At 32.8% G+C, this 68557-nt stretch overlaps 11 protein-coding genes across 16 annotated transcripts; 7 read left to right on the top strand and 4 right to left on the bottom strand.

The window, feature by feature from the left end:
* The first annotated feature begins 5457 nt into the window (after positions 1 to 5457).
* LOC133794083 (uncharacterized protein At5g39865) lies at positions 5458 to 7229 on the top strand. The gene is made up of 2 exons (XM_062231268.1): positions 5458 to 5773; positions 5865 to 7229. The coding sequence occupies exon 2, from the start codon at positions 5935 to 5937 to the stop codon at positions 6793 to 6795; it is 861 nt and encodes a 286-aa protein (XP_062087252.1). The 5' UTR covers positions 5458 to 5773; positions 5865 to 5934; the 3' UTR covers positions 6796 to 7229.
* A 5391-nt stretch (positions 7230 to 12620) lies between these two features.
* Positions 12621 to 16655, bottom strand: LOC133794082 (ribokinase). The gene is made up of 4 exons (XM_062231267.1): positions 15939 to 16655; positions 13740 to 13925; positions 12992 to 13187; positions 12621 to 12900 (listed from the first exon to the last, which is right to left on the bottom strand). Exons 1-4 carry the CDS (start codon positions 16599 to 16601, stop codon positions 12809 to 12811), a joined length of 1137 nt encoding a protein of 378 aa, XP_062087251.1. The 5' UTR covers positions 16602 to 16655; the 3' UTR covers positions 12621 to 12808.
* A 618-nt stretch (positions 16656 to 17273) lies between these two features.
* LOC133794081 (peptide methionine sulfoxide reductase B1, chloroplastic) lies at positions 17274 to 19679 on the top strand. Its single transcript, XM_062231266.1, has 5 exons — positions 17274 to 17502; positions 17855 to 17966; positions 18957 to 19022; positions 19131 to 19328; positions 19460 to 19679. The coding sequence occupies exons 1-5, from the start codon at positions 17307 to 17309 to the stop codon at positions 19497 to 19499; spliced, it is 612 nt and encodes a 203-aa protein (XP_062087250.1). The 5' UTR covers positions 17274 to 17306; the 3' UTR covers positions 19500 to 19679.
* Positions 19680 to 22511: 2832 nt separating this feature from the next.
* On the top strand, positions 22512 to 30418 carry LOC133794080 (SH2 domain-containing protein B-like). The gene is made up of 12 exons (XM_062231264.1): positions 22512 to 22890; positions 23484 to 23672; positions 24310 to 24519; positions 24637 to 24726; positions 25688 to 25765; positions 25870 to 26034; positions 27014 to 27379; positions 27624 to 27907; positions 28259 to 28421; positions 28624 to 28973; positions 29778 to 29858; positions 30101 to 30418. Exons 1-12 carry the CDS (start codon positions 22744 to 22746, stop codon positions 30117 to 30119), a joined length of 2142 nt encoding a protein of 713 aa, XP_062087248.1. The 5' UTR covers positions 22512 to 22743; the 3' UTR covers positions 30120 to 30418.
* Positions 30419 to 34236: 3818 nt separating this feature from the next.
* Positions 34237 to 37068, top strand: LOC133794078 (receptor-like serine/threonine-protein kinase At1g78530). 4 transcript variants are annotated; one of them, XM_062231258.1, is made up of 6 exons: positions 34237 to 34331; positions 34574 to 34874; positions 34969 to 35307; positions 36036 to 36293; positions 36385 to 36518; positions 36845 to 37068. In XM_062231258.1, exons 2-6 carry the CDS (start codon positions 34739 to 34741, stop codon positions 37028 to 37030), a joined length of 1053 nt encoding a protein of 350 aa, XP_062087242.1. In that variant the 5' UTR covers positions 34237 to 34331; positions 34574 to 34738; the 3' UTR covers positions 37031 to 37068. The 4 variants fall into 4 exon arrangements, with proteins under 4 accessions (XP_062087242.1, XP_062087244.1, XP_062087243.1 ...); XM_062231260.1 differs by having other exon boundaries at positions 34252 to 34331; positions 34667 to 34874; XM_062231259.1 differs by having other exon boundaries at positions 34257 to 34331; positions 34444 to 34874.
* A 51-nt stretch (positions 37069 to 37119) lies between these two features.
* LOC133794079 (fatty-acid-binding protein 3, chloroplastic) lies at positions 37120 to 40684 on the bottom strand. Of its 2 annotated transcripts, XM_062231263.1 has the most exons (6): positions 40415 to 40684; positions 39513 to 39614; positions 38833 to 38988; positions 38531 to 38745; positions 38121 to 38284; positions 37120 to 37352 (listed from the first exon to the last, which is right to left on the bottom strand). In XM_062231263.1, exons 1-5 carry the CDS (start codon positions 40653 to 40655, stop codon positions 38126 to 38128), a joined length of 873 nt encoding a protein of 290 aa, XP_062087247.1. In that variant the 5' UTR covers positions 40656 to 40684; the 3' UTR covers positions 37120 to 37352; positions 38121 to 38125. The 2 variants fall into 2 exon arrangements, with proteins under 2 accessions (XP_062087247.1, XP_062087246.1); XM_062231262.1 differs by lacking the exon at positions 37120 to 37352 and having other exon boundaries at positions 37941 to 38284.
* A 1922-nt stretch (positions 40685 to 42606) lies between these two features.
* LOC133798772 (major pollen allergen Ole e 10) lies at positions 42607 to 43692 on the top strand. Of its 2 annotated transcripts, none has more exons than XM_062237248.1 (4): positions 42607 to 42787; positions 42986 to 43011; positions 43086 to 43335; positions 43427 to 43692. In XM_062237248.1, the coding sequence occupies exons 1-4, from the start codon at positions 42718 to 42720 to the stop codon at positions 43450 to 43452; spliced, it is 372 nt and encodes a 123-aa protein (XP_062093232.1). In that variant the 5' UTR covers positions 42607 to 42717; the 3' UTR covers positions 43453 to 43692. The 2 variants fall into 2 exon arrangements, with proteins under 2 accessions (XP_062093232.1, XP_062093231.1); XM_062237247.1 differs by having other exon boundaries at positions 42608 to 42787; positions 43083 to 43335.
* A 4004-nt stretch (positions 43693 to 47696) lies between these two features.
* LOC133794076 (solanesyl diphosphate synthase 2, chloroplastic-like) lies at positions 47697 to 52215 on the top strand. The gene is made up of 6 exons (XM_062231255.1): positions 47697 to 48237; positions 48322 to 48443; positions 50278 to 50405; positions 50495 to 50598; positions 51079 to 51206; positions 51371 to 52215. Exons 1-6 carry the CDS (start codon positions 48009 to 48011, stop codon positions 51917 to 51919), a joined length of 1260 nt encoding a protein of 419 aa, XP_062087239.1. The 5' UTR covers positions 47697 to 48008; the 3' UTR covers positions 51920 to 52215.
* A 448-nt stretch (positions 52216 to 52663) lies between these two features.
* LOC133794077 (mitochondrial ATP-independent inner membrane protease subunit 1a) lies at positions 52664 to 54422 on the top strand. Its single transcript, XM_062231257.1, has 4 exons — positions 52664 to 52830; positions 52945 to 53169; positions 53911 to 54021; positions 54173 to 54422. Exons 1-4 carry the CDS (start codon positions 52720 to 52722, stop codon positions 54212 to 54214), a joined length of 489 nt encoding a protein of 162 aa, XP_062087241.1. The 5' UTR covers positions 52664 to 52719; the 3' UTR covers positions 54215 to 54422.
* Positions 54423 to 57711: 3289 nt separating this feature from the next.
* On the bottom strand, positions 57712 to 61512 carry LOC133794075 (cytochrome P450 CYP72A219-like). The gene is made up of 5 exons (XM_062231254.1): positions 61153 to 61512; positions 59686 to 59903; positions 59357 to 59607; positions 58453 to 58840; positions 57712 to 58354 (listed from the first exon to the last, which is right to left on the bottom strand). Exons 1-5 carry the CDS (start codon positions 61448 to 61450, stop codon positions 57920 to 57922), a joined length of 1590 nt encoding a protein of 529 aa, XP_062087238.1. The 5' UTR covers positions 61451 to 61512; the 3' UTR covers positions 57712 to 57919.
* A 2953-nt stretch (positions 61513 to 64465) lies between these two features.
* Positions 64466 to 67683, bottom strand: LOC133794074 (cytochrome P450 CYP72A219-like). Its single transcript, XM_062231253.1, has 5 exons — positions 67265 to 67683; positions 65984 to 66204; positions 65632 to 65882; positions 65165 to 65555; positions 64466 to 65076 (listed from the first exon to the last, which is right to left on the bottom strand). Exons 1-5 carry the CDS (start codon positions 67581 to 67583, stop codon positions 64648 to 64650), a joined length of 1611 nt encoding a protein of 536 aa, XP_062087237.1. The 5' UTR covers positions 67584 to 67683; the 3' UTR covers positions 64466 to 64647.
* Between the last annotated feature and the right edge of the window lie 874 nt (positions 67684 to 68557).

The raw sequence follows: 68557 nt of genomic DNA, 5'->3' as shown, positions 1-68557 counted from the left end.
CAATCAGTAAAAATCCAGTGTACTAATTTAATCTTAGGACAAAATGCTTTTGAACATATAATTACAATTATACTCCACTGTGACCGAGTCACTATAATAGTAACTATACATATGTTCGAGATTTTATAAACGTTTGTGTTTACCGAGTTTTTCGAAAACTAGAATTATGAAAGATACGAGAGCGAATTGAAAAGATTTAAAAATAATCACACAAGGGTTTTTTACGTAGTTGAGGCATTAAAGAGCCTTAGTCCACGAGTCTATTGTATTAGAGCTTAGAGTGCTTTAGCAATGGAGTTTTTTGCAAGTTTGAGCAGAGTATGTGCTTACAAGAGAAAATTCCGATCATCTCCTCAGTGCACAACTTGTCCTATTTATAGGCAGTTGGGTGCACTGAGCTTGGGTCGGCCTAATCCGAGCCCAATATGGATATAATCATGATTTGCTCACTAACGAAGGCTTAATACAAAGGCCAACTTTTCGGCTGACAACATAACACTGCTTCAGACTTGTTCGCGTGGGCTGCCAAGGGGATCCTGGGGACAGGATCTATCAGAGTAGTGGTGCTACTGTTCTAAATGACGACGTACATTCTGTATGTAACCCCTTTGTAATATCCAACATTTTCATAATACATTTATTTATTATAAATCAGAGTTTTAATACATAATATGTACAAGTTTACAAATTTAAGAAATAGTAATGGAAAAATAGTGTTTAAAATATGATTTTATGTTTTTAATGAGATTAAAGAGAGAGAAACTTGAGTAGTCAAGTATTGGACCCAAATGTCATATAATTTTAATTGGGGATTTTTATAAAATTAAGAAAGTTTTGCTAAAGGGCTTATTTGAAAAGAATTTTAGTATTTTGGGTCCAAGTGTAATTTTTAAAAATAAATTTAAAAAAAAAAAGAAGAAAAGTCTTCAGCCTTTCTTTTTTTATCTGAACCCCTCTCTCTCTCTCCTCAGGAAAACCTCTCTCTCTCTCTCTCTCTCTCGCGTGCGTGCGTCTGCCCGACCACCGAACGTCCACCGGCGGTCACCGTTTATAGCCACGCGCTGGATCGTTGGATTCAGAGGCCTCCGAACTATCGACCCACGCGAGAATCTAGAGCTCACTCACCGATTAAACACCTCAACTAGTCGATTTAAGTTCGACCACCCCGCGGCTTCAAAGTTGCGATTCGGCCACCTCGGGCATCTGTTTGCCGATCCGTCACCACCATCGTGTTCCTCGTGTTGTGGGCTTCAAAACCCAATAACTTGTTCCTGCATCTACCATAGTTGGGTGGTGGGCCCACCACGAGCCACCGCGATCCACCGTAAACCGACGGTCGAAACTTAGTGTTCGAGGTTCCGAAGTATGTTTTGAGTTTCAAAAAATCACCGTTTGACTTGTTGTGGAACCCGATCATTTTGGTATAATTTCTTTGACCTATATATTGTGATTGATTAGAGTAATTGCTATTATGTGTATTTATAGTATATAATTATATATTTTTGATATATGGAATATTTTTCTGTAATTATACTGGCTGTCTGAGATTATATATATTTTTTATACAGGTTTTGATTTTAGAATTGTCCACTTTATAGCCGTTGTGCTGTCCAATTTTCTAGAAAATATTAGATATTAAATAAAGTATAAAAATACATATTTAATTGATTTTATATTAAGATGGAAATTATTATGATTAAGTAATTTTAATTATTATTGTTATTATTTTGTTAAGTAAATCAAGAATACAGATTCATGTATATATATATATATATATGAAAAGTGTGATTTATAGTAAACCTATTATTTAACCATTATTATTGTATATTAATATTTTTGTTAATATTTGAATATTAAAATAATATCAAATATTAGTTTCTTACAGTTATTGATATTTGTAAGACCAGTGAATTTTGGAGAAAGTATATTTATTATATCACTGGAATTGATATTATGACTAATTAATAATAATATAAATATTTATATTTATATTATTATCATTATATTGATTATTACAACTTTATGTTAAAAATATGATTTCTTTTATAAAATGACTATTTGAATATATACATTCATGTACGTATTGCTATTGAAGTATTTTGTTATTAATATCAAAATAAGTTTATTTATAGACGATAATTATTATTGTTGTTGGGATTATTATTATTATTATTATCATAAGAATACATTATCTTATGAGCAAGGTTTAAAGCATGGTTTTATATGAAGAGTTATTTGCATTACGTTGATAATAATTATCATTATCATTTATATAGTTTCTCGTATTATTAATATACACTATCAATAATGTATATTTACGATTTTGATAGAATTTAATAAATGATGTGCCTTGAATAGGATTTGTATGGATTTGATTGATTGACTCTTGGCGAGCAATTTTAAAACAAGCTAAGGACCTAAGGTAAGTAAATCTCACATTTTGTGCTTAAGTGTAAGATGCATGACTACATTGATTGTGTACATCTGATGAGTTAAGTATGGTATGATGATGATGCATATGATAAGTATGTGAATAATGGTTATATGAACACCATAAGGGTGTTGTGTGATATGTAATTGATGAATTTCGTGATATGTGAAAGATGTCTTACTTGGTTAAGAATGATATGAATTATGTGCAAGTATGTGTTCTTATGTTGATGGATATGTGGATTACTTTATGTTCATGATTTGTTATATGTTATGATATATGAAGCGTTTAAGTTTTTAGGCTGGAAACCTTAGACCTGAGCCATAGCTCTACGTTAAGGTATAACAACGCCACCAACCCAAAGCTTCATGTATTATGACTAAAGATGTTTTGAGTTATATGAGATGTGATACAATGCCTTGATTGAATACTATCAAACATTAATCATGAACATGAACATTGGCATTTCAGCATTAGCATGTATGCATGGCATGTATAGTTATGTGATACATTATTATGTGATATAAGACCATGCATATAAATATGAGGAAAATTGTGAAATGCCTTGAAAAGTCTTATGTAAAGTTAAACATTTTAATGACACAAGGCTTAAGCAAAGTGATAATAAGATGTTAAAAAAAAAAGTGCCACTGTTTCGATGAAGCAATCAAGTAAGTTCAGTAAAGAAGACGGAAGTCTATAAGACTTATAGTGGCTGCCCACTAGTGTGGACTAGGTTAGAGTTGACCATTCATATATGTTTGCCATGTTTCCGTCTTTCTCCTCCATATGTGTAATAAGTATGGCAGCTATGGCAACGATGAAATGAGTGTTATGATAAGCCTAGCTGTGATGATGGCTAGCCGGAGGAGAACCCATGGGATTCTATATGATATGTGTTTCAAGCCCTGCAGGCATTGGCCGAATCAAACAGTGTGCACAAGTGAAATTTGGCCCAAAAAATGTGAAACTAAAAGAAAGAGCATAAAAGTAAAGTTTGAAAGTGCATGAGCAATAAATGAAATGCATAAGTATATAAGTCAGCATATTAGTATGTGTGCACTACAAACTCACGACATTCATGTATATGTGTATGCATGAGATTTGCTTACTGAGCGTTAGCTCATTATGTTATTTTCCAACATTTTTCCAGGTGTGGCTTTAGCTATTGAGCAACTTGTGGAGCACGGACTCAGTAGCAATGCAATAATGGTTTGGAGTTTTCATATGGCTGCCTTAAATTTAAAGTATTCATACGTGTAATAATTTATACTAATAAGTTTATATAAAAGTTTTAAATTTTTCTGTATTTCTTCGTATCATTTTATTTAATCCTTTTGGTCAAGTGCCTAACATACTCGTAAACTCTAGAATTACGAGTATGTAGCGAACGTACCCTACCTTAGGGACGTTACACCCTTGTGCAGGTTAGTTAAGGAAACAAAACTCCATGTTTCTCGGGGTGATGTCAGTGTCAGCGACAGTCTATCCTACCCAACCCGGATGCCTGGTCCGGGTTCATTTACCAACATCTTGGTCCATTTACCAGGACCCTAGCTCGTTTACCAGAGCTCGGCTTCATCCGCTATCGTCTCGGTCCCTTCTTAGACTTGAGTCCACCACCCTTAATTGCATCCTGGATGATGCATTAGGTTGGGTCCGGGAAGACAAATCGGGCCCACATCATGGTCCCGATTCCCTAGTGTGGGGGCGCCCAGTGGACAATGCTGGGCTTGCTGATAATTGGGCCACCAGGACTTATTCATTCCCCGTCCATTGGGCTCAATCTTTGGATCTCTTTAAAATAGCCCATGAACCAGTGTGTCGTGCCACGTGTACGAGGTGAAAACATGGATAATAGTTTGTATTAATAATAATTAATCATGTAATAATACATGTAAACAACGCAATTTGATTGAACAAAATGATTTCTACTACTTTATTGATTATGAATGAATGACATAAGAAATGTGATTTTGTAAGGGCATAAAACCCAACACTTCTATTCACCAGGCCGCGGCCAGAGACCTTGGTGGCCGCAGCCACAGGCCAATTTTCAGCATATAACTTTTGTGCATTTTTCCAAACGGGCTCTATACTCTTCCCACATGACTTTGTAACCTCCAAACACATTGCGAGTGTTAAAATCATGTCTCCAACATCCATATCACTAGTGACTTTGATCAATTCAAATAAAAAATGTGTAACATAAAATCTACCCATTATTGAGTGATATTTGAGAGTTACAAATTTGTAAATGATTTTATAACTCCAAAATATGTTACATTTTGGTCACACACATGTGTCCAATTTTGTAACTCTCAATTATATGTTACAAGGTGTGACAAATTACATTTTTTTTCACATTATTTAATTTAATATTATATTATATGAAATAATATAACAAAATATGTGTTTAACATCTAATATAAATCTGTCTTTTTACTTAAACCTGTTATTAATTAGCAGGATGCCCTCCCATTAAATCAAGATGGTGTTTTTAAATTTAGTTTTTCTAGCAAACTGCTTCGCTATATAGTGTTAATACAAAATATATTATATATTGGATATCTCAGTTGAAGCTGCGACTTTTCTCTTCTTGATAAAAAAAATTAGTGGTGAAAGAAAGATCTGGGTCGTTCATTGGGCAGTTTAGGATGAAAAATAGGAACGTATTATTATTATTGAGTTACTTTATTTGACAAAAACAAATTAGTTAGTTTAACAGTCAAAAAGTTAAACAGGAAAGTTTCAAAATAGAAAACTCAACCTGAAAAACAAATTATTATTTAATTTTAATTTACCAAATATATTTTCAATCAAAATACCCTCTGTCTTTTTCTATAGAGGATCATACATTATTATGTAAATTAAATATTGTTTGATATGTGACTCTGCACACAGCCAATTTAAAAAACGTTTTCTTTTTCAAATTATAGAATAATAATTAAAAAAACGCGCTTCTTTCCTTTTTTATTTTTATTTTTATATATATTTTTAAAAAGTGTGCTCTGACAACAGAAAATTCTTTGCTTTCTGTCTACGTCTTCCTTTTTAGCTATGTTTGCAAGCGTTGGTGGTTTTGCAAAAACAAACCCAAACGGAAAACAGCTCACTGATTTCAGAAACAAAATCCAAATACAACGAAAAATTCCTTACTAAAAAAAACACCAGAAAAACTAAAAACAAAAATCGAAAACGAACCCAAAATTTCCAATCAGTTTTTCTCCTCACCTACCAACCTTTGTCTTTTTACCAATATTTATCCACCTCCACCGCCCCTATAACCGACCCAAATTCTGCCTGGAATCACTGTTTTCTGATTCTCAATTATCTCTTAAGGTTTGTTTCTCCAATTGATCAACGGTTCAGATTATCTCACTCTCTTCTTGGTTGTCTACACCTGAACCCTAATTGCTGAGAAATTTTGCAGGAGGAGGAAGAGAAAGCTCATAAGAAATTGAATTTTGGCGGTGGGTTTTGCGAAGCTTGATTCTGGGTCAATGGCGGATTACGGGAAGAAGCTCGTATCATCGGAGAAACCCAGGTTCTCCTTCTTCAATCGCTCGCTTTCCATGTACCCGCCGGCTCCGGCGGCGATGGCCACCTCCATTGACTCTCCCCTGAAGCCTTCTCTCCCCCAAACCCCCACTCTCGAACGAACCAGCTCCTTCTCGAAATTCTACAATTCGATGGAGTCCGTACGGTCGACGAGTAATTCGATCAAAGGGAAGGTGAAGAAGCTCTGCAGTATCTTCGAGACGACGTCGAAGCCCGCTTTGACGGCGCCTCCGAGCCCGTCGGACGAACAGCCGAATTCCCAAATTCAATCCAAGCTAAAACCCTCGAAATCGATCGGTTCCGATTACCGACTCTCCCCATTGAACAGCTCCACGCTTCGATTGCCTGGAACCGAGGACCGAATCGTCGTCTATCTAACTAGCTTGCGAGGGATTCGAAGAACTTACGAGGACTGTTACGCGGTTCGGATGATATTCAGGGGATTTAGGGTTTGGGTGGATGAGCGAGACATATCGATGGATTCAGCGTACAGAAAAGAATTACAGAGCGTTCTGGGAGATAAGAACGTGGGCTTGCCTCAGATATTCATAAGGGGAAGCTACGTGGGAGGTGCTGAGGTGATCAAGCAGCTTTTCGAAACCGGCGAATTGGCGAAAATTCTCGAAGGGTTTCCGGTCCGGGCACCGGGTTATAGGTGTGACAGTTGTGGAGATGTAAGGTTCGTGCCGTGCCTGAATTGCAGTGGGAGTAGGAAAGTGTTTGATGAGGATGAAGAAGTGCTTAAAAGATGTTTGGAGTGCAATGAGAACGGATTGATTCGATGTCCTGATTGCGGTTCTTGAGCAAACTTTGGCATTGAAATTCTACTCTGGTGCGTCTTTTAAATGCTCCTTTGTTGATAGAAGAATTACATTAATTTGTTGTGAAGTACTATATAAGATTACCATATGTTATGGCTTGAGTTTGGGTTCCAAATATCTCTTTGGAGGGTTTGTTTGGTCTTCTTTTCTTGAATGTTCATTGGTTTCGGGGATTGATGTTCATTCACTTGTTAAACAGCATTTGAGTAACAATGTATGTTATAAAAAAAATGCCTACTTTGGGTTTGTTGGTTGTGTTGAACACTGACGAGAGTGTTTCTCCTCTATGATAGTGTGTAAATATTTTAGTGTTGTAATTATTGCAAGGATTTGCAGTATTGCAGGCCATAAATTGTAATGAGATTGGATTTATTTATATAAAAAACCTAAATTCCAAGAATTGGATTTGATTGGTACTCATGTTTCTATAGCATTTAGGTATGTGAATGTTCTCACAGGTTTGGCTGATGACGGTGAAGTGTTTAACAATGTGAATAACTCAATATGCTTGATATTTGGTTGTATACTTGCTAACTTTTTACATTTAAACAGAGTTTTCATTCTTGTAACTGTTGGCATTTTTCTTTGGGAGTGTATATAGATCAAGAATGATTGTTATTGCTTTGTGCATGTTGTTCTAAGAGGGAACTTAAAGGCGTTTGGTAGGAGGGGGAGAAGTGGAAGGAAATGGATGAATGAATTAGTGGATGGATTTGGGGCAATGCTGGTTGAGTTTAGTACAGGGATTTTATATTAGAATGAATTAAGTAATGGATTTCAAAAGTTATTTGTTGCAGTCGCTTTTAGGTGAAAACTAGCTGCTCATAGAATGATCATTGTACAAACTAACCCTATTCCTGTCTAAACAAAGGAAGATGGTGTTGGTGTTTTCTACTTCTCATATTGAACACAAAAAAGAAGTGTTCTTTTCTTCTCATCTCACTTCCCTTCCCTTCCCTCGGTAATGTGATCTTTTCCTCCTACCAAATATAGTGTTTTAGATGATGTTCTTGACCAAACGTTTTTATGTTCTTTATGTGATGTGGTTATTAATTTAATTGATATCTGTGTTATACCTCTATACCTTTAGCTGAAGTTGTCATACCTGGGTTGAATTGCTAGTGAACTCTCCACCACTTGATTGATCTTGAACTTTTCTCTTTTTTGAAATAGAGTATTTTTCAGTGCAACCCAGAGATGACATTTTGAGCTACTCTGTGAATTTGTCAACCGTTGTTCTCCACCTTTAATCAGTACACAAATTTCAGCGACTGCATAAGTAGGAAAATGCTATACATGGTTATATGGTTTCATGAAATTTAAAATTTATACCAATTGCCAAACCAATGTGGTGAATTTAGTGTTGGTTTTAATGCATATTTGAGGGTCAGTAGAGCCGTTCATGGATTTTATAAGATATTTGATTGATTTTGGAGTTCAACTTATCTGAAACTGAATCTGTGATACATAATTTGGTCAAAACACATTTATAACTAGGAATTATTCATATAAGCAAGAGTTAACAACTGGGATAACTTTATAGAGCGTATGGAGATATTTATAATGAATTGGTTCAAAATAAGTGATATTTTACAAAGTTCCGTTAGAAAATTAAAAATTATTTTCAAAATAATGTTAAAACAAACGCCTTTGGATCGACATTTCTTTGTCTTTGGACAATGACATTTTCATCATTGGACTTCTTTTGCTATAGATAAGATATATATTATCCACCTGTCAAAATCACTTATGATGTAATTTGATAAAAAAAAAACACTTGTTTTTATTTCCAAAAAAGAAAACCTCCAGACAGAGGCAAAAGCTTTTGCTATATATATAATCATCAATTTGGTAGGCCAAAATGTTTTTTTTGGCACTGTTACAACAAGTACTTATTACAAAATACCAAATAACACAACATATAAATAAGATAAGTTCATACTATTTCAATGTACCTAACCTAACCTTGATTCTCTGCCTCTCTTTACTAGAGGAGCCCAAGCCAATTAGCCCATATTTGACTCTGTATTTTGTTACATCACACACTGACTGACCATTTGTTTGGTTTGGTAGTACCATGTGTTTCAATCACCCCAAAATCTTTTTTTTCTCTTAAAAGGCATTGTTAGTAGCAACAAACAAATTGCTTTTTTTCCATCTCAGAAAAGAACTGTACAATTATGCTTTTAATAAAGAGCCTTTATTATTTCGTCTTTTCTTACAATTATGCTTTTGATTAGTAGACCAAACATATCCTTGGTGGAGCTACATTTCGAGAATATTTCGAAAGACCCACATAATTAAATAAAATCAATCTCATATTATTATTTCGAAAGACTAACCCCAAAATACAATTATTTCTCAATACATTTTCTCTCTTTATTTATCAAGTGTTCCAACATTTTTTTCAAGTCAACTAAAACACAAGCACTTCTTCTCCTTCCACACTAGTTATCAAATATAATATGCACAATTAGTCTCCATATTTATAACACACACACACAAATTAATATAAATTAGTAAAAATCTAATGATTAGTTACACTCCCTAGCTCAATGTTTCTAATACTTGCTAACCCTTCTCTTTCTTCAAAAACATCATTTGAACTGCTTTAAACCATAGCCTTAAATTTAATCTCTTTCTTAATCATAAGCACTTCTACTACTACTACTACTACTAATACTACTAGGAAATACAAGTGCCTTCAAATGACAGATTTACATTACTTCTTTTGATAAATAAAAATTTACTTGCTTTTTGCAAAGAAATGTGAAAGGTAGGTATATTACTGCTACCAAGTCTAAAGTTGAACTACCAACAGTAAAATGTTCTCCTTTTTTTTCTTCCCTTAAACTAATAGTTTGAAAGCATTTTAAAATGTAAAAGTTACATTTAAAATAGTATAATAACTCAATTAACTTGTAAATGGTATATTATGTTTGTCATCAACAGCTGTAGATATTTTTTTTAAGGATCATTCAAGATTTATTATTTCACCACACTGCATATACATTTTCAATCAAAGTCTTTTCCAATTGAATTTTTGTATTGCATACTTATCAGCACTCTGTTGGTAACAAATATCAAATCAAATTATATAGCTGATGGGTTATTTTAAAAAGTAGAAACTTTGGCATTATTGTTGTGTGTTCATTAGCTTCTCATGTTTCATAATAATATTGAGAGCTTCTTGGCTATTTTGCCCCTACCTACCGTAGAGGTATTTTTTATTTTTATTTTCGGCACTTAAAAAATTATAACTCAATTTTTTTTATATGATAACATACATGATAGTTATAGGAGGCATACTGCCAATTTTCGAGAAATTTTGAATAATTTACAATACCGAAAACAGAGTTCAAACAGTTGTTTTCCAAGCGTATAAAAAAAATCAAGCACGCGTTCTACAAATTATTTAAACTCGAATTTAGACATCGTAAATTATTTGTAATTTATCAAAAATTGGCGGAATGCCTGATATAACTATACTGTACGCTATCATACACAAAAAATTGAGTTATAATTTATCAAAATGTCGAAAATAGAAAATGCCTATACGTTATGGCCAAAAGTGATGCCCATTACTAAGAATTTTCCTAATGTTTTATTCATCATTTTTCAACATTTTATTTCTTTCTTAATGTGCTTTTCTCATTAGAGATATAAAAAACTTATTATTATCTTTTCAAGTATACTATTTATGTACTAGTCAAACATGTATGAGATAAATTACGTGTTCACTTTGTGGGAGGAAATTTGACCTTACATTTGAAACTTTTGTTTAGTAGATAATTCTTACATATCATGTTGGTCTATCAGAAGAGAAAAAAAGAAGTTATATAACTTTGAAAATTAAAAGAAAAATTATACTGCTAATCCAAATCCAGTACAAACAATTATATTTGAAAAAAAAAATGAAAATTGAAAAAACGTTGCTTCATAAGCAGAATGCGAAATAAACAAAAAAGAAAGTTTTAAATTAATAGAAAAAATCTTCTAAAAATTGGATTAAATATGTTTTAGAATAAGATTCCTTGTCTTGATAACAACGAAAGTACTTCCAATATTTTATTTGGAATCCCAGTTTAATTAAACATAAAACACAGTGAGAATTCCAATAATTATTCCATTAAAAAATAATGAAGAGGTATTCAATAATCATAAAGAAGAGGATAATAGACAAAGCTAATCATGATGATTGTGATTAGTATCATGAATCACAAGACAACATAATTATCTTTATCTATAGATATAGATATAATATGGCTGAAAATTGCTATTATGTCATTAAATAAAGTTTTATATATTGACCAAATTGATTTATTGCACTCCAGTAATGAAATGAAATTAAGAAACAAAGAAAATATTACTATGGAAATCTTTGTAACTTTTTGGTCCTCATATTCCTCTTCTCTTGTGGAATGGAATTGCCTATGGGATTTGTTCCTGAATGTACTTCATGCAATCCTTTTCTGATTAGTACTATTTCACCTTCATGCTGCAAAAAACATCAACAAATATAGACCAAATTAGTTCATTTAGATATATATATATATATATCATAAATGAGATGCTTACCATGTCTTTGAGCTGACCCTTTCCATACTCAGCTCTAGATTTGTGATTTTTCTCAACAGTACCTGAGAATATGCACATGAACTTTCAGTAGCTTAGAGTTCAAAGTGAGAGAGAGAGAGAAATAGAGTTCAAACCTTTGTGTTGTAGAGCAGCCATAGTGGTAGTACTGGAGTTGGGAAAGAGAAGTGAGAATAGAAAGAGAATATTGAGTAAAGTTACAAGTTCATAATGTCTCATTAGTGAGAGAAAGATTGAGGATCAAGTTTTGTTTTGGTCAAAGAGTTGAGCATTGATGGGAATTTTAAAAGAGAGGAAAGGGTAACGTGGAAAGGAAAATTGAAAATTGAAAATTGAAAATAAATCCACCAATAGTAGTGTCTTTTCCAGTGGGAGAGAAAACACTTTGGCATAAGAGCCCTTGACAAGACATAAGATTACCATATATTAGAAGAATAGTCTTCCTAGTACACAATTTTATTTGTTATTTTTCAAATAATTGTTTATTTAACTGGCTTCGGATGAAGTCATTTGCAACGATTTGGGCTTGGCCTTGGGTTTTTTTTTTTTTAATGGTTGGAAGTTGGCGTACATGCATTGCATGCTTCTTCACTCAACACAAGCCAAGTCCTTTTCTTGCTTCGTATTGTGGTTTCATATGAAGTAACAACATGTTCACACTCCAGCTTCAGGTAACCTTAGGCCAATATATATAATTCTTCTCGGTCTTCATTTTAGGCTCTATCGGTGGAACTCTCAGTGTTCTCGACGTGATTTTTTTTTATTACCGTATATATTGTAGCTATTTAGAACATCAACGCGATTTTTAAAATTCTGAATAGTTTACAATACCGAAAACTAAGTTCAAATATGTTGCACGCGTGACTAATTTCTTTTATGCACATGAAAAGCAACATGTTTGAATATAATTTTTGGTATTGTAAACGATTCAGAATTTTCTGAATATTTGCAGATGTTCTAAACAACTACAATATACACGGTCATAAAAATAATCACTCCGAAAACTATTCAAAAGTAAAAAACAATAAAGAGCCCCACTACCAATAAGACTTAAAGTGAAGCCCTATAAGAAAATACCCTTTATGTATTAATAAATGAATTACATATTCCGATTACAGAAAAACTGCAAAGGTAGAATAGTTCCATCCACTTGCCATATATTTGATATATCCATTTTTATCCAAATAATAAAGTAGGAAAGAAGTAACCCATTGTTGAGTTAAGGTCGTTTTATTAAGTTGAATTCCATTGTCTCTTTACAAGCATAACATGACAGTTTATTTATTGGTCACGTCATAATTAAAGACAAATGGAAACTTGGTCATGAACTAGTTGTGGCTTGCATCAATGCTTGCTTATGATGAAAATTTAGAGTGCCAGTCATTGGATTCAATACCACTCAACCAGAATGAAGAAGATTCAAAACTGATGTTCTGTCAGGCATGCTAGGAATGGCTCCCTTCACTTGAACACATAGCGAGGCTGCCGCGGCTGTTGAAAAGAAGAAGCCGAAAATAGAAGTCATGAATTGTGAAAAAGAAGCATAATCAAGGATCATTGAAGGGCCTTCAGGCAAGCATACCTGCAAATCTCAAGCATTCCTTCATGGATTTTCCCTCCACAAAAGCTACAGCAAAAGATGCAGTAAAGGTATCACCAGCTCCTGTAGTGTCTATAACTTTCTCAGCTGATATGACTGGTTGTTTGATTGGTTCTTCTCCTTTTGTAAAAAGTGCAGACCCTTTCGCCCCGAGCTTCACTAAGACTTGCTTAACACCCTGAAAATAGACATCAAGAACTTGTGGTAATTCTCAAGCTTGAATAATTGGGCTTACTAAATGCAACTGGGTTTGTGTGTGAGTGGGTCCAATATCAGTTAAACTAACACCTACTTTCATATAAAAAATCATTTCACAACTATATTATATTTGTATTAGGAAATGCCACACAACAGAAGGGGGATTAAATTTAATGAGAAAAAAACTCCTTTAAAGAAGACCTATTTAACAGGAATGAACACCCCATGTAAGCTTTGGCTTCATTGTGCTCAAGGAATAAACTGTTATTAAATATCATTACAAAAGGAGAACCACCAAAGAAATGACAGTATAGAAGAACCATTAGAAATGCGGATTTTTTAAAAAAAAAAAAAAAAAAAAAGAGGAATATGAAAATTGATAACAGAAAAAATTGGTGTCTAAACATGCCTACAAAGCTGAGTATATCAGAATCCCCTGGTCAAAACATTAAAGTCTAAATGTTACTTAAAGCACAATTGTAAGGCATGATTCTATATTGGATCAAGTTTTCTCCTTTTCACCAAATCTTACCATTTCATGACATTTATATACAGCTTGACTAATCTGTTCAAATGTTTCAGTTGGCATTCCAGTCAAACGACGAAGTTCGCTTTCATTTGGGCTAAAAATATCAACTAAATTCAACAGTTCCTGTGGGACTGGAGAATCCACTCCTCCAGCATCCAAAATTACTGGAACTCCAGCACTTCTGGCAGCCTAATATCATGACAAAAAATACAAAGCAATAAATGCATTAGTTCAGCTCGTTGCATTGAACACTGAAAGGGATTAGGTATGTCTTAGAATATACCAAAAGGAAGCAAGAAATAGGCCATAGAATTGAAATTGAAATGCAATCAAACCAACCATGGTTAGCTTCATTGAATATCCAATACAAATGCAGATATAGAAAAGAAAAAAAAGGAAATTCCCATATATTAGGGAAAATAAACAAAACCAGAGGATAAAAAGTAATGAAAATAGGAATAACAAACATTACGAAGAAAGTGATCACAAGAATATGGTATCCAGAGGCTTTGGGATGAACACTTCCAAGGATAGACTTATACAACATTATAGCAAGAACACAAGCAAATTCAATTGTGTGCATGTAAAAAATATTAATGTATCTTTCTGAAAATAAATACACAAAGGCAGTGATAGTTTGTGGAATTTCTTGGTCAACTATTCAGTAATTACACTGTTAAGTGGAAGTATAACAACATTTTGCATGTATGATAGGCTATTTGGATAAACTTTCATGGAAGTACATTCGACTAAGTAATTATATATTTCTTAAGAAACAATGGTTGTCTTGTGGATTCAAAAGAAACATATTTCTGATGGTTGCTGTGTGTCCATCCCCATATATGAACACTTGAAGTACCTGTCCTGTTCTGAAAAATAGAAATTCAATTTCCTGAGAAATAATATTGTAAACAAAAGCCTAGAAAACAAAGAGTTTCTTAATCAGGAAAAAAAGTAACACCAAAAAGTATTGGGAAGTCTAACAACCAATCATATATTTGCATGATTTACAGCATGATCTACTTTACAGAAAGGAAAAGGCATATACATACAACAAACTACTAACCATGGCAATGGATGTCTAGATCCAAAGCATAAAGGGCCAAGGATACAGCAGTAAAACAGTTTTGTGGCTCTTTTCATTTCCCTTATTAGTTTATGTAACCAACAAAGGCAGTAAAACAGTTTCGTAGCTCTTTTCATTTCCTTTTTTAGCATATGCTACAACAACAAGAGCGGTAAAACATTTTTGTGGCTCTTTTCATCTCCCCTTTTAGCATATGCTACAGCAATAACAACAGCAGTAAAACAGTTTTGTGGCTCTTTTCATTTCCCTTTATAGTTTATGTAACCAACAAGGGCAGTAAAACAGTTTCGTAGCTCTTTTCATTTCCTTTTTTAGCATATGCTACAACAACAAGAGCGGTAAAACATTTTTGTGGCTCTTTTCATCTCCCCTTTTAGCATATGCTACAGCAATAACAACAGCAGTAAAACAGTTTTGTGGCTCTTTTCATTTCCCTTTATAGTTTATGTAACCAACAAGGGCAGTAAAACAGTTTCGTAGCTCTTTTCATTTCCTTTTTTAGCATATGCTACAACAACAAGAGCGGTAAAACATTTTTGTGGCTCTTTTCATCTCCCCTTTTAGCATATGCTACAACAATAACAACAGCAGTAAAACAGTTTTGTGGCTTTTTTCATTTCCCATTTTTAGCATATGCTACAACAACACTCAAAGACAGCTACGAAGGCAGGATTGAAGACATTTATCAGTGACTGGCGGGGAACGCTCAAGCATACATTGACACTGCATAGCCCAAACTAGTAGGATGATAGCCCTTCTCTGAACTCATTTGCAAAGCAAAACCACTCAACACCAGCCTATTTGACATTTGCATTATAGAAACCTGATTGTAAAGACTGAGTACACCACAAACATTTTCAGAATTCATAATTAGCTTCAAGCTTAAACTCATAATTCTAGCCAATTGGAGAAGTTTCCAGCTATTTGACCAATGGAATAACTTCAGAGCATTAAAGGGTAGCAGCCACGATATTATATCATCAACTTAGTAACATATTCATAACATAAACTCACAAATTATCCAAATTCTTAATAAGCTCATACATAGTTTCATCCTCACAGGAAATCCCAAATAATAAAAGGAATAGTTGAAAGTTTTAAATCCCTTTAATTACCTTGGCAACTTGAATGTTGACTGGATCCGGAATCTCCCTCTGAAGCAAAACAATCCCAGCATTCCTAACAAGCTCAGAATCCTCATCAGAAAGAGAATCAGGCCAACAACTCATGTTAGCACCACCAACAATGATGATCGAATTCTGACCGTCCGATTGGAGCATCACCACAGCATGCCCAGTGGGCGAAGCATCCACAGTACTCAACCGATCAAGACAAACCCCACCATTTTCAAGAGCCTCAGTAATCAACTTTCCATGGGCGTCATCACCGACTTGACCCACGAAGTAAGTCGGATAAGAGAGCTTGCCGCCGCAAGCGGCCTGGTTAGCGCCCTTTCCTCCGGCGAGGGTCTGCCCTGTCTTTGCTGAAATGGTCTCACCCTCGGCGGGAAGTCGATCGATCTCCACGTAGATGTCGGCATTGGCCGAACCCACCACAACAAGAGGCGGTGAGCTCGGAAGGGGGGTTGACTGAGCCGGTGTTTCAGATCGATTTATGGCGAAACAAGGAAACGGCGTTGTTTTACTTGATGGGGTTTGATGGTTGTAGAAGTGAAATCGTGGGTTGGGGTTGAAAGATGTTGTTTGATCAATTGAAGAAGGGTTTATCTTGGGTTGAGGGCACCATTGATTTAGTGTTGAAAAGGCAATTCCTTTCATTCTGGGGTTTGTTCGTTGGAAGTTGAGAAAAAAAAACTGTCTACTATTCTCGTCCCAACTTCCTTAACTCTTATTATTAAACTGAACAACTCTGACTAGATTCCAGGTGGAACCTACCTAAATTTGTTCTTATCTATTTTTTATTTTTATTTTTTTCAAATACTAATTTCATAGTTTAGTTTTAATTGGTAAATTAAAATGATATAAAATAATTTCTATAAATGAAAGAATGATTATATTTGAAATTATATATATTTTGTTTATCCTCGAAATCGAAATAAAATATATTTATGCAATCATGACTGTGACAAATCTTTCTTTGCGTGACAGGCGAATTCTATTGGCTTGTCTTGATAAACTTCTACATTTTTTTTTTGATAAAATAAACTTCTTCTAGATTTAAGTATGCCGGTTGACAACGTGGCAACAAGGTAGCCTCTATCTTAATTACCAGACAAACTGCCACGTGTAAATAAATATGATCGGGTGTTCCCGAGCTCATCTTAGAATATTCTATAGACCACAATCTAATTTTGCCGTCCACACCAAATTCCCATCCCACGTTAATAACTGGAGGAACACCATAACTATCTTCTTCCTCAGAGCAGAGAATTCTTCCCCAACTGATAATTTTTTTTTTGGAAATTAATTAACCTATTTCATTGGAGGAAGGAAGCTATTATAGTCCTTGTTCTAAGCTCAAAAATGGCTCCTTTACATTGTTTAAGCTTACAAACCACAGCTGCTTTCATTTCTTCCAAAACCCCTACCGAATTCGGGTCGAAATCCAAGCTTTTGGTTCTGGGTTCTCCGTCTTTGGCCAAACCCAGAAAGCCTTGCTTCACTGTTCGTGCCATGGGTTCCTCTTCTTCTTCCCCAAAACCTGACAGCAATATTCAAGGTCTCATCTTTCTTTTCCATACTTTAAGTGAATTCAATTCATAGAGTTCCTTTCCTTTGATGTGTTCCACGGTGAAGCTATCCATGGTTGTTCTCTTTTGTTTCTTTGTTATTGTAAACTTGTTCCACATTCTTCTTTTGTATTAGCATGATTGAAATACATACGCTAATACCCAGATTAAAAAATTGGTTATTTCTTATGAATGGATGAATTAGACCGATTTTCCTACCTTGTATATTTAATCATGGGTTTTGAGAATGGTATCACACAGATTAAACTTAAACACAGTGCAGACAAGACAACTCAAGAGCTAACGTTGCAATCCTTGCTCAATTTTCTACTTTGATTGCAGAGGCAGGAGCAATTGACTATAAATCTTTAAGTGATCAAGAATGGCAGAAGAAGCTAAGTGGGGAGCAATTCTACGTTGCTCGTCAAAAGGGCACAGAGAGAGCATTTACTGGGTATGACTATTTAAACCTTGAGTACTGCTAGAGATGCTTTCAGCTCACTTATCTCGTGGCTTAAAATTATGGCAATTGATGCAAATTTTTGTTGTTAACTACGAGTGTCTCTATCGTTACTCTTTTATCTTCCATGTTGGTTTCGTTTCATTAGAATTTGAAAATATTATGGCTAAGTTTTCGTTTCATTAGAGCTTTTAAGGAACATAAGAAGTTGAAAAAATTCAATATATTATGGATTTTCAGTCTCCTCGTCACTTTTTGCAGCTTCTAAGTTTAACAAGTTTATTTTCTTGTATTATGGTAGGTATGTTGGTTGGCTTTTGGTTTTCTCTAGTATTTTTTGTTTACAGAGAGAGGGAGTAAATTTTATCACTCCTCACTCCTGTATGTAAGACGAATAGAGAAAAGAAATGAAGAGTTTTGCTTCTTTTTTAGTCCTACATCAGAATAAATTCAGAGCAGTAATGCTAATGCATTCTTCCTCAAAAGGGTTCTTACACTTACAATATAAATCTTTTATATTCTATTTTAGCTTAGGATTCATTCACGATGTACTTGTTTGTATTATAAGAGTTTTTTCATCGATGTATGAGAGAAATAGGAAAGACTCCCAAATCCTCTCTTTATGTAAAAATTACGATTGTCCATTACCGCTGTTGAGGGTGTTTTCCTTTGTGGCAATCTAATCTACTGGACTTGTGTAGAAGAAATTGAGTCTAAAATGCATTTCCACAAAGGATTGAATGAAAAGAAGCTGTTACTATTCTTGAGTTGAGGCCTTCTGTAAGAATGATATCTTTTTCAAGTTGAGGCAGTGGATCAGGATTAGTAATAGGCTTACTATTCCTTCAGCATAGTACTTTTTTCAGCCACCAGATTTGCAAACTTAAGGAAAGTGTTTGTTTATGCTTTACACTAGATTGATATTTACATATGATCAATGTACTTTAAACCATTTTACTATGCTACTTCTTTCTTCATATACAGGGAATTCTGGAACACCAAAACGCCAGGAACATACCATTGCATATGTTGTGACACACCACTCTTTGAGTAAGTATTTCACTTTGACATTTTATTCTGACTCACTTGTCTTGCTCATACGTGCATTTAGCTTTTTTGTAAACGCCAATTATTCTGAATCTGAAATTTCTGCTGCAGATCATCGACGAAATTTGACAGCGGAACTGGTTGGCCATCTTACTACCAGCCTATAGGAAACAATGTGAAGTCAAAGTTAGATTTGTCTGTTATTTTCATGCCTCGCCAGGAAGTTATTTGCCAAGTTTGTGACGCTCATCTCGGCCATGTCTTTGATGACGGGCCACCACCCACCGGAAAACGTTACTGTATCAACAGGTAAATTTTAAAAAACTAATGGCTGGGCGTGGTCATTTCTTTCTCAATCCCTCAAATCCATTTTCATTTTCATGGTTAATTCTAAAATAAACCTTTTTTTTGTTGTTTGTGTTTTGTTATGTTTATCTCAGTGCATCTCTGAAACTAAAGCCAAAAGTAGAAAGCAACTAGAAAGGGAAAGGGCAATCTTTTGTAAGCAAAATATGAGAATATGTATTAAATAAGATGAAGAGAAGCACTTGGATCTGTCTGCAGCTCCAGGTTCTTGTGGGTTTTTCCCAGTTATGATGAGAATATGTAATAATGAATACATTACTTGTTACAGTTTAATACTTGTAGATTTTGTACCAATAGTATGGAGAAGGTAAATGAGCAAAAGTTTTAAATTTTTTTTGCACAATACAGAGAGAGAGTTATCTATAACAAGAATTAAGTGACATCGTGCCAATTTTTTCTGAATATCAAATTGATCATCTTTTATTAGGATCTACAAAATTTAAAGTTTTCTTTAACAAATTTTGTGTCAAATACTTTGTATCACTAATCACCTTGTTTAAAGGGTTTGGTTGGTTTATATATAATCTAGTAAGAACATTTTCAATGAATGAGCTAAAATGTGTTATTCTTTATAATATAGAGAAAATTATTATAAAAAAATGGTTAAATAGTCTTCTAATGGGTAATGTAAATTTATATTTTTTTACAAAAATGAATAGTATTTTTATATATATAATGAAACATTATTTATCAAGTTATAAATATTTTATTATTTTTTTTATAAATTTTTGTATATATATAATTGTGATACTATTATATTTAATTATTTTATTACTTAAAATGAATAAAATATTTTAAAAAATATAATATATAAATGATGTAGAGAAAAAATAGAGAAGCAGATGTATGATGTAATGTAAAAGTTTGAGATAAATTATAAAAATGTGTGTTTTGGTGATATATTTTGTAATACACCTTCTTTATAATATTAGCTAAAATTCATAAAAAAATACTTTCCATCAGCTTCTTTATACTTTTATATTTATAATAGTTATGCACAAATTTCAATTAATTCATATTTACATTTACATATCATTTATATAATATTTTAATATTATTATTTTTTTATAAGCTTTCTCTCTCTATTTAGTATATATATATATTTTCAATTATTTTATTTTACTTTAAGTAATAAAATATAGTTAAAGATATAATATTTAAATGATATAGAGAAACTGATGTATGATATAATGTAAAACTTAGAAGTATAATAGAAAAATGTGTGTTTTGATGAGGTATTTTAAAGGATGGAGTAGAAAACTATTGAGAGTGCTCTAAATATGTGACTAGTTTAGCATAGAGTGCTCTAAATATTTTTGTAACTCACATTTACATAGATTTTTATAAATTTATTTAGCATGATTATTACAAAGATTTACAAAACTAATTTTTTAATTTTAAATATATTTTTGTAACAAAACTTGAAATTTGGATTATATTATGATTGTTGTTTAACATTGAGTGTTGAGACTTGATTAGCTATGATTTAAAAAATATATATAATATTTTTATAAAGAATAATAATATTGTGATTATCTTTAACTGTATATTATAACATATAGTTATTAATATTAATTTTAATTAACAACATATTGTAACTTGTATAAATATTTATTTTAATATTAATAAATACATTCTTTTTAAATAAAAATAAATTAATCTACTTTATTGAAGATAGTAGCTATGTTGTTATCACTTTTATTATTATATTATTTGTAAGCTTGAATTTTCATTAATAATGGACACAAAAAGAAAAAAAAAATAACAATACAAATCTAAAAGTAATAAGTGAGATAGAATAATTTATATATTTTATCTCCTATTGTGAAAGCGTGTGAGTATAAATATAAATACATAATTGAAATTACAAGGGTAAGCATATATACCATTGAAAAGAACCGTAATTTTGTAAGTAATTTAATATACCGTATAAAACGATTTTTTTTTTAAATTACGGTGTTGTACGCCCTAATTTTCCATCGGGCTATTAGCGAGCTGAGATATGACCTAAATCATATCAGCCACGTGGATCCCCCTTTGACCGGAGCTGCTGTCGTTAGGTCCTACCTCGCTAGCTCGGGGTATCCAAAGGTTCACCAAGATTACTCAAGGACTTAGTCTGGACTGTGAAGGCCGCAGGTCGAGGGAAGCATCCAGCTCGTGGTGCGAGCTAGAGTTGAATACTATGACCTTTTATAAAGTCAACCACGCAAGGTAAACGTACATATTTCAGACATCACGTGTCTGAAATATCCCTGACTTCTCGGACACGCAGCAGGAACGTGCGTATTCAGGCACCCACGACTGGGTTGGGCCGTGCGGCCCATTATCCCACTTACCTATTGATTAGAGCACACTTCATGTGTCAGATTTTAGGAATTAATCATGAAGGTCACATAAGTGATGTGTTAGGTAAGAAGGTCACGTGATGACATTCTTACCAACCCCTAGGTGCCCTCTCTTATAAATATGGAGATCCTGGGAGTTGCAAATGGTTGAATTCAATTGTATAAGAAAATACCCTGTAAAAGAATATCAAACATATATCAATAATACTGACTGGTGGAGTAGAAGGATTTTAACTTTTGAACCATCTAAAAAAACGTATTTTGTGTCACCAGTCAATTAAAAGATCATTAATCTATTTCAGTTCAATTCAGAGCACTAATCCCCTTCCTTTTATTTTCTTAATTACTTGTTGGCGAAGAACCGCATCAACATGTGTTATATGTAATTAATCCAAAAAAATATTTTAATATTTTAGAAAAATAAAGCATTTCTTGTTTTTGTTTTATAACAATTACTTATTTACAAAAAAATAAAATATAATTTTATTTTAAAAAGTGAAATAATTTTATTTGTTTTAAGAAATTATTTTTAATTTTTAATTTTTTTTTGTGAAATATTAGAAAAAAATTCAGTTATGATATTATTGTTTTTTCAAATCTTTTTTTTTGTTGGGTTTTCAAAATCAATTTCGACCAAATTCAATAAGAAAAATATTTAAAGCAAAATAATTGTTCTTTCTATTTTTAAATGGAGAATGAGCCATTATTCTCAAAACAGCTAATTTTAGCATAAAACGATTTTCCTTCCTAGGTAAGCAATTCTAGTCAATGAAAAGTAAACCCTAAAAACCAATAGTATTTTGCCACATCATCAAGTCATTATGGGTCTTCAAAATACCCTAGTAGCCTACTATTAGCTCACCCCAACGCGGCGCACCAGATTATTACCCCATTTCATTCAGAGGAGTAGCTAGCGGAGCTACAACCGTCAATTAACAAAAAGTTTCTTCTTTTCCCTTTCAGTTTTTCTTTTGAGGTTTCGAAGAACAAAAAGAAAAATACAAATCATCATGGGAGATGAAGCAATGGAGCGAGAGAATTACTTAGCCCTGAAAGATTTAAGAGTTGAAATCGAAAGAGAAGATGGAAACTTTTCTCTTTGCTTTTGGATTTACCTCACCAACTCCACTACATTTCCTGTTACACTTCTTCAAAAGGTTTCTCATTGCCCCTTTCTCCTTTCATTTATTTGATCTAAACTTGTCTTCTTAAATCCACTTTTCGTTTTTGCCAAGAATTGTTTTCTTTTCTTAAAGGGTTTTACAACGGTTTATGGTGTATGTGTTCCTTTTTATGGAAATTTTTGGTTCGTTTCATAGTTAGTTGAAGCTTGACAAAAGTCCTTTTTCCTTCTTAACACACACACACCAAAAAAAGATTGGTGAAGCATTGAATAGATTATTTGTTGTAAGAAAGAATTTGAAGCTCCTGTGGTTATTCATTTCAGGTGGGAGAACTTTCAGTTATGTTTTTAGTGTACCATCTGAGTTTTGCTGTTTTTGATGCCAATCTGGTTTCATCATTGCAGTTCCTATAAGTGGAATTTTTTTTTATTATTATTATTTTTTTTCATTTTATGCTTTGATGCTAAGAGGGAAGGTGTTTTATACTAGCACATTTAACTGTAATGATATTTCTACGACACATTTATATCGTTTTCTAAGCAAGGACCATAGTTTGTTTGTTTTATTTCTTCTATGATAGTTTTAGTCTTGCAATTTATTGGTGTATCTTTTTTCCAAGTATGCAGGTTCCCCTAGATGGCTCAAGCCATTCTCCTTTACTTGTTATAAATGAAAAGGAGGTGATGCTTTTTCCATTACTTACCTTGCACAATGAAGTTCAGAATTCTTCAAGCCCTGCTTTTTCATCAGAAGTTCCTCGTGCATCTGTAGAGATTGAGTTTCCTCTTGAAAAGTGGGTTCATTTTGGATGTGAGGTATGTTCTGCTGATAAGTTAGAGACTTGTTTGGTTACTTCATTTTTTCTGAGTTTTGGCTGGGCTGTTCCCGCCGGGGAATGGGAATTATATGACGTGGAGAAGATACTAACATGGCCTTATAATTTCGTACTTTATGAAGATTGTATATAAATGAGGTGTTTCTGGTAAACTCCATTTTTAAGACATTGTTTTTCCATCTTTTAAGATATTAAACATCTATTTTATGTCTTGTTTCTACATAAGGTTTTGTATTGTGGCCTTTGTTACTTTCAATTTTTTTACTTTAATAATGCTGGTTTCTTTTCCATAAGGGTATATGGAAGGGATTATAAAGAGCAAATTTTTAAGCACTTTATGTGAACTGCATATTGAAGAGCTGACTTAGTGCACTTGTGTTTGATGCTGGAGCAATCGGTGTTGCCTTTAACATTTTGATAGTGTAGTAAAGGCATAGGTTTTTTGCTGGCAAATGTTTCGTTACTTTTTTTTACTGAAGATGAACAATGTCTAATGAAAGTTCTCTGAAGGGATATACAAGATATTTGGTCTTGTTTTAAAATTATTGTTTGCTTCATTTTATTTTTTTTGGATAGTCTTTTGGAAGTTTGGTTGCTTATAGTTGATTTATAAATAGGTTCTGATTGACTGCATAAGGCTGCACATTGATGGAGAGTGTGTTGGAGATAAGTCTCTGTCTTCTATATTTGAAAAAGAGTCCAGTGTTAATGGTTCTGGAAAGATCACTTTGGTTAGTGCAGGTGGAGATGAGGCCAATGAGCAGGGTTACATTTACAATATTGAAGTTTTATCCACAACGTCATCCACCAAGGATCACTTTGCTAAGGTGAATAACAATATACATTTTGCATGAGGGATTCATTTTTTTTATGTTCTTCTCACATTGCAATTCTTTACCCCAAAAATAATTACATAATATTCTTATAAGATTTTCTAATGCCAGGATCCACCTGTACAATTATCTATTGATAAGTCATCTGCATCTGAGATTGAAGAAGGCCAAGGTGGTATTTGGAGTATTGTTGGTGGCAAGGTTAGACTGAATGTTTTTATGCTTTCATTATCCTGATTGCATTACAATATACATTTATTTGTGGATTTTTATTTTTTATGCTCCTGCAGTTTTTTAATTTAGAGACATTTGTAGGTATTGTGATATATAGTGCTATGTAAATATATTTATATATCTATATAATGATATTATTGGATAAATCCATCAACCTTTTAATTTTTTTTTACATACAGTACCTTCACTTCATTTCTGATATAGCCGAAACCTTACATAATACTCCAGTTCCTAAAGCCCTGCATTTTAGCCTCTATAGATGTACAAGTTACATTGTTACTACAAATTTTGTATTCACTATTCAGCATTAAATCTAAAAGGCTAAATATATAACTATTATGAAATTGCCCAAACCTTACATAATGCTCCAATTTCTAAAGCTCATAACCTGGAAAGGAGTCTGGAGCTGATTAATAGAAGACAGTAAAATTAAACTCGCTTGTAACTAGAGCTCTAAGTTACTTGTTAAGTATTAATAAGAAAGAAAAAAAGATAATCTTTGACTTAACAAATAAATTATCCATAGAGAATTTCTAAATTTTCTGGCCTTGGTCAGTTGTCAAAAACACTGACTTGGTTTGGGTGGGAGAGATAAAATTTCATATTCATGGTTTTCTCAGATACCAGTGGTCATATTCACAATTTTCTCTGCTTGTGCTACTTTGTTTTTTTTTTTCTTAAAAAAAAAATCCATTCTGCAATCACTAATTAGAACGGGATTTCGATTCAATTATCCCTCTTTCAAATTTGAATTTTAGATTTTTTGTTCAACCTTGATCATAAAGCTTATGCATGCTAATGGTTGCTCTTTTCTGTCAGTAAGTCCACTAATTTTTTTTTAATTGTCATGATCATGGCTTAGCATTGATAAGCCACTAATCTTAGGGTTATCTAATGTAGCTTGCTACTTTTGTTTATCATATCACAGGCATCTTGTCGCAGGAACTTTTCTTTAGATGTTGTCTTCCTTGATACCTCTGACCAGCCTGTAAGCAAGGAAATGGAGGTTTTTATCTGTCCTTGGCGCATGACATGACTCGTCATTTTGTTAAATTTTGGTTATATCTGTACATTTGGCGCTCACATCTACTTGTTTTTTGTATTTGATAGGTTGTGGCTTCACTTTTATACCTTGATAATGGAGAACCTGTTGAGAGAACAAGTGATGGAGAAGCTCCTCTTTTGGCTAGCTTCGATGGAATTGAATTTGCTTCTTATGATAAGCCAATTAAGCTATTGCATGGGCGTGCATCTTTTAAGCTCAAAATATCTCAGGTGCTAAGATTAGTTTTTTGTTTTTCTATATTTTGTTGCCTGGAATATCTTGTGCTAGAAATAGGTACACTTTCTTATTTTTATGAAACAAACTGGTAATTGGTAAACTCCCTGCACCTTGATGACAAGCAAACTATGGAAGGATAGCTAAACCATTTTCAGTTTTTCCATATAGTAATTATTCCTTTGTTTGAAAAATTAGTTTTGTTGAAAAATCTGGGATGGTTGCTACCCAAGACTTTAGGATATAACTCAGAGCAGCTCAGCTGCTGCAGCCCAAGTTAATTGGCCTTATCTCGGAGATAGATGGATTGTACCCTATCTATTCCAGATTTGTTTTTATCTTTTTTTAGATTTTAGTTAATTATGGTCAGATATTAATCTTCTATGTACCTGCTTCTATTGTACGTATTATTCGAGTTAAAAAAACTGTAGTATTTCTGGTTCAATCTCTGTACTAATTCTTTCATGTTCACATTCTATGAGGCAGTTTTGGTTTCGGGCTAATGGGTATCTTTAGCAAAAGTGATAATAGTTTTGTCTAAATGATGTTTAGAAACCTGAAGATTACTTTGTAATTTTAGGTTTCTTAACCTTTTTTTTTTGAAAAAAAAAAGATTGATGTCTGGGGTATACTTTCTGGTCCTGTTACTTTTTTTCTTTTGTTGCCTGTTTATGTGTATATATTGTTATTAGCGACATAATTATGATATGCCCTATTTAGTATATCTTCCATTTGGTGATGGGAGTGTCACATGAAATGTAATGGACTTTCTTCACTATTGGTGTTATATCAATATCCACACCATTATTTCTTGTATGGGACTGTTGTTGGTAAATGGTTTGACATTTCTCATTTCATCTAAATGGAGCACACATAGTTGTTCTCTGTCTTTTCATCTAAATGTTATTATATATTTTCAGTTCTATGCAAATTGATTAATTGCTTGATTGGTTTCTCTTACTTTCCCCTTTCCAGCTTTCATCCAAGTGTCAAAATAGGCTTTTCCGCATTAGGTTTCACTTGCCTAATATGAAAACATATCCTTTCTTTGAGGCATTTTCTCCTCCAATACGCAGTATTTCACGAAACCAAAATACTCGAGTATCATCTACAATGTGGAAAAGGTCAAACTCTGCCCCCCACCAAATATCTCAATCACCTGGAGTGGATGAAGATATGATGGATGTTGATCAAAATTCTTCACATGAAACGAAACCCAGTCCATTATCAAAGCGTTTAAGGTTGGGACAAGACAGAATTTCCACAACCGTTAGGGCTGATCCCACGCTGGAGACCCTTGATGATGAATGCAACTCTCATTCCAGGACCACAAATAATAAGGTATGTATCATTTCCTTCTGATGTTAGTATAAACATCTCAGAATAAGTCTATGAAGGAAATATCAATGTTATTGATTTACTTACACTGAATGGATTGTGCGTGCTTTTAGCCTTGTGGAAGAGAAGAAAGAACACGTATCATCTTAGTATTTATGGTTTTGTAGAAAGTTTTTGAGACTATATCATCAACTTGTGCAATTATTAGTTATAGTTACTCTAATTGCAGATCAATCTGTGGTTTTAGGTTGAAGATGTTTTCATGACAGATTCAACTGTTGGACCTGGAAACTTTGATGATGAAGACAACTCCTCATCTGAATCCGAAAGTATAGAAGCGAGAAATTCAGCTCCCAAGAGTACATCAAGTACCAGAAATCCAGTATCAGATACAACTATCTTTAAATACTGCCTGGCAGGCTTAACTGAGAAATCCCTTCTCCTCAAGGAGATTGCACACTCTGCTTCTAATAAAGAACTTTTAGATTTTGCAAATCAGGTTTCCTTATATTCAGGCTGTTCGCATCACAGGTAATCTAGGAGGATCTTTGTATCTCTTATACTTGCTTCTTTCATTTAACTCGTTCTTATTTGAAAGGTAGTTAGCTTAGATGTATAGTTCCTCCTTTCAAGAACACTTTAGCTTGAGAAATATTATTGTTTGTGCCTCTGTTTCCTATGTCCTCATTTCTAGCTTTCAAGAAAGAAAGCCATTAGACAATGAGTTCTTATTCTGGGGACTATCAACACATTAATCAAGTGATCACGAAGGCTCTTGCCTGTGACTCTTGGGATCTCCACTTTTGACTGTATACCATTCAATATCTCATCCTTTTCTTAAGAACACTTTGTTAATTCCTTCTCTTTTTATGCTTACTTCAGGAACCAAATTATAATGGCAAAACAATTAGTAGAGGAAGGGACAAAGGTCTGGAATTCAATCTCACAAAACAACAACAGGGTTCAGTGGGAGAGCGTGGCTTTTGAGATTGAAGAACATTTTATGAAAATTGCTTGTTGCAGTTCTCGGTCTCTCACACAACAGGTCTATTTCTATCTCAAAGATATATCTTTCATGCCAATATTTTTTTTTGTATTGGGTTTGTAAACTTTTCAGTCCTCATGGCATGTAGATCTTAAAAGTTATGTTGGGAAACACAGACAACCTATGTTCAGATTCATGAATATACTTGCCATAGATATGAAAAACAAATGAGTTTCTCTAAAATCACATTTCTTCACTTCAGGACTTTGACCTTCTGAAGAAAATTGCCGGATGCCAAGAATATGTGGCCCAAGAGAACTTTGAGCAAATGTGGTGCTGGCTATACCCTGTAGCTTATACATTATCAAGAGATTGGATAAATACAATGTGGAGTTCTACATCACCCAGATGGATAGAGGGATTTATTACAAAGGAAGAAGCAGAGTTATCACTTCAAGGACCTAAGAGTTTTCAAGAGCCTGGGACATTTATACTTCGGTTTCCAACTTCAAGGAGCTGGCCCCACCCAGATGCTGGTAGCTTAGTTGTGACATACATTGGAAGCGATTATACCCTTCGCCACAAGCTTCTCTCACTTGATCATTTATATAGGTTTGTAGTTCATTATCTTTTCTCCTGTTATTGCTAAATTGCATCAATGAGTAAAGTATTTATAGGTGGGTCAATTTGCAAAAATAACTAGAGGAATAGCAAGTATTCCTTGAATCTGTGACCATGGGATTGAGGGAATCAATGACATTATACTATTCTTATTCTAGCTTGAGAAGAACTTGGCCCTTAAATTTCATAGTTTTGATGGTCTTTGATGTAAAATCAATTTAGATGGGACCATGTCTTATATGCAATTACAAGCAGTAGAGAATCTAAAAGAGGTCAAGGAATGGATGAAAATCTTTCTCTTTTTAAAGATTTACAATCCATCTAAGTTATAGAGATCTTGGACATTTTCAATCCTGGCATGTGGCATAGCATTTGGTAGTTTGGCTTTGTTTAGGGGAAAGTGGTTTTAAATTATAAGAAAGCTTATTGGTTTCTTGATTACAATTCTGTTGGTTTCATCAGAGACCATTTGGCTAGGAAGTGTTGAATTCCGGAAAATTTGGTTGTCCTTGCACACGGCTAAAATTATTCTTTCTCGATCCCTTTTATGATCTGAATTAATATGTTTGCGAGTTGGACTCCTTACCTAGGTTGGTTTGCTGAGAATACGTCGTGTGTTTCTGCAAAGAGAATGTAGAAGAAAGAAAAGAAAAAAAGTTGCTAAGAAAAGTAGATTGGTGTGGATCTAGATCCTCTAGAGTAAGAGTTGTTGTGTAACCAAGTTCACCAGCCCAATATGAATCCTTGATTGACATGGATGACATTAGTTTCCCTTTTTTTTTTTCCTTTTTCTAGTAGCTGCGCAAGCGAAGATAAGGATGTGAAGCCTCTGCAGGATATTCTTCTTGAAGAGCCTGAATTATCAAGATTGGGAAGGTAAGACTACTGCCACCCATTGTTACTAAGAAAATAAAAAAAAAAACCTTAGAAACTGAAGAAATTGATGTAAAAATAAAAACAACTTCAGAAACGAAGGGAACTAAACAGGAGCAAGGGGATCCACTGAGAAGAGATTTCATTCTGTATTTGATTAATTTTAATGTTTCTACTGAACTTCCTTGTATTGCATGCACTAGTATATATCGTTTATAAATTCACATTGCTTGAAAATTTTGCAGGATTATAAGAAGTCACTGAGTGATAGGAATGCCTTGTCATCCTGTTTTTTGGCAGATGGATTCTGGGGGTGGCTACTGATGTATTTACTCATCTTTGTTTAGTATGTATATAACTTTTTTGTTTAATCATCATTATTGTGAAGGAAGAGAAGATAAATAGAAAGTGGGAGATGTGCCTTTTAATTTATTTTGCTTAGGAAACAAGCATTTGGACAGTGTTGTTCTTATTAGCTACATGGGGCAGTCCCAACTACAGAAAAGTCTTAAATTTTGTACTTGTCTCCGGCCAAAAATATGTATATCACTAAAATTTAACAAGGCTTGTGCTTAAGCTGTTTAAGAAATTTTTATAGTACAATTGAAGTGCACCAAAGGTAACATGTTTTATTATTTGTATTTTTGATCTTTGCTAAACTTAGTTTTAGTAACATAGGTAACTAGTTACCATAAAAGAACCAAGAAATATACACACATCAGAATATGAAGGTAACCAGTTACCCTTAGAAATATACACCCAAAGAATGGGAAGGAACCAGTTACCACAGACCTGAAGATACAAAAAATAAATAAATTAGATCCACTCCCTTTTTTCGCCTCCCATCTTCTTCTCTTCCCTCACCAAGAATCCTAGTTGCTGCCTGTCTCTCATTGTTGACCCTTCACTCCAACCACCTCTTTGCATCACCTCGAAAATAGAAAAAAATATTCAGATATGAAAATGGCCGACAGTGGGGGCTGGGACTTGCTTGGGTGCGACGAGGCTAAGGTGGAGCTTTCGGGTTCTTGGTTCTCGGCTTGCAGAGGGGTGGCAATGGATCTCGGGATCGATGACGGAGATGGAGATGAGGAGGGTGGTTCGCGTCTAGGTGTGGGTTGCCATTGGGATGGGCTCGGAGTTATGTTGCAGAGGAGGTGCAAAATCGCACTTGGGTTCAGATGGTGGGGCTCAGGCGGAGCTGGGGTCTCGAACGGTTGGGGCTCTCAAATGGAGGGATCGACGGTGCTGGAAGGGGTTGCGGTTGGGGTCGCTGGAGCTAGAGGGGATTGCGCCGGCCAGAGCTGGAGGGGATGGTGCGGCAGGGTTTGGGAGAGAGAATGGGTTCGTGTGGTTGGGTTTGGAGAGAGAAAATGTTTGTGTGGCTGAGGTTTGAGAGAGATAAGAGTGGAATACTAATTTTACAATAGTACTTCTGTTTGACTGATGTGTTTTGATTTTAAATTTTGCTTCTATATTCAGTTAGCTAGTAATTATGTTTCCGTTTTTTTCTTTAATAAAATTTCCAATAAAATATGAGTTTTGTATGCACAACTAAATCTAAATATGATTATCCTTTGCCCGACAAAAAATAAAATAATGGGATAAGTTGATAGTTGCCCATATTTTGTATTAATTAACCAAAACTAGCCATTAAACATAATTAGTTGGTTTTTACCCATTTTTATTTTATGATGTGATGTTCCAAACTACCCTTGTAGTTAAGAGCAGTTGCTGTTGTCAAATTGGCAAATGGATCCTTTGGAGTTCATCAGAGGCCATGAACGAGAACTTTGTTGAAGATCATAGGTTAAAGTAGTTTTCTCCTTTTTTTTCTGGATGAGAGTCTAAAGTGGAATTCGTCTTACCCAGCTAAATTTTCTCGAGAAAATCTCACTGTAATGACCAGTTTGGATTGTAAATAACTTTGTAAATGTTTTTATGGGCCCATGTACAGTTTTATGTTTTAAATAAAATATATCCATTCCTTTTGATCGAGTTTTTCACCTTAGTCTATTAATGACACCGAGATGGACGTTTATAACCAAATGACTTGTTCAGCGAGTTAAACACTGTTTAAAGCTCACACTAACGATCTTGGAGTATCTAGGGCATTGCACATGCCATGTCACCCTAGAAACTGTCAAGTAATCGTTCTGTTAAAAAAAATTAACGGAATCAAATAGAAGGTGTACTAAATCTCATTTATTCTTTTTTTCAATTTTCCTACAAACATTATTAATTATAAATTTAATGGTTAGTGGTGACAAACAATGCCTACATTCTTTCGATCGAGGCTTAAACATAATTTTCACTTTTGAGCTCTCAAAAGAGTCTTTTGACTAAGCAATTCTCACTAAGTTTCCTTCACATTGAATCACTTGAGAGAGAAAGACCACATAATATGAAAGCATTGATAAGTAGGGAGGCAGCTAGCCTACAATGTGAGTAAGTTGCTTTTAATGTGTAAAGTTAAGCAAAGACAACTTCAACACAAATGATTGCCAAGTGGTGCTGAGTATATGGTGACACAACATATGCATTCACATGCCTCATGCCGCCGCCATCTTCTCCTTTCCTTTTTTCAGAAAAAGAAAAATGTTATTAATTGCTATAGCATTTGAATACACTTAATTACTATTATCAATGCTATATTTGCACACAAAATATAGAAAAATGAATTTTTTTTTAACTTGAGACCAAATTTAAATTTGCATTTCGATGTACTATACTTTTTTTTAGGAAAAAAATATTTAACAATATTAATTTTAACTTCATTGGCAGCTAAAAGACACCATTGAGACATAATGATATTATATGCAGGCCGGCCTGAACAAATTCAGAGCTGTAGGCGAACAAAAAAAAAATGAGACTTTTTCTTTTAAGTTTTATTTTTCTTTCAAATTTTAACATTAATATGATTTTATGCATATTTTTTTTATTAGGAATTTGATGCATAATTTTTTTATTAGGAATTTGATGCATATGTTATGTTGGATATATTTTTTTTCTAACTCTAAACTATTACCTATAAAACTTAAATGGACTTGCAATGAATATGTCATTTTTCAGTCAATTATTTTTTTGTGAATAGTAAATTTTGGCATTTGATACAAAATAATCTAACACTAATAATGGAAATTTTAAAACAGAAATAAACAATCTATTCTAATTTAATCATCTTGTTTGTCTTATTTGTATTTTTCTTGTGTTCCATTTTCTTTTTTGTTTTGTCTTTCTCTTATTATTATTTTTATTATACGTTCCACACATTTATAAATAATTTTACATTAATAATTTATTAGTATACATTAATCTTATATAAAATGTATATATATATATATATATAGAGAGAGAATTATATATTGAAGATGAGGCCTCTTTATATTCGGAGGCTTTAGGCAACAGCCTCACTTGCCTGAAGTGAGGCCACTATACGACCAAAATAATGCAGATAGTTTAAGAAACACAACACAATTATATATATTTACAAATTAAAGAAAGGGTAGGTAACTATTTGGTGGTAGCCTCTGTTTTCAATAACGCTCATATGGTATCCTGTATTTTAAAATCGTACATATTTGGTATCCTAAACTCAAATTTAATTAATAAAATTTTATCAATTTAATCAAACTGTTGTCAATTATGTAAGTTCCAAATTTAAATTTAATTACTTAATTACATATAATTTATGACAGTTTAATCATATTAACAAAATTTTATCCATCAAATCTGAGTCTAGGGTATCAAATATGTATAATTTTAAAATACAGCTACTATATGAGCATTATTGAAAACAGAAAGTAGCAAAATAATACTAAATAAGTACATTCCCTTCAAGAAATTTACCAAAAAAAATCTAGTTCGCTAAACCTCAACCACAACAAGTTGCTTAAGTCAACATTTCCATCTTCTGAATTCTCAATTATTCTTGAAAATAAATAGTACATAAACAATGCATGCTCATGTTAACTTTATATATACACACACATAACTTATCCTCATCTCATTTCACATAATAAATTATTGGGTGTTGAGTTTCACGAACTCGTGTGAGTTACCACACGTATTCAAAACAGTGGATGATCACCAGGGACAATCGTAATTGCCCCAACTCACGGGTGTCCAATCAAGTAACCAGGAAGAATGTGTAGCTTACTGTATGTTACAGTACACACATACTCGTATTCATACGAAAGACGACAATAGTTTGATCCAATCTCTCTCTCTCTCTCTCTCGGGTCACTTTCTCCAGATAATATTTAACATTACTCATGTGAGTCAGTTAAGCTCAGATGAGAATTAATGAAAAAAAAAAACATGCCAACAAAAAGTGGACAGACAGAAGATAAACTAATAATGGCCCACCACCTAATTTTGATTTTTATGAGACACGCCACTTTTCAAAATCTTTGGCTTTAACCATTTTCTCTCTTTCTTCCTCATCTGAATTCTCTGCTTTCTTCAACTTCAAAGGTTAGTGTTTTGTCTGTCTTCAACTGTACTTTTCTTCTTTTTAGTTTTGAGTAAGTTACTTAGTTCGTAGTCATTTTAGGCATATATTTGCTTGATCTTGTTTCATTTGCAGAGGCCTAAAAAGCATGTTTAAATAAGACAGAAGAAAAAAATTGATTTCAAGAAGTGATTGATAATGGTGTCTTTTTGTCGTTGTTGGTTAGTAAGTAATGCAAACTTAAAGGTTAAATCTATTAATATAGGACAGGTGGCCTTATATCAAGCAATTCAGATCTTGGTCAATCTTCAACTTTTCCATGTGTTCAACAACTTTTTCTGCTCTGACTAATAAACAGCTATCTAGCTCTTTTCATACAAAACCTGGCCCAATTTCCATCTCATTTTGAAAAAGAAAGAAAAAAAGAGAGATGGGAAATCCTCCAGTGATCGCATTCTACATAACGATCTCCTGCGTGGCCTTCGTTATATCGAAGATTATCATCTCAATACTTCTATATAAGAGATGGAAAAGAAAGCAAAGGGTGTATGAAGATGGATTCTCAGGTACATGTAGAATTGAAATTAAAGAATTTTCTTTTTTTTTTCAATATATTTTTATAATAAGCTTGATGTGGTTATGAAAAGCTTGTTTTTTCAGGTGGGAAAATTGTTATGTTTAGGTCTCCAGCAATGGAGTCTCTGAAATCGAATGCATTGTTGAAGAAGACACTTAGACTGGGCAACAAGGACATAATTGGTCGTGGAGGGTATGGGACAGTTTATAAGGTGATAATCGATGATTCCACAGCCTTTGCTGTGAAGAGACTCAACAAAGGAACTGAAGAGAGAGACAGAGGTTTCGAGAGAGAGTTGGAAGCAATGGGAGACATTAAGCATAGGAACATTGTCACTCTCCATGGATACTGCACAGCTTCTCATTACAATCTTCTTATTTATGAGCTAATGCCTAATGGAAGTTTGGATTCATTTCTACATGGTATGCAGTAATCCCATTTTCTCTCTCTCTCTCTCTCTCTCTATATATATATATATGATAATTCTCCTTTAGGCTTCAAGCCCTTCCGGTGGAGCTCTTCACTGTTTTCGACTCGTGAATATTTTTCAGCACGATTTTTTTTTTTACCGTGTATGTTATAGTTGTTTAGAGTATTTTGCAAAGTTTTAGAAAATTCTGAATAATTTACAGTACTGAAAACTAGTTTCAAACATGTTGCTTTCTACGCGCATAAAAAAAATTAGTCACGCATGTAACAACATGTTTGAACCTAATTTTCGGTATTGTAAACTATTCAGAATTTTCTAAAAATTGACCTAATGCTCTAAATAGCTACAATATACACGGTTATAAAAAAAAATCGCTCCGAAAACTGTTCAAAAGTCGAGAATACTAAGAGTCTCACTAGTACGGCTTAAAGAGAATTCTCATATATATATATATATATATATATTATTAATGAATGTTAATAAGTCTAAAGACAAACTGTCCAAGTAAACAAATGGCTTAGAAAAGTTATACATGAAACTACAAATGTTATGAGGGTCAAGTTTAATTGAAGATTCAAGCCAAACCATGCTAACCCTTTTCTGTTCTTCTCATTGTTACTTGGTAGTCAAGTTGTTACTCGAGATAATTTGCTCTGATATATTGTTAGATAAGTGATGATCTCAAGAGTTAAGCTTATTAGAGCCTGTAATGTAATGCAGGTAGGAGAGCTATGAACGAGAAGATTTTGGATTGGCCAGCCAGATACAAAATAGCACTAGGTGCTGCCAGAGGAATTGCATACCTCCATCATGATTGCATTCCTCATATAATCCATAGAGACATCAAATCTAGCAACATTTTACTGGATCAAAACATGGAGGCTCGAGTCTCGGATTTCGGGCTCGCCACGCTGATGGAACCGGATAAGACTCATGTTTCAACATTTGTGGCTGGAACATTTGGATATTTAGCTCCTGGTATAGAACAATGAGAACTTCTCTTGAGTCACTCACTCCACTTTCTTGTTTGCCAAGTATATGTTTGATAACCTGGATTGTTGGTCTGCAGAGTATTTTGATACAGGAAGAGCAACAGCAAAAGGGGATGTTTACAGCTTTGGTGTCGTCTTGCTAGAGCTCTTAACTGGAAAGAAACCAACAGATGAAGCGTTTATTGAGGAAGGAACCAAGCTTGTAACATGGGTGAGTAGTGAACTCAAAAAACACTTTCTGGAGTTTGAACTTTGAAACCTTTAGCAACCTTGAAAATTTCAGAGAAAATTTCTTCTGGGTTTTGAAAACACACCCAATGATTGTTTATGTTATCCTAACAAGATTAGATACTTAAAAAAAAAAAAAAAAAGTGACTTGGTGTTCATTGAAAGATTCGAATTTTGTGTTCTTTCAAATTTCTGATTATTATGCAATATTTGATATCTGCTATGTTCATCTCAATTGTAGATATCAATGAGTGGTTATAACTTATAAGATATAGTATGAACATTTTATCTGTTATTTGTTGGAGTCAGGTGAAGACAGTTGTTCATGAGAAAAGGGAAGAGCTTGTACTTGACAGAAACCTAGACGATTTCCCAGTTGAGGAGATCAACAGAACATTCAATATTGCATTAATGTGCCTTGAGACAGAACCATCTAAGAGGCCTTCCATGGCTGACATTGTCAAGATGCTTGAGCAAGTTAAAACTTCAGAGTAGTAATATACTTGTTATTTTTTATTTATTTATTTTTGGCATCTATTTTCTTCAATCATATCTGCAAAACCATTCGTTAAATCCCACAAGCAAAAAAGAAGGATGTAAATCATTATTACTGAATTCTTGCCAAACGTTAACAAAAATTATACGTTTAAGTTTTCTGATTCACAGTAACACAAACCATAAAGAAAGTTGAAGTTGAACGGTAGCAAAATCATCTAAGAACCCTGCTATGGCAACTGGTGCTCTTAGCATCGTTACAAGTAAAACATTGTTCACATCGCTTTTTGTTGCCCCCATACAACACCACAGATGTTGAGAACTGCAAGTGTGAGAGAGCAATACATTGGAATGGATACAAAACTTCGTAGCATCCTCACATGAAAATGTGTAAATTCATCTGATTTCACATTTTGTTATTTTAAAAAAACATGCCCAGTAACTAAAATAGCAGGGTCTCTGAAACAAACTCTTCATCCTCCATGAACAAGGCATAAAAAAAAAATCTTCTCATTTCGGTTTAGGCGGGTTGACCCGACCAACCCGCTTAAACTATTGGACGGGTTAAAATAATTTTTTTCTTATTTGGGCAAGTTACAAGTTCACTTTTCCTAACCCGATTATGATATTGGACGGGTAAAAATGCCCTCTAACTCAACCAACCCACCCAATGATCAGCCCTATACTAAAGTTTGAGTATCCTACAGTTAGTGACATCTATAATGGCCACAAATATTGCTTTGATCTAATGCATCCTAACCTTCCTCGCGATTGGTAGAGTCGCTAGCAACAAAGTTAGCATTCACCTAATCACCACTCACAAACCAACAGACAGATTAAGTTTCCTATAATAGATAAGAGGTCTCAAAATCCAAATCGGCTAGAAACTGTAATTCTGAGGTTGTACCAGTTTGTATCTTAATTTTCATGCATTATCATTGAAAGTCTGCTACATATTCCAGGTCAAGTCCAAGGTACATTCATAAACACAAAAAAAGGAGAATAACTCTGGATCGAAGATACAAACATACAAAGATGAATGAGGAATTAAATTTGCCGAAAACATAAATTTGATAAAAACTCAACTCACAGAAACTACTTGAGGATTTTCGCTATCCCATTGGCGACGGAAGCTTTCAGGGAGGGAGAAACTGGAACATCTCCAAAGAATACATCAAAGAGAGAACTACTCACATTTCCTGATTCAACCGTAGCATCCACACTAGATGGAATCCCGTCTGTTGAAACAGAAACCTGAAATTCACAAATAACATATTGGGATGAGAATGACAGAAATAGATAAGTGACGGTACAAATTACATGCAGTTAAGTGTTTGAGCTATGATATATGTTCACTGTGTAACAAAACACAAGCTCATTGCTCACGAGAATTTTTAATTAATAAGACAAAAAAAGAAAATAGAAAAAGAAGTGAAATCATTTAAAGTGCAGATTCTGGTAGATGAAGAGGAAAATTGTGACTGCTAAAATCAAACTCACAAGCATTTTGGACGGGTCTAGCCAACTCAAATATATGCCAGTTCCTTTTTTAAGAGGCCGCCCTTGGAAGATACTACGAAATGTGAGCAGAGCAGATTCATCAACAGGAGTTGGTGATTTGATTCTTGGAGAAATGGCACCATCCAAGGCATCCCAGAAGGTTTTACCATCTATGTCTCTAACAAGAACAATCTGTAATGATTTTTCCAAAGGCGCTGCAATCAAGAAAAATCATGTTTCAACAGTTACAATCAATCACTCCCGTCCTCTCTCCATTGTACATATCTTCATTTCCTTATTACCTTGAAAAATTGAGCTAAACAAAGACGGATCCTCTTGAAGTTCAGCAACTGATCGCCCTCTCCACGAGTCCAATTTACTAAAAACATCAGGGTTTACATAAAGGCCTGCAGCATAGACCTTAACACCAACAATTGCAAAAATCTTTTCCCTGACTCCTGAAATTGTAATCATATTAGCTATAATGCCAGAGTCTTCAAACAAAAAAAGGGGAAAAGTCTTATATGATCTCAGAACTTCTTAAACCAACAGTTGAGTATCTTGATCATATGGAAAATGATACAAGTAGTTCTTTAATAAGCTCAGTCACTCCTGATATAGCATCAGGTTTAACTTTTATTTTTTTAAATAAGAAAAAGTTGAGCCATAGTAGTCTCAATATAGAAATACATAAGTGTTTTAGTGCTACCAAAGTGACATCATTTGCTTGTAATGAAATCCTTATTGCAACATATAAAAACATTACTGTATACTGTTCTTAATAAACAAAATAAGTGAAGCAACTAAGCAACTGCACCTTGCAAATGTAAGAAATAAGCAAAAACTAACTAGACATTAAATTTCACAAATGCTTCTGTTACGTTTTCATAGTAAATAGAAACACTATTAAACTACATTGACCCTGGATCTCAATATATGAAAATTCATTAATAGAATGCAATTTGATACTATAGAAACTAACCTGTTCCAAGCAATGACAAAGAACTTGAGCAACCTGGCAAATTCAAAGTTGCCTGAAATTTCACTTTGGTAGCAGGCTCCTCAGTGTATTCTGCATTTCCAACTGCAATCATGAAAAGGTTAAAATCATAAACATTTCAAGACTTTTGTGATACAGTATCCTTTCCCCTGCAAGTGAGATGGATCGTATTTTCTTTCCAATATATCACAGGAGAAACCTTTCCAATTAAGCCACATAATTTCATGATAAGAATTTAGAATGATATACTAAGACCAGGAAAAATTAATAATGAAAGCTGCAAACAAGGGAAAAAAAATTAGAAAGGAAAAGAGTCAGGCAAATCCATCATAACGTTTCCAGTTAGCTATTAAAAGTGAGGGAAAGAAAAAGCAATGCTATTTTCTTAACATTAAAGTTCAAAAGCTACAAATTTCAGGCCTTTACTTTAATTCTTCACTACCAAGTGTGCTTAAGCAAGAGAATTCAAATTTTAAGAACATAGTCAAGTTTTCTAAACTTACATTGTTCTCTCGGCCAAAAGTTTCATTGTTAGTTTTCATCACAATTTAACACAAAGTATCCTATATATACAGTTCCACACTGAATGGAAATTTTCTTAAAGAAGAAAAAGAAAACCAAAAACTACAAACTCATGGATCATTCGCTTCTCTATCCTAAAAATTGCAACTTTATTCATGTCCAGCTCAAAATACTTGTTGTCAAAACTAAAACCCAAAAGTCCAATTGACACTTATGGCATCAGTGAGTGACTTCAACATGGGCAGTGTATTCAAAGCAAAACAAAAGAAATGTAAACCAAGTCCAATAACAAACAATGTATAGGAAACAAAAACAGAAAATGAAGAACTCGAAAGGAATGATGAGAGCTGAATTCAATTCACCTGAAGTTGAGGAAGCACTAATGGTGAAATGGGTCCGAGTTGTGTTCTTTTTGGGAAGAGTGAAATGCAGAGAAAATGGGGATAAGAAGGCAGAGGAATAGTGGGTTTGACCCAAATCCAAGTGTAAGTTGGGATTTGATTTCGTTTTGAGTAAACAAATTTTGGGTCTGGAAACAATGGGAGATTGAACCCATATGAGCCTGCAATTGGCTTCAACTCCAAACATTTTGTTATTATTCATTCTGTTTTTTTTGTGTTCGAGGTGGCTGATATTTATGCCTTGTAACTGAAACAAACAACATGTCCTTCTTTAATATTAACCTAACCTTTTTCTTTTAGTTACACTCATTCACTATTATCTTACCTAATTTTTCACTGTCAGATGTGTTTATTTAAATTCTATTATTTCTGCTCGAAATAGTTCAAAAACAAAAATTTTACCAAACGGCCTTTAGTTTTTCACGTGTATAAAAAAAAATTAGTCACTCTTGCAATTGACTGTTTGAATTCTGATTTAGGCATCAAAATTATTTTGAATTTTTCAAAAATTTACGAGATATTTATTATAACTATAATATTTATTATCACAAAAAAAAATTGAGTTATAATTTTTTAAATGCTAGAAATAGAAAATAGTGGCATTTTCTGTGTCCCTGCCAAAGAATTATCCAAATTTGTTTAGGGGTATTTATAATTTACAAAACACATGGGTGTAATTAAGTATTATTAACAATGTGTTGGTGTACATGGATATTTAAATAAAAGAAAAATGACATATACTTTAAAAACTAACATTAGAAAATAAAATATATTTTAGAAATTAGCTGAGAAATTGGATTTAATCCTAATATTTTAGATAACATTGGAGATATTTGGGAGTGCAAATGATTGGGATAGCACTAAGGTCGTGAGCAGGCCGACCCTGGACTAAGGCAGATTAGGTACCTAGGGCCTCCAAAGCCCAATGCCTCAAATTTTTTATAAAAGTTATAGAGTTAGACATAATAAAATATTAAATATATAATACACAAATGTCATGAAAAGAGCTTGCCTTGTTGTAGTTGTTTGTTACCCCTTTACCTTAGTCAAAGGTCCAAGGTTTGAATCCATCCTATTGTTGAACTACGTCTTACATAATTATATTCCTAGAGAGATCAATTGTGTAACTTATGCTTTCGCTAAAATGGCTTTTTCTATGGAAAGTGAAACATGTATGTATGGTGGTAAACTACTTGCTCATAAAAAAAAGTGTGTTTGTCATTTTCCTTCTTCTTATTTTTAATTTAAGAAACAACTCGATAATATATTTCATATAATATTAAATTCACATTACACATTTCCATTAAAGTCCATAAATTTTGTTGAAAATTGAATATAACACATAACTTGTCATCAAATTTGTATCCACAGAGGCACGTGTTTGTGGCAGCCCAAACGTGTAGTGAAAAAACTGCTTTAATATTATAACGCCAACCATTACATTATGGTTTAAATATCACATGCATGTAGGTGTAGGTGAGAATTAATTTGAAGGGGTTGGAAACTGAAAATTGGGTTGGTAATTGGTTTAAACTTTTTAACGTTAAAGTTTGAAGTTTGAATAATGGGACCCCATCACTCCTAAAATAGTGATTTAAAATAAAATTATCGAATAAACAAAACAATGGGAATGTCAGTATGTCACAATTTTCAGTTATTTTTTTGTTGAATATTTTTGAGTATGGTAATGGTGGTTTGCATTGTAGTCTGCAACTACCTTAAAATACTACAATATATTTGTACCAAAGTAATTACTCACGTCCGTTACAAAGAACCTATATTATTCTTCTCACCATAAAAAAAGATAATTAATATAATAATCATGGAAATGTGAGCGTTTATAATTAATAATTTTATATGAGAGGTCCAATTGCAAAAGGAGAATGTAAAAGGACAATGAAGTGTTAATGATGTGAGGAAAAAGAGGAAGCATAATATATAAAAAAATCATAAAGTTCAGTTCAGTTCACTTCTCTTTTTCCACTTGTTTGCCTTTTCCCGTTTAGTTTAGGCCAAATATAACGGCTACGCTCATATATATCCACAAACAAATATAGCCGTTATCTTATTTGTAGTATCAGAAGTAGTAGTAGTCTCTTCGATAGTTGACACCTTTTATTTCCGTTTAAAAACCTCACTCAACTTTTGGCATACCCAACCCAACCATTTAAAGTACCTTTTTTCCTTCATCATTTTAGTCTCTCTCTACTACTTCTAACAGCTATAGTAGTAGTAGTCTTCTAAGTGTATCATAGTACAAATCAATGGCTGATAAAGCAGCAGCTTTGGCTCTGGCTCTCCCTCTTTTGCTCCTCCTTTTGTCATTCACTTCAAGTATGTATATCTTCACACTTGCTTACTTTCACCACTTATTTGAGGTGTTGTTTTACTTATGAGCCTCCCTTTTTGTAGTTTCAGTAAGCTTTTATTTTACCAAAATCTCTCTGCATTTCATGTTTACTTGAATTTATTATTATCATGCAATGCAAAGTCAAGTCTCTGATTCAACTCTGCTCTTCTTCCTTTTTGCAGAAACTCTGCTAGTGGTTCATGGGCAGGTATCTAAATATATATTTTGAATAATAATAATAGTAAGATATAATGAATAGTTTGATATTAATTGCTGCAGCAGCAGCAGCAGAAAACTTGGTGTGTGGCAAAGGCATCGTCAGAAGCAGCAGTGCTTCTGGCAAACATAGACTACGCTTGCTCCCAATCCGGAGTGGACTGCAGTATCATGGAGAAGGGGTGCCCTTGTTCCTCGCCAGACACCCTCATAAACCGTGCATCCATAGCCATGAATCTCTACTACCAAGCCAACGGAAGGAACCACTGGAATTGCCATTTCAGAAACTCTGCTCTTGTCGTCATAACCGACCCAAGTAACAACAAATTCTCAAATTCAACTCTTTCCATCAATTTCATATTATTTCATTCTCATCATCTTTACCAATTGTTGTATTGATTTTGCAGGTTATGGCAAGTGCATTTACGCTTGATACATCCAAAGTTTCCCAGAAAGTTAGAAACATTTTGCTTTGGGAAAAAAACACAAACTACTTGCATTGCTATCAAGATTTTGTTTTGCTGATCAATTTTGTAATGTACGAACTTTGAAGTGTCAATTTACTGGCACTCTACTTATTTCCTGCTAAAGTCCAAGACTTGCATGCGATTTCGTGGATCATGTGATGATTTTTGTTTTTCTTTCAAATTTATGGATGTAGTGTTCTCATTCACAGACTTTGAATAAAAAATAAAAACGAAGAATATTAAAGGGTTTATCAACTGTGTGGACTTTGACTTTTTATTTTAACAAATTAGTTTTCAGACACTGCATTTTCTAAAATAGTTCAAATAGACTATTAAATCTGATTTTGATCAAAGTATTTTGAACTTAGATCACAAATAATTCATCAAACTAATAACTCAGAAATAAAATATAGTCATTCTGCCTAAGAACTGTGATGTTATATTTAATTTTTTATTCATCAAAATTAGGTTTATAAGCCTATTTGAACTATTTTACAAAACATAGGGTCCAAAAATAATTTATCAAAATACAAAATCTAAACAAATAATGAGACAAAACACATATTCTAAAAATGTATAAACCCAATATTATATAATCATCTTATCCAGGACTAACTATTAAAATTTATTTAATTAAAACTTAGCAAACTCATGTAGCCAATGTAATGAGTAATTATACTTGATTGACTTGAGATTAATATACACAAATTTATATAATAATTTTCTTGCCATAACATAGCCAACATGACTCACTTCACTATTCACAACTAAATCAATTATTATACAACTTAGGTTTGGTTTGGTTTGCATATTATTATAAATTATTAAAGTAGGCGCTGACATAATTTATTATCACTGCTCTTTTGATTAATTGTCATTACTTTCTTGGGACTGAAAAACTTAATTAAATGAAAAACTGATGCTACAAAATAAATGCTAGAAATTAATTATTACTATTACCATAATAATATAAGTAAATTTCATTAACTTTAATTGACATATAAACGTAAGATAAAAGTATTGGAATTTGACTGCCAATTCGACACTGCTGGAAAGTGCTAAACGTTTATAATAAATTCACTAATAAAATAATACTAAAAAGTATTAAACTTATGATAATAATACGTGCATACTAAAATATTACACATTGACATCCACTTTTATATTTATTTAGAGAAATTTACATCTAATATGGTTATTTATATATATAAATATATATTTTTTAATTTTTATTGTTTTGATATATATAAAGTATATGTGTAGTAGATTTTAATAAATATCTCTAAGTGCGTAGGTAACAGGAATTATTAATTTTAATAGTTTTTTATTTTTTTAATATTAATTTTAACGAAATATTTTTATATTTAACTGAATATTCTTATATTTAATTATAATTTATAAACATAACTTAAATTTAAATAAAATAAATAATTTAAAAAATTAAAATAGAATATTTTTGAGATATTTTATAATGATAATTATTTAAAAATAATAAATAATTAAACAAATTAAAATATGATATTTTAAAAATATTTTACAATAATAATTATTTAAACCCTAAATTTTATTAACAAAATTTTATCTATCAAATCTGAGTTTAGGGTCTTAAATATGTACGATTTTAAAATACAAGGTACCATATGAGCATTATTGAAAATAAATGGTACCAAAATGATACTTTGCAAAAACACAGGGTACCAAATGAGTATATTCCCTTAAACATATAATATATAACATCTTGTTATCACTCCCAAATTCAAAAACTAGAACAAACATAAACTTAAAAAAATTATTTAATTAAAACAGAATATTTATTTGAAATTTACATGACATTAATATAAATTTAATAGAAATAATTAATAAATTCTATAAATAAAATTGCAGAAATGTGCACTACACTTTACTTGTATCTAGTATATATATATTTTTTAGAGATTAAAAAAAATTAAAAAATTAGTCATTAATAAAAAAAAACTCATTTATTCAAGATAGTAATACTAGAGAGCTCTCATATTTTCAGCTAATGAATAATATTAGAGAGAAAGACATAAAATACATTTTAAAAAAAAGTACACACTAATTAACTTAAAATGCTATTATTTTTAAATGTAATTTGTTGTCTTTAGTATTATTATTTTTTAGCAAAATACATATATTATTAGTTTTAGAGAATATTATATTTAATAGAAATGAAACCAAACTACAACTCTAGATATAATAATACAAGAGATCTACAAGGTGATTGATTAAATAAAAGTATAATTTTATTGTAAAATATACAAATAAATTTATATAAAAAGTAGAAGAGAAAAAAATTATAAACTCAAGACAATAACAATACAAATAAAATAAGAACAAAGAAATGAAATAAGAAGAATAGAAAAATATAAATAATACTCTTACACTTACATAACTTTAAGTAAAAAGTAGTGAAAGTCACTAGACTTGAACAAAGTTTGAAAACTTTGTCTAAAAACCTATTCCCTCTATTTTCTTACACTAAATGACTCTCAAGTTTAGGAAATAAATATATGGAATTATCAAATATTTTTGTTTTCCAATCAAGTGCTAAAATAGATGAAAAATTCATATTCACAGGTATATTACTGATTTTGTAAGATTTGAAACTCCCGAAAGTATGTTACCAATTTAGATATGGACATTTATCCCACTTATTTGTAACTCTCAAAGTTACAAAAAAACGTGATAAACTCATTTTATTATATTTATTCAATCTAACTTTATATTATTATAAACAATATAACAATTAAAAAAGCAAAATCCAACAGTATTGGAGTATGGAATCCGTGATATACTCCATAATGTCCATCTATGGGTCCAAGTCCAACCTTACTGAAAAAAAAAATCAACTTTAATACATATAAAATATGTAAAATTTACATTTAAAAATAGTAGGTAGTTATTGATGGTGCACATTTAAGTCAAATAATGAAACAAGTATGTATTAAAGACTAAATTAGTCAATTAGATTGTCATATTAAACAAGTTTGTTTTCTTCTCTTAAAAGCAAATACTTCAATTCATCTTTTGACTTAAAAAAAAAATACTTACCTCATAAAAAAAGTTAGTAAGTAATTATAATATGATCTGCTTTTATATTTGTAATAAATAAATAAATTAAATTTTAACATGTATAATTTATTTTATAATTGTTATTTAGTTAACGGGTTGAAAGCATGGGTGAAAAATTATAATTTTATTGTTAAATTTTTAGTTAGATTTTGTATAAATTTTTAATAAAAATATAATTAGAAAAGAGGTGTAAAAAAGTGTGAATACAAGCTCTTTGAATTAATTGTGGTGTGAACAATAAGTAGTTTGAAATGTTAAATTACTAACTAGTTTATTGGTTACGAGAGTTATATTTTACACCAATTTTATTTTAATTATAATTAGTTAATAAAAATATTAAAAAAATATATTTTTAACATTGAAATATCATTTGAAATGTGTTTTAAAAATAAAAAATAATTCAAAAGTTATAATATGAAAACATTATTATATTATAATTAAACTAAGTTTTTAATTCAATTTAAGTTGTATAATTATCTATTTTTTAGATTAGATAAATTTGATATAAAATGTGACTTTTGCATAAAAAAAATACCTAAAGACTTAAGTATAATATTTTAGACTACTTAATCACTTTTGTCACAAAAAAAAAATTCTTAATGACTTAAGTATAATATTTCAGATTATTTACTATTAAAATAACTATTTAATAACTAAAGTACAATATTTTAAACTATTTATTAAATTTTACCGCTAAAAAACTTACTTAATATCTTAAATGTAACATTTTAAACTATTTCTTGATTTTTGCCTCAAATTATTATTATTATTATTATTTTTTGTTGGGGTAGAAAAAGGTCGACAACTAGTGTGTATGGTATACAAAGTAACGTGTAGATGGTATACAAATCGATTTACGTAATAAAGATTCTATTGGTGGCTGCCAATCCAATGGTCCTTAATTCTGATTTTATTTTTATGGAATTATTTTTGTCTATTTTATTTATTTATTTCGGAAAAAAAAAAGATTTTTTGTTTATTTATTTATTTATTTTTTTGGCTAGGATTGACCACTAATAAATAACACAAATTTTGACACTCAATATCTCAAATAAGGGTCATTATATTATTTCCATACATGAACCATCCCTTTGTCCTAGTCCTACAGCTACAGTCACTCACCTCTCTGTCTCTCTCTCTCTCTACAATTACAAATGATAAGGAGCCAAAGAAAAATTATGTGGGCTACTTGGATCCACTCAATCGCAACTCCAACATGTGTTCTATGTTAAAAAGCGAAAGCTTCTAAGCCAATGAACTATTTTATGAAAGTTCATTAATTTTCTCAAGTTCTCTTCATTACCCATTTGTCTTCTTCTGATTCCTTTCTTGTTGGCGTTTGGTTCCTGAGAGTTTGAGCAGAATTTACATTTGGGTTTTTGATTTCAGAGTGTTTTCTGACGATTTCAGTTTCTGGGTCTTGCTTACAATGATGTCTACATACCATAATCTTGATTTGGGGAGGACTGTTTTGGATTTGGTTGCTTGTGGCTGTTCTTCCAGCTCTTCATTCGACAGGTCTTCTGTCAGAAATTACTCAAAGGTGATTTCTAAGGGAAGTGGTAGAGTTTATGGAGTTCGGAGATTGGTTACCACTCGTCGGGACCGGACTCTTTGTCGAGTCTCTTCTATGAAAACAGTTGAGCCTCTGCTTAATGGTAATAACGCATTATATCTTTTTCTTCATGCATCTTTATAAGCTGTAATTTGAAACTTAAATAACTGTACTTGAACCAATACAGATGCTACTCAAGGTCCTCCGCGAGTTTTGAATTTGGAGGAGCCAAAAAAGTCGATTTCCTTAACAAATTTGTTTGAAGTGGTTGCTGATGACCTCCTGACTTTGAACCGTAATCTTCAGTCGGTGAGTACTTTTTATTAGAATTATTTCTGGGATGTTTTTGTGTTCAATTATGATGTATGTTCTGTTTCCATTCACTTTTTTCACAACTATTTTTCATGCCTACTGAGCTTGGCATAGCTCCAACTTCTTACTAGTTGATGGATACCTCATACCTTTTGGAATTAACTTTTGTATGATTGTCCATTCATAAAGTCTTTAAGAGAAAACACTAGGCAGTTCCAATACATTGTGTAAAAGGCAGAGATAGCAAATCTTGTTTTATGGCTGTAATATTGAGTTGAGGTGTCGTATAGCAGTCAACTTTTTTATTAAGGGGAAAACTAATTATGGTGGAGTGGGAGGTAGTTTACTGATGTTGAGAGACTTAGGGTGAAGTATAGAAATATTAGAGAGGGCAGTTGAGGTTCTACATTAGTAATTTTGTACTCTCTTTTGTAGTGGTTGTGATTCTAAAAGGAATACCTAAATATATATAGGACAATTCTCTTATAGGCTTCACTTTAAACCCTATCGGTGGGGCTCTTCACTGTTTTCGACTCGTGAACAGTTTTCAGTACGATTTATTTTGACCGTGTATATTGTAGTTGTTTAGAGCATTTTGTAAATTTCAGAAAATTCTGAATAGTTTACAGTACCGAAAACTATGTTTAAATATATTGTTTTCTACGCGCATAAAAAAAATTAGTCACGCGTGTAACAACATGTTTGAACCTAGTTTTCGGTACTATAAACTATTCAGAATTTTCTGAAAATCGCGCCGATGCTCTAAATAGCTACAATATACACGGTCATAAAAAAAATATCGTACCAAAAATTATTGAAAGGTCGAGAACACTGAGAGCTCTACCAATAGGGCATAAAGTGAACCCCTATAAGAGAATTATCCTATATATATATATATATCAATGTCTGCCTAATTATTTGTGACTTAGTCACTAGCATGTATTTCCCTAGGATTCTCTTTTCCTTTTATCCCAACGGAAATCTTTCATCGTCTGTCCTTCCTCGAGCCTAAAAAATGAAGGAACCAGATACAAAGTATGTCGATGGTTTTTGCCTGTGGTAATGAATTTGTAAATGAAGTTGCAGGTATACTAACAAATCCATCAATTTAGGTTGTTTTTGTGGTTTGATGATGAGTTGATAATTATAATGTGAGCATTATAATTTGAAGTATCTAGCAAAGATTTTTCACTTACAAATTCATTAACATCTTGTTTGTGGCCTACTGAAAAGTGTAGAGGGCTTCCTTCTAGAAACTTCATGTACTTTGGTTGATTATGGAAGCTATTTGTGGATTCTATTTGCACTTTGCATACAAGTTTTCTATACTTCTGTATGGGCTCATGAGTTAAAAATAGTATTTAGTATACAACAAGAGGCGTGTCCTAGTTAGGTATGTGAGATAATGAGCTACAAAGTGGTCTATGATTCTTTCTTTAATCTTTTGGCATATTAATTTCATGAGAGATAGACAGTAAGTTTATCTGGAATTTTTACGTGTATGGCATCAGCCGAGTGTTTGTAATAGAATATTTTGATTATCCAAATTCAGTCCACTTCATGAATGTGGTAACCTGGTTCTTGTTGATTCAGATCCTCATGTATCCATAAAAAAAAAATCCTGTGCTGCATTATAAGAACAAGCTCAGTTACACTCTTGATGAATGACAGATAATTCATTTAGGTTTTATACCATTCATTACAAGACGCTGTAAAAATCTGAGTATGAGGTTTTGCCTACAATTACTATCTAACATTCACTCATTTATATGATTAAAGTGCTTACATTTATAAACAGTCACTCATTTATTTGATGAAAATGCTTGTGTAGGTTGTTGGATCAGAAAACCCAGTTCTGATGTCTGCTGCTGAGCAAATATTTGGTGCTGGTGGGAAGAGGATGAGACCAGCTTTGGTGTTTTTAGTTTCAAGAGCAACAGCAGAACTAGCTGGGCTGAAGTGAGTATTTTCAAGGTATCTTCTTAAATTACTTTGTCGTATGTCTTATTGTACAGAATATAAGCTTCATTTAAAACTGTTTGCTCCAGGGAACTTACCACAGAGCATAGGCGTTTGGCAGAGATTATTGAGATGATACATACAGCTAGCTTGATACATGATGATGTGTTGGATGACAGTGACATGCGTAGAGGTATGCATTTGTACCCTTACAGGAAAATTAAGGGAAACCGAAAGAGTAGTTTGTTATACATCCTGACTTGTGCAATGATGATGCTGTTAAGATCCAATATTCATGATACGGATTTAATTATTTGGAAGATTCGTACTTGCTTTCATTCACTTTAGTCAAAACACTGAGTACCGCATAACCTAGTAAATTTGAGTCTTTAGAGAGAACGAAAGGACATGTATTGCTTTCTTTAACATAGTGGTTTCATGTTTGCCTTGCAATTTTTTAAAAAATGGCACCAATCGGTACTGTATCTATAAGAACAGATGCTCCAACTTTAAAATCTTATTAGTTTGTTGATAATATCAACTGGACTGCTTAAATTCATTTACATCCTCTGGAGTTCTACGCTTCATTTTGCTTATACACTCTGCTTGCAGATGTTTCCTTTTACACATCATTTTACTTTTTCTGAAAGTCAATATGATCTGAATTGTACAGGGAAGGAAACTGTTCATCAATTGTATGGTACAAGAGTGGCAGTACTTGCGGGAGACTTCATGTTTGCTCAGTCATCGTGGTATCTTGCAAATCTTGAAAACCTTGAGGTCATTAAGCTTATCAGCCAGGTAAATTTTGTTGAATATTCATATTCCAAAAGCCTTGGGGGTTTATAACTTCTAAGGTGAATCTTTGAAAGGCCATTCGAATTCGTTAAATTCAAACCATAGCATTAGGGTGCATACATTATTTACCTTATAATTTATATGTAATTATTTTAGTTCTTTGGCAGGTAATTAAAGATTTTGCAAGTGGAGAAATAAAGCAAGCATCTAGCTTGTTTGATTGTGATGTCAAACTTGAGGAGTACTTGATCAAGAGCTACTACAAAACAGCCTCCTTAATTGCTTCTAGTACCAAAGGAGCTGCAATTTTTAGTGGGGTTGACACCTATATAGCTGAGAAAATGTACGAATATGGTAGGAATCTCGGTCTGTCCTTCCAAGTTGTTGATGATATATTGGACTTTACACAGTCAGCAGAGCAACTGGGGAAGCCGGCTGGCAGTGATCTGGCGAAAGGGAACCTTACAGCGCCTGTAATTTTCGCACTTGAGAAAGAGCCAAAACTTAGAGATATCATCGAGTCGGAGTTCAGTGAGACTGGTTCTCTTGATGAAGCCATTGAGTTAGTCAAGAGTTGTGGTGGCATTGAGAAGGCACAGGAGTTGGCAAAAGAAAAGGCTGATGCTGCGATCCAAAATCTGCAATGTCTTCCTCAGAGCTCTTTTCGAAGAGCTCTGGAGGACATGGTGATGTTTAATCTTGAACGGATTGACTGACTTAGCCAAATTTCAAACCTACATGCTCTGGTGGGAAATCCATTTTATAGAAAAGAAACTCCTCTGGCTCTGGGGACAAGTATCAGTGAGTCTTCTTCTGCTGCTGATGACAAGCTGCTTGTGACTGGTTGTACATTCATAGAAAGGGGTAGCTCATTATATTGTTTACCCAAATTACATTTTTGTTGCAGAATTGGTAACCAAAAAAAAAGGGAAAATAATAATAATTATTATTAAAATTCTTGTAGAATAAATCTCCAAGGTAATAATTTTGAGCCATTTTATTGATCCATAAACTTGGAACTTCATCCCCCATTTTTCTCCTGTATTGGATACATTACTCCTATACTTAATAATGACATAATATTAAGAAGAACAATTGCATAATATAACTTCCATCATGATAATAGTAGTGGCAGTAATTAGACATCTTCATGGGAAATTGGAATGCTGTATTATGTCAGCTATAGAATAAAATCAGCAATAAATTTATGTTTTTTTGAGTGAAATAAATTTATGTTTTTGGGTTCAACAAAAGTTCTCGTTTTTTTTTTTAAATCAAGCCGGACCAAAACTTATATTTGCAGTGTGGTTAAAAATCAATACAAAATTTGTAATTTCGTAATATTCGATTTTCATCCTCAATGTAGCATATTTTCTAAATTTTCAAAGGTTTGGGCCTATAGTCCAATGAGCAAGCCCATTAAAACTTGCCTTGGTCCTTTCTAGTCCTTTTGGTTGGTCTTCTTTTTCTTCTTCGTCTACACGACTCCAAGGCCGCGTGAGCAGTGAGCTTCTTCATGGGACAATGGCGGAGCCTAGCAAAGGAGGCAATGGATCGAGGCTTAATTGTAGCGAAGTTCTGCTCCCTCCTCCACATAACTAACACCTACCTCTGCTCCTGCAATCTCGTCCGTACTCTAACTTCCCCCAATAGTCTCGGCTTCCCCATGTTTTCTTCTTCATTTTTCCGGAGATCATTGTGTAAGAAAGTTCGGTTTTTTATTTTATTTTGGTTCTTTCAGGTGCACGGACCCAGTATGCTCCCTACTTTGAATATAACCGGCGACGTGGTGATTACCGAACACGTGTCCCATCGGCTCGGGAAGCTGGGTCGCGGCGATTTAGTACTGGTTCGCTCACCGGAAAACCCTGGAAAGATAATGACCAAGCGTATTGTGGGCATGGAGGGTGATCGAGTCTCTTTCTTTCTGGACCCAAACTTCGGTGAAAGGTGTCGAACTGCTGTGGTAAGTGGGTAATTTGGCTTCTTCTTAAAGTATTTTTGTTTTGCTCTCACTTTCTCTTGTTCATCATTAAATTTGGTCGCCCATGTGATTTCATATGGATTGTTTCACTTGTAGAATCGCTTAGAAGCATGTTTGTCATGAAATTGTTGACCTTGGGTAGGAGTTGGGAATGAGTTTGGCTTTGGAAAAAAGCTCAGAAGTGGTGAAAAGAACTGGGTCAATCTTAGGTGATTTGGGCATTGGAAATGAGTATTCTAGATGTGCAATGGGGTATTTTAGTCAGTATCATTATACACTTTTGAATTTGAAATTGGAAATTGAGTATTCTAGTTATGAAATAGAGTTTCATATTATTGTTTGGCCTTGGAGACTTGAGTGAAATAGTGAATAAGTTTGACTCTAAGTTGGCTTTCAAATTTCTCCACTTTCTGAATAAGAGTCATTCCAAAAGAAAGAATCTTTTAAACCATCATAGTCAGTTAGATACATTGGGGTTGGGGGTGGTATAAATTTTATTGTCATCTTTCTTGGTGTAAACCTGGGTATTTTTTTAGGGGATTTCACATCATACTTAGCACCATCTTACTTGTTAATATCTTCAATACCAAATCTGATTTAAGTTGGCAGAGGTTTGACTAAAACTTGCTTTCCTAACCTATGGCATAGCATCATTTTGGATATTGCCCTTGTCATTTCATTTCTGCTCTATTTTCTTAATCGCTTTGGTTTTGTATAAATTAGGTCCCCAAGGGGCATGTTTGGATTCAGGGGGATAACATATACGTCTCCAATGATTCGCGTCATTTTGGCCCTGTTCCTTATGGCCTTATTCAAGGAAAAGTGTTTCTCAGGGTAAGGTTTATACAATTATTTAACTCAACATTTTTGAACTTATGATTCTCAACTGGAAATAGAGTTCAATGCTATGCAGTGTCTTTTAGCATACTGCTTAACATTTCTCTTCCTTTCTTTAACATTTCACATATTTTCTTTCTGTTATTAGGTATGGCCCCCTGATGGCTTTGGATTCCTGGGGAGTGATTGAAGAAAGTATAGATTTATTTGAGGTATACAATATGGAAAGATTACTACTTGTACCTGTCTTTGTTACTCTTACAGGCATTGATATAAATTAGAAATGGCCAATTTTGGTTTATAAGAAAATTGCTACTTCACTTTGTATGCGATGAAGATGAAACCCTTTGATTTTATGAATGAGAAAAGTATTGTTTCATGATTGTAATTGCTTTTCAGGGACTTCTTTTACGTGTTTTTTTCTTCTTCACTAAATTGCGTTTTGTATTTATTGTCGTTTAGAGTATTGGTTAACATTTTTCTTAGGAGAATAATTGTAATTAAATCATATCGAATCAGCAAATTATGGATGCAATGTAATTATGAATTTTAAAGATTTAAGTATTTCTATGCAAAGAGAGAAACTATGACCATTCGAAAACCCTGTTTGGGACATGGCTTAGCTATGTTTTTCTCACCTTCGTAAATTAAGATCAAGCATTGAAATCGAAACTATCTTTCACATTGAAAAAAAATCAAAGCAGCAACACAACTATTAGGGTTGGTAATTCGTGTAAACGTGTCAGATTCGTGTTGACACGATTAAAGTAAACACGAACACGATATGATTATTAAATGGGTCAACACGACACAAATACGACACGATAACACGATTAATAATAACTATATGAAAAAAATCTTAAAACTTATGCAAATTATTCGTGTTATCGTGTCTGACACGATTATGACACAACACGATTATTAAACTGATCAACACGATTATAACACGACACGATTAAGGTAAACACGAACACAACACGATTATTAAATGTGTCAAAAACTCAAACACGACACGATCATTAAACGTTTCGTGTTCGTATTTACGTTAATCGTGTCGTATCGTGACCCAAATTGCCATGTGTCAAAAACTCAAATACGATACGATTATTAAACGTTCCATGTTCGTGTTTACCTTAATCGTGTCCTAACCCAAATTACCATCCCTATCAGTTATAAATATAGAATATGAACATTCAACTTGAAAGGACGGAACTCAATCGATCCCCAATGGAGATGTAGCATCATTGAGCCATATATTTTGCTAATATAATTTTTTTTGGGGGGAAGGGAGTGGTCTAAATTTTAATTATAATATATAAATAATTTTTTGGTAAAATGTATAATTAATTGGGTTTTTAGAGAAAAGAAAAAGAAAAAAAATCTTTGGGGGACAGTGTGGGTTTATGAAGATGGGCTGCGCCTTTGGGCCTAAAAAAGATTAGTAAGTAGGGTTGAGGCCCACGGTGCAATATATAAAAGCAGAGAGAGGGGTGGTGAAAGCTTCATTGCCTATGAGAGAACACAGCGACGGAGTTTGTAAAATTGGTGGCGCTGATGTTCCGTTGCGGGCATATACTAATCTCTTCTTCTCAGGCTTTTTCTCATTCTCATTCTCTCCTTTTTTCCATGGGAGATTTGATTAGAAACTGTCTGTTACATTTTCTTACTGTTAATTTTATTTTGGTATCTTGTTCATCTTACTTGGGCCGATCCAATGGGTTTTCGTTCTGATTTTTGAATCTTGCGATGACTCAATTTCACCCGGCCAATATTTGATTAATTTCAGGGGCAGCCTCTGGTTCTGACATGTTCTCTCATGTTTTGAACTTTTAATTTCTTTTCAGTTCAACAACTGGATCGAACTGCCCTAAATTTATTTGTTTATTATATCATACTGATATTCATTAAGAGTTAGATCTAGGAGAAAATTAAGTTTGTGTAGAAGGTTGTGATGGGTATAGATGGATGGCGTGGTTCAGTGTTTATGTTTTGGTAACAAACAACGCCACCATTACCATTGCCCAAACAATATTGCGGCGGAGATTACTTGATGGGTCGACAGACAACGTGAAACATCTGTGTACCCAACAAGTATGGGTTTTCAAAAGCAAAACCAAAATAGATACAAAACAGATATGGCTTATAAAAACAATGCCAAAACAGTTCGATGAGGTCGACAATGGATGATGGGATTTTGGATTGAATAAACAATAGCCAAAAAAATATTGTTTTTTATTGGATTTAAAAAAAAATTAAATTTAACCAATTTTATAAATTATTTATACGAAAAATAAATGTATTAATAAAAATAGACTTATGGGCCATTTTGTACAGTTCTGAATAACAACATTTTTTTTTAGTTTTTTTTTAAATCTATGATCAAACATGGTAAAGGGAGCCAAATAGTATTCTTTTGAATTTGATTTTAAATTGAGAAATTATAGTAAATGGTCTAAAACAATAATTTTAAGAAATTAATGTCCTCACTTTCAAAATTGTAAAGAAATGATAATTTTATATTGTTGATTAACTAAATTTTTTATTTGAGTAATGATACGTCTGTGTGTAATGTTTGGGTATCATCACTCTTTTTATTTTTTATCATTTATTTAATTTTTTGTAACACCATCATTTTTCTATTTTGATACCTGAATAATTTTTATGTGTACATTATAGCTATCTAGAACATCTTACAAATTTTCAGGTAAAATTCTGAATAAATTATGGTAACGAAACATGGTCTAAATTGTCTGTTGCACGTGTGCCTGTTTTTTTGTGTACGCGTGTAAAATTTGATAGTTTGAACTCTATTTTCGGTTTCGTAAACTATTAAGAATTTCTTGAAAATTTGCAGGATATTCTAAATACACTATCATGCACCGGTGTTGCAAAAAAATGGGATGCGTTGTAGTCGTTCCCTTTAAAGTTATATTGATTTTTTAAAGTTTTTTTATGGGTTGTTGGTATTATTTTCCAACTAGTATATATATTTTTTGTGGTATGGTATATCATTTTTTTATGATATTTAGTTTCTATCTTATTATACATAATTGTAATATATAATTTTGTATCATGATATATATATTTTAATGGTAGCATATAATTTTGTTTTCATAGTATATACATTTTTAGTAATAATTTTATAAGTTTTGTTGGTATATTATTTTTTAACTAAGTATATGTATTTTGTAGTATGATATCTCATTCAAAAACTCATAAAAAAGGAAAAAAAATCAAAATAACTTTAAAATTAAAACTAATTAAACAAAATTAATATACATATAATATAATATTAAAATATTCAGAATAAAATAGTAATTTGCTAAATATGTAATATTAAAAGATGGTTATGTCATTTTACTACAAAATTAAAAACATAGATATTTACTTATTTTAATGGGTCATTTTGTACCAATCTCTCGTTAAATTTTTAAATAACTATGTAAAATTGGTATATTCGATCGGCTCCTTCTAGTAGAATCTAAATGAATTAATTAGCACACTATTTGATTAATATTTATTTCATTTGTACAACATAATCATTCAAAATTATGTTGTAATATCTTTAGAAATTTGATTAGAATATATATATATGATTATATGAAGTTAGCTAGAGAGTTTGGGCCAAAATTAACTACACCATATATCAATCTTAACAACTTATATAAATTAGTAGGAAAGTTGCAGTGAGTAAAAATGTAAATTTAAATTCTCAATATTAGCGTTCTAGTCCTGCACATGAAAAAAATCCATGCATTGGGGGAACACATGACCAGACTATATAACTGTGTTTTTTTTTTTTACATTATATAAAGAGTTAGAGAAATTCATGAGACAAAATAGTCATACACCTTATTATCAACTAGCTAGATATATATACTTAATTATGTGACTACTATAAATAATTACGCTTATGTAGAATTAGGTGTGCACCATATTGTGGCTGCAGGGTAATAATTGTAGCAGGAGCATGAGCATAGGAGGGTGAAAGCTCAAAAGTGAAGCGTTGTAGAATCATGGCCATAGCCATTTTGGCTTCAATCAAGGCAAAGTTTTGGCCGATGCAGATGCGAGGCCCCCAGCCGAAGGGCAAGAAGGAAACCTGGCCTTTGGTGGCCTTGGAAACTCCTTCTGCGAACCTCTCCGGCTTGAACTCCTTGGCATCTTCTCCCCACAGCTCGGTATCATGGTGAACAAGGATGATGGGTATTGACACTTGCACTCCTGCTGGTAATGACAAATTCCCAAGCTGTGTTTGCTTATGCACAGTTCGAGCAAGCAGAGTTGCCGGTGGATAAAGCCTTAAAACTTCGTACAAAATCATCGTAACCTGCATGAACGCATGATCATTGATATGAATATATATATGTACTTGAAAATAAATCTCATACCATGCATGCATATGTATATATATATATATATACTTACAACTTTGAGGTGTGCTAGGCCATCAAAGTCCGGACTGTTATGACCAAAGACTTGCAAAACCTCATCTCTAGCGCGAGCTTGCCAATGAGGAAACCTACTTAACATGACCATAGTCCAAACGAGTAAGACCGATGTGGTCTCTTGGCCAGCAAAGTAAAACAGCTTACATTCCTCAATGACATCGCTAATACTCAGTCCAACGTTGCTGTTGTTCCCATGTTCCTGAATCTCTTTGAAATTGGACTCCATGAGTATGCCTAACAAGTCATCGTTGGGAGATTCTTTGGCTCTCATTGCCTTCTCTCTTTTACCGATCAACTCCTTCAAAACAGTTTGTACTTGACTGTCGATTTGTTTCATCCTCTTGTTCAACTTAGTTGGCACAAATCTGCATATATATAAAAGAGAGAAAAATACCACTTATTTGTATTTTGTAATAAATGTGATCATATATATATATGACTTATTAATTACTATATAATGATGGGGAATTCTTACTTTAAGTCCTACCGGTAGGGCTTTCAGTGTTCTCAACTTATGAACAGTTTTCGACGTGATTTTTTTTATGACATGTATATTGTAGTTATTTAGATCATCCTGCAAATTTTCAGGAAATTCCGAATAATTTACAATACCAAAAATTAGGTTCAAAATAACATGTTGTTGTACGCGTGACTAATTTTTTTTGTATGCGCGTGGAAAACAACATGTTTGAACTTAGTTTTCGGTACTGTAAACTATTCGGAATTTTCTCAAAATTTGCAGTATGCTCTAAGTAGCTACAATATACACGGTCATAAAAAAAAATCATGCCGAAAATTATTTATGGGTCGAAAAACACTAAGAACCTTACCATTATGGCTTAAAGTGAGCCCCATAGAAGAATTGTCCTATAATGATGTACCTCCATCCAGGAACATAAACAGTCTGTAAAGCTTTAATAGCAAGTTGAGCTTGCTCTTTCTGGAGTTGGAAAAGGGATCGAGCTTCTTCGTAGCTACTCCCAAAAGCAGTTCGAGAAATGACATCTCCAGTCAAATTTTCAAGGTAAGGCCACACATCTACCTCACAACATTCTTTCGCAGTTCCATCCATTAATTGCTCCCATTTCTTCAACATTTCACTGCAGCTTAGATAAAATGCTGGAACCATATGCTGCAATAATATATATTACAAATTAATAAATCAATAAAAAAAAACAAAGGGATTAATATATATAACGTATAAATATACCTTTAACTTCTCCATATGGAAAGCTGGATTGATCATTTTTCGATGTTTGGCCCATTTATCGCCCTCATAATTTGCTAGACCAGTAGCTAGCAACTGTACAAGTGGATTGCCATGTGGTTTTGGAAAATCGCCTAATTTCATGAAAATATCTTTCAACTTTTCCGGATTTGTGATGTTCACTCTTGGAGTCGGCCCAATCCACATAAATGAATCTTTACCTAGACATTATTATTGAATTGGTCAGCACTACATACATGGTTTTTTTTTTGAAATCACACTACATGGTATTTAATTTTTTTTTAAATAATTAACTCATGTTTGGGGTAATAGGGCACATGTGGTAAATATCATTTGGTACCTGTATTTTATCGAAATATAAATTTGGTACATTTTGTTTCTAATAATTATCAATCGATACTCTCTGTTTACAAAAACTACATAATTTGGTACCTTTGTGTATTTAAATTTTTAATTGATTAAAAAAACTCATATTTCACCTAATCTCACCTTCACCATTTCAGTTCCATACTTTCCCTATCTCACCCATATTTTTTTGTTTCAAAGTTGGAATGATTTGTTAATTATATTAAAATTTATGTTTATTTAAAGTTAATTAATAAGATTTTAATAAGTTTTTTTTTTAATTTTGAATTCCATTTTTTAATTAATTAAATTTATTTTTAAAATAATTTTGTTTATTAAAAGTATTTAAAAGTTTTGATTAAACATTTATTTAAATCATTTAAAAATAATAAAATAATTGAAAATCAAATAAATCATTAAATGAGGGTTATTCTTAGAATATTAAAAATTTAAACACACAAAGGGTACCAAACTATATAGTTTTTGCAAATAGAGAGTAGTGATTGACAATTATCAGAAACAAAACAGATGGTGCCAAATTTATATTTCAATAAAATACAGGATACCAAATATGTATTTACCGTAATTAACAATGTGATAGTGCAGCTAATAAGAAAATAATGTATTGTTGTTAAACATGACAAATGCCTTAGGGCAAGTCCAATTATGGGATCCTAGCATTTTAATGCTGGTTTAACAACATATTAAACTCCCATTTGACTGAATGCTACAGTGTCTTTTTATATTAATATTTTATAAATAAATATATATGTATATTATTTATTTATAAGATAGATTAATATAATAATATAGAATATGATTTTAGTATAAATTTTAGTATTATGGTTGGAATTAATGAGAAAAAAAAAAAGTACTAAAATTTTATCATCTTAGGGTTGATTTGATATTTTATGGTTGGACTTGGACTGATAGCAATATCATCAGTACACAGAGACAGCAAAAAAAAGTACTAGAAACAACCAGAGCCAGCATGAGACATTATTATTGAAATGAAGGAAAAGATAAGATAAGTTCACACAGTACCTAAAAGCTAATAATAAACATTTATTAAAAAGATTAATAATAAATTATAATAGGGCATACCATAATTGTTGAGTGTGTGATGGGCAAAAGGAAAAATGCGAGGAACGACGTCGTCTGAGAGATTGATGGGTTTAGAGGTGGCCTCTCTCATCATTGCAGAGCTCTCCTTCAAGTCTCCAAACAGAAGTCTGTAAGGAGTGCCCTTAAGGCCTTGTTTTCTGAGGCACTTTTCAAGTCTTTTGGGCCTCAGCCATACCCAATTCACAACTCTCCAAAACCATGTCACAGTAATCACTATGCCAACTAATTTAGCACATGATGATAATAATAATGCAAGAACTGGCGTTGAGACCTCCATTTTTTCTTTTCTTTTTGGGGTAAGAGTTGAGGAAGAAAATAGTGGCCAGGTGTCTGTATAAGTATAAGAGATGAGTGAAACAGTAGTAGTACTAATATTAATATTATTATTATTATTATGTTTGGTGTTTGGTGGAAGTGAGTGGTTGGAGAAATAGAGAAAGAGAGTTAATTTTATTATTATTATAATATATATTAGCCAGATTACATAATAATCATGAAGAAGAAAAGGACACGTGAGATGAGATGAGAAAAAAAGATGGAAGAGGAAAACGACACAGATTTTTTTCTGGTCATAAATACTTGATGCCTACGTTACGGGACGGAATACACGTTGCCTTGCCTTCTGTCATGTGTGTCGTGGCCTCAGAATTGCGACAAATACTTGAGCCTTCTTCAGGTCCTCGCACGTAACGGGACGGGTCCACTTACGGTATTTCCAATTTTCTAACTATTAAAATTACCACAACAAAGTTTTTATCAAAAAAAAATTAAAACAAGAAAAAAGATTCCATATTTTCCAATTACTCACCAAATGATTTCTTATTTTATTTGGGGAAGCAGCCGCTAGGCCTCTGTCCCCGGATTTACTGATTCAAGAGGATGGACAGAAGAGTTTCAACGGGCGAGTGACTTTAGAGTTCTACTAGTTCCAAAAGTTAAAAGCCGGAATAGTGGATCCAGTAGTTCTAAATATAGATAGAAGAATCTCGAATGAACAACCATCCACAAATGTCGATTCATTCAAGCAAGAGAGTGCAAAATCCTTTCATTTGACACTGGTCCCGCAAACGAGTGAAAAATACGTTGTACAAGTTTTCTTTTTCTTTTCAGCCAGTCCAATTGTTCACTCGAAAGCGGCTGTTAGATATTTGGTTTGAACTGGTTCTGCCCCACTCCTCATAGTAAGTACTAGTGAGAGGGAAAGATTGTTTCTGCAATGAAAAATCAACATTAGAGATACTTTAACAAAATAAAAAACAATAGAGATAATTATAAAAAATGTTGGTGTTGTTTGATAACACTTAAAAAAATAGTTTTTTATTTATTTAATTAAAATTTTGAAAATTAAATATAAAATGTGTTTGATAACTCTATTTTTATTTATTATTTTTTAAAATTTTAATTAAAATTTATTAAATTTTAAAATAGAATTTTTTTCACTTTCAATTTTTTTTTTAAACAGTTTTCAATTTTTTCTTTCTTTTTTTCTTCTCTTCTTCAAATCAACAAAAAATAAAAATAAAAGTTATCAAACGCGTTTATTATTTTTTGTTTTTAAAAACAAAAAACAAAAATAGTTACTAAACATATTTTTATTTTTTAAAAATAAAGAAACAAAAATAAAATTATATTTCTATTATTGTGTTTAAAAAATTCAAAAACAAAATTTTTACCAAACGGTTCGTTAAAGTTCAATCAAATTTCTTTTAAATAATTGTTAAGAGGCACTATTGTTCTACACTCTAAACATTATTTTAACTTAAACATTATTATGTGATAGCATGATGAAACCATAGATGGATGTACGCATTCCTACCAACAACAAAGACAATTAAGTAGATCGAATCTAAAGTAGAGCAAAATCCAATTTCAATTTTTCCTCTTCCTCTTCCTTGTCAACAACTACTGCCACATATTTAAAATACTTCTAGGATAAGGAATCAAATTCTCTAGTAATAGTCATAGCTAGCCATATATATAATATACTTTTTTGACTTTTAAACAACATACTTTTTTCTTTTCTTTCCACTAATATATACTCAATAATAAAAGTTAAACAATATATATATTAAAATTATTGACTATAATTTAATTAATATATTATACTAATTTAGTATAATTAAATATTACAGATTAATCCTTGGAGATGGTCTAATAATATAGTAATAATAGGTCATCCCCACCCTATATATATTACTTGACAACGTAGAATAATATTAATACAAGTTCATAAGAGCAATAATGAGTTCTTTCAGTAGAAATTAATTTGAATTTCTATTTTTTATAAAATAATTCATACAAAAATATAAATTAAGTGGATTAAAAAACTGTATTATTAAAAACATTTGGGTTCAATTTGGAAATTAAGAAGGAAAGTTGGCACGGTGAACAAGGATGGCACGTGGGTAATGACACTTGTATTCCTGCAATGACAGACAATTTCGCAACTTCGAAAACGACACATGACATGAGAGTATGAGAAGGGAAAAACGACACAGATTTTCTTCTGCTCATAATCGTTGCCATCTGTCATGTCTATCGTGGCCTTCTCAGCATATAGAATTTTTTAATTTTAGAAGCCGAGATAAATTTATACACATTTATATTAATAGTTTCAAAAATACACTAGTAGTAACTAAAATGTAGAAAAAATTAGTAAGGGAGGGTTATTAATAGTTTCAAAAATACACTAGTAATATCAGAATCAGTAACTGGGCCTTGGTTGGACCAAACCATGGGCCTTGACTTACCCCTGTAGTGCTAATACAAGATATAACATTTGTTTTTTGGAAAATGAATAATTCTATAAATTAATTAAGAGGCAAATGCTTAATTATTATTACAATCAATTAATATTATATATTAGACTAAGACGTTATATATTTTAACACTTGCAAAGTTGATCAGTATGTGGGAAACCTCGATTATAAGATGTACAGAGTGCTTCTGGATAATTTATTTGGGAGCAGTTCCAATTAAGTTTTGATCAATTTGTTAAAATTATAAAGGTTTGTACAAAAGAAAGAAAAAAAAAGTTAATTGAAGTTAAACTACCAAACAATCAAAACCCCTGACTTAGTTAAGTTTTCGCCAAGTTATTGCAGCTAAACTACCTAAATTTTATAGTTTGTTACATTTAAATATTTAAATAACTTTTTTTACAGCAAAATTATACAAATAGTTAAAAATTAATATTTAATTAAAATAAAATAACTAAAAATTTATAAAAAAATAACCTAGATGAATTTTAAAATTAAAAATAATTTTATTTAATATATCAATAAAATGTGAATGAGTAAAAATTTAAATGCTATTCCCATTATTAATTTTCAAGCAACTTTTTATGTGTTGTATAGTAGCATCAAGCTATACAAATTTAAGCTAGCAGTATAAACACACATATATATACATATATACATATACATAAACATATCGTGGTATATGCATATGTATAGGATAGAGGTACAACTAATATTAGGTTAATTTATGTAGAATTAGGTGAGCACCATATTGTGGCTGCAGGGTAATAATTGTGGCAGGAGCATGAGCATAGGAGGGTGAAAGCTCAAAAGTGAAGCGTTGTAGAATCATGGCCATAGCCATTTTGGCTTCAATCAAGGCAAAGTTTTGGCCGATGCAGATGCGAGGTCCCCAGCCGAAGGGCAAGAAGGAAACCTGGCCTTTGGTGGCCTTGGAAACTCCTTCTGCGAACCTCTCCGGCTTGAACTCCTTGGCATCTTCTCCCCACAGCTCGGTATCATGGTGGACAAGGATGGTGGGTACTGACACTTGTACCCCTGCTGGCAGTGACAAATTCCCAAGCTGTGTTTGCTTATGCACAGTTCGAGCAAGCTGAGGTGCCGGTGGATAAAGCCTTAAAACTTCGTACAAAATCATAGTAACCTGCATATGCATGCATGATCGATAAGATTATATACACATAGAGAAATTTAAGTAGTACATATGTGTATATATATCCATATGTACTTACAACTTTGAGGCGTGCTAGGCCATCATAGTCCGGAGTAGTGTTATCTCCAAAGACTTGCAAAACCTCATCTCTAGCGCGAGCTTGCCAATGAGGAAACCTACTTAACATGACCATAGTCCAAACCAGTAAGACCGATGTGGTCTCTTGGCCAGCAAAGTAAAAGAGCTTACATTCCTCAATGACATCGCTAATACTCAGTCCAACGTTGGTGTTGTTCCCATGTTCCTGAATCTCTTTGAAATTGGACTCCATGAGTATGCCTAACAAGTCATCGTTGGGAGCTTCTCCGGCTTTCATTGCAATCTCTCTTTTATTGATCAAGTCCTTCAAAAGAGTTCGTACTTGACTGTCGATTTGTTTCATCCTCTTGTTCATCTTTGTTGGCACAAATCTAAAAGAGATCATCGTGAGAAAAGAGTTGTTTAATTTTGTGTTTTATATATATATATATATATATGTGTACGTACCTCCATCCAGGAACATAAACAGACTGCGTAGCTTTCATAACAAGTTGAGCTTGCTCTTTCTGGAGTTGGAAAAGGGATCGAGCTTCTTCATAGCTACTCCCAAAAGCAGTTCGAGAAATGACATCTCCAGTCATATTTTCAAGGTAAGGCCACACATCTACCTCACAACATTCTTTCCCACTTCCATCCATTAATTGCTCCCATTTCTTCAACATTTCACTGCAGCTTAGATAAAATGCTGGTACCATATCCTGCAGTAATATATATATATATATATATATAACGATGGATCGAGTATGTATAGTGCTTATTGACTTGTTTCGTATATATATATATATATATATGTACATACCTTTAACTTCTCGACGTGGAAAGCCGGATTGATAATTTTCCGATGTTTGGCCCATTTGTGGCCATCATAATCTGCTAGACCCCTAGCTAGAATCTTAAAAAGTCTACTGGTATTATGTGGTTTTCGGAAATCGCCGATTTTCATAAAAATATCTTTCAAATATTCCGGGTTTGTGATGTGAACTCTTGGTATTGGTCCAATCCACATAAATGAATCTTTACCTGAACATTAATCAATTGATCCACTCCACACGTATTAATTTACAAATCAAAAATCAAAATAGTTAGCTATAGATGATACACGTGTTTAAATCACCCAGTAGCGAGTACTTAATATTTCTATATAATAAACCACAAATATTATATAGGGAAATTTTCCTAAGGTTTCAATTTAAGTCCTACGAGTAGGACTCTCAGTGTTCTCAACCTGTGAACAGTTTTCGGCGCGAATTTTTTTATGACCGTGTATATTGTAGCTATTTAGAGTATCTGCAAATTTTCAGAAAATTCCAAATAATTTACAGTACCGAAAACTAGGTTCAAATTTGTTGTTGCACGTGTGACTAATTTTTTTTATGTGCGTGGAAAACAACATGTTTGAACCTAGTTTTCGATATTGTAAACTATTCGGAATTTTCTGAAAGTTTGCAGGATGCTCTAAATAGCTACAATATACACTGTCATAAAAAAAAGTCGCGCCGAAAACTATTCACGGGTCAAAAAACACTGAGAGCCCTACCGGTAGTGCTTAAAGTAAAACTCCTATAAAAGAATTGTCCTATATATATACACATATTAATTAAGGACCTATGTAAATTTTTGGATAATTTTTAGTACAATTTTTTTAAAATTTTAAATGACAGTGTCCATTATAATTATTTAAAAAGTATAATGTACATTTTCAAATTTTTTTGAATAATTTATAGTACCAAAAACATAATTCATATAGACTAATTTCTAAGCTCATAAAAAAACAATCACGAATGCAACAAATTTATTTTTAATACGATAAATTATTTATAATTTCTAAAAAATTTGCAAGATGTTCTAAATAACTATAAGGTACATGATGATAAAAAATTGGACAAAAAATTACAAGTATAGGGTGATTTATCTAAGTTAATTTCTTAATAATAATAATAATAATAATGGAGATGTAGAAAGAATATAGTGAAAATAAATGAAATAAGCAGCAATTATTTTACCATACATGAAGTGACGTGCAAGCAAGCATTAAATAAAAGAACAAATATACACTAAAGATTTATTAGTAAAAACATACCATAATTGTTGAGTGTGTGATGGGGAAAAGGTAATATCCGAGGAACGACGTCGTCTGAGAGATTGATGGGTTTGGACATGGCTTGGCTGGTCATTTTAGAGCTCTCTTTGAGGTCTCCGGACAGAAGGCTGTAAGGATTCCCCCGAAGGCCTTGTTTTCTGAGGCACTTTTCAAGCCTTTTGGGCCTCAACCACACCCAATTCACTACTCTGTAAAACCACCATGTCACACTAATTATGGCTAATAATACTACTACTGCAACAACAACAACAACTGATGATGACGATGTTGTTGAGACCTCCACCATTTCCATTTCCATTTCTATTTCTGTTTCTAATAATAGTACACCACTTGAGGAAGAGAATAGTAATTTATAGAGTTTAAGAAACACTGCTACTACTGGTGTGTCTGTTTGAATTGAAAGTCAGCGATTCTGGTTGTGGTTGTGCTTTGGAGAAGAAGAGAAAATCCACACTAATTATTAATTGGTTTAATTAATTTCTTCTGGTCATAATACGTGCCATCTGTCATGCATTGCATGCCGTGGCGTCACAAATCAGAATTGCAACAAATACTTGACTCCTTCGTATCTAACTGCTCACTCGGATTGATTCCATATTTTCCAATATCGTGTTTCTCTTTTTCTCCTAATAAAAATCAACGTTACATCTTAGGGGGGCCATTCCCATTTCACACACCAGGATTAAACACATAGAGCGACCAAAAAAAATTTAATAAAAAATTAAATTTAACTTTTTCAAGCTATTATACTTTTTTATATACACTATGATATAGTAAACTTAGCACATATCTCATAAACAATGGTTTTTCACAATCAAAATCTGATCATTCATTGTTCATTCGAAACACTTCAGGTACATTTATTGCATTATTAGTCTATGTTTATGATATTGTTCTTGCAACTAACAATGATGCAGCAACCACTCAGTTTAAACAACAATTAAATGCAACTTTCAAGCTAAAGGATCTTGGTCCTTTGCATTTCTTCCTTGGTCTAGAGATTATCTCGATTTCTCAAAGACCTTTCACTCTTCAATTGCTCAATGATACGGGTTACCTAGGAGCAAAACCATCATCCACACCTATGGAACCTAATATCAAACTCAGCCATGATGAAAGTGAATTGATACCTAATCCAAAAATGTATAAAAGCCTTATTGGTAATGTTTACTGAGATTTTCGGAAACTATAATAATAAAAGATAAGAGAGATTAAGAGAAAGAGTTTAGAGGTTATAAGCAAGATTTTTACGTAGTTGGGGCGTTAACGAGC

The sequence above is a fragment of the Humulus lupulus genome, chromosome 8 (assembly GCF_963169125.1).
Source record: "Humulus lupulus chromosome 8, drHumLupu1.1, whole genome shotgun sequence".
NCBI classification, from domain to species: Eukaryota; Viridiplantae; Streptophyta; class Magnoliopsida; order Rosales; family Cannabaceae; genus Humulus; species Humulus lupulus.
The sequence above is the reverse complement of the archived record's forward strand: the minus strand, read 5'-3'. Positions and strand labels throughout refer to the sequence as shown.

Coding starts and splice junctions, on each gene's coding strand:
- LOC133798772 (XM_062237247.1), top strand. CDS start 42,718: ATGGCTGATAAAGCAGCAGCTTTGGCTCTGGCTCTCCCTCTTTTGCTC. Junction 42,788..42,985: donor CCTTTTGTCATTCACTTCAA/GTATGTATATCT, acceptor TCCTTTTTGCAG/AAACTCTGCTAGTGGTTCAT. Junction 43,012..43,082: donor TGCTAGTGGTTCATGGGCAG/GTATCTAAATAT, acceptor TAATTGCTGCAG/CAGCAGCAGCAGAAAACTTG.
- LOC133794079 (XM_062231263.1), bottom strand. CDS start 40,655: ATGAATAATAACAAAATGTTTGGAGTTGAAGCCAATTGCAGGCTCATA. Junction 39,615..40,414: donor TAGTGCTTCCTCAACTTCAG/GTGAATTGAATT, acceptor TCATGATTGCAG/TTGGAAATGCAGAATACACT. Junction 38,285..38,530: donor TAGACCCGTCCAAAATGCTT/GTGAGTTTGATT, acceptor TGTGAATTTCAG/GTTTCTGTTTCAACAGACGG.
- LOC133794078 (XM_062231258.1), top strand. CDS start 34,739: ATGGGAAATCCTCCAGTGATCGCATTCTACATAACGATCTCCTGCGTG. Junction 35,308..36,035: donor TTTGGATTCATTTCTACATG/GTATGCAGTAAT, acceptor AATGTAATGCAG/GTAGGAGAGCTATGAACGAG. Junction 36,294..36,384: donor ATTTGGATATTTAGCTCCTG/GTATAGAACAAT, acceptor GTTGGTCTGCAG/AGTATTTTGATACAGGAAGA.
- LOC133794082 (XM_062231267.1), bottom strand. CDS start 16,601: ATGAAAGGAATTGCCTTTTCAACACTAAATCAATGGTGCCCTCAACCC. Junction 13,926..15,938: donor TCAACATTCAAGTTGCCAAG/GTAATTAAAGGG, acceptor TCATGATATTAG/GCTGCCAGAAGTGCTGGAGT. Junction 12,901..12,991: donor GGAATGCTTGAGATTTGCAG/GTATGCTTGCCT, acceptor TCTTTTCAACAG/CCGCGGCAGCCTCGCTATGT.
- LOC133794080 (XM_062231264.1), top strand. CDS start 22,744: ATGGGAGATGAAGCAATGGAGCGAGAGAATTACTTAGCCCTGAAAGAT. Junction 23,673..24,309: donor GGGTTCATTTTGGATGTGAG/GTATGTTCTGCT, acceptor ATTTATAAATAG/GTTCTGATTGACTGCATAAG. Junction 24,520..24,636: donor CCAAGGATCACTTTGCTAAG/GTGAATAACAAT, acceptor TTCTAATGCCAG/GATCCACCTGTACAATTATC.
- LOC133794081 (XM_062231266.1), top strand. CDS start 17,307: ATGGCTCCTTTACATTGTTTAAGCTTACAAACCACAGCTGCTTTCATT. Junction 17,967..18,956: donor ACAGAGAGAGCATTTACTGG/GTATGACTATTT, acceptor CTTCATATACAG/GGAATTCTGGAACACCAAAA. Junction 19,023..19,130: donor TGTGACACACCACTCTTTGA/GTAAGTATTTCA, acceptor TTTCTGCTGCAG/ATCATCGACGAAATTTGACA.
- LOC133794077 (XM_062231257.1), top strand. CDS start 52,720: ATGGGACAATGGCGGAGCCTAGCAAAGGAGGCAATGGATCGAGGCTTA. Junction 52,831..52,944: donor ACCTCTGCTCCTGCAATCTC/GTCCGTACTCTA, acceptor TGGTTCTTTCAG/GTGCACGGACCCAGTATGCT. Junction 53,170..53,910: donor AAAGGTGTCGAACTGCTGTG/GTAAGTGGGTAA, acceptor TGTATAAATTAG/GTCCCCAAGGGGCATGTTTG.
- LOC133794076 (XM_062231255.1), top strand. CDS start 48,009: ATGATGTCTACATACCATAATCTTGATTTGGGGAGGACTGTTTTGGAT. Junction 48,238..48,321: donor AGTTGAGCCTCTGCTTAATG/GTAATAACGCAT, acceptor GAACCAATACAG/ATGCTACTCAAGGTCCTCCG. Junction 50,599..51,078: donor TGACAGTGACATGCGTAGAG/GTATGCATTTGT, acceptor TGAATTGTACAG/GGAAGGAAACTGTTCATCAA.
- LOC133794083 (XM_062231268.1), top strand. CDS start 5,935: ATGGCGGATTACGGGAAGAAGCTCGTATCATCGGAGAAACCCAGGTTC.
- LOC133794074 (XM_062231253.1), bottom strand. CDS start 67,583: ATGGAAATGGAAATGGTGGAGGTCTCAACAACATCGTCATCATCAGTT. Junction 66,205..67,264: donor TCACACACTCAACAATTATG/GTATGTTTTTAC, acceptor ATTAATGTTCAG/GTAAAGATTCATTTATGTGG. Junction 65,077..65,164: donor GCCTAGCACGCCTCAAAGTT/GTAAGTACATAT, acceptor ATGCATATGCAG/GTTACTATGATTTTGTACGA.
- LOC133794075 (XM_062231254.1), bottom strand. CDS start 61,450: ATGGAGGTCTCAACGCCAGTTCTTGCATTATTATTATCATCATGTGCT. Junction 59,608..59,685: donor TCCATATGGAGAAGTTAAAG/GTATATTTATAC, acceptor ATATTATTGCAG/CATATGGTTCCAGCATTTTA. Junction 58,841..59,356: donor GTTTATGTTCCTGGATGGAG/GTACATCATTAT, acceptor ATATATATGCAG/ATTTGTGCCAACTAAGTTGA.